We start from the raw sequence: 72,089 nt of genomic DNA on the forward strand, positions 1-72,089 counted from the left end.
AGTAACGGTTCTTAGAAAGAATCGATATATTTAAATAGTATTTTCTATTGCTTAATTACCTCCGCTATTTTAATAGTAATGCCTTTTTCATTTCGATATCGAGTTCGAAGTACCCAGTTAAAAATAATACTAGTAATCCTATAAATACTTCTATTAATTTTGCTACACTAATAAAGATAAAGGGGAGTAACGAAGTCTCTTAGAAATAGAAGAATAAATAGAAGAAGGAGGGTAAGTATACTAACTATAATAATAGGTCGTACTAATTTAAAAAGTGCCCGCGGTTATTTACAAAAATAAATACAGTCCGGCTATAACCTAATGGGGGTTTAAATAACTATAATAGCGATATTAGAGGAGAAGAAGACTAGGACTAAGTAAAACCCTGATAAGACTATGGTGGAGGGAGCGCTAATTAGAGATTTAAGAGGAGGAGTCTCTAGTAGTTAGGAGAGGCGAAGTTATAATATAGGCGTTAGTAGCGCAGTAAGTCCTTAAACTATACCTTTCTACTATAATTAACTAAGCTAGTGTTTATTATAATACGTAACCGTTGGAGGGCGGCAAACGTAATATTTCGTAGGTATAGGGACTATTAAGCTTTTTTTATAGCAATAAAGAGGAGGCTCCTACTAGTAGGAGAAGTAGAGCAATATAAAATATTGGGTAATAATTATAATTTTAACCGTTTGCCGGCGTATATAGATTTATAGCTCTGCGGAAGAGGACTCCCGGATGGGCGCAATCTAAAAATATCCCCTAATTCAATCTTAGTACCCTAGCTAGAGTGTAGTTCTATGAGGGTAACGGTAGGCATATTGTAACCGACTCGGGTAGGGAGCAGGTAGTTGTATAGCGTTTGTTTGGGGGCTTAGATAGAGAAATCTTTCTTTTCTAGTATTATTACTCGTACTTATTTAGCTAGGTATTTGGCTAGGGGCGGTTGTAGGGGATTTTAATTATTTCTTCGTATATTCAGTAGAGTACTTTCTAGTACGGTGGAGCGCGCTCCCTAAGGGGGAGGAGTAGGGGGGTAATATTATAGGGCTAGTGCCTAGGATTAGAGACTCGGCTTTGCCAAGTCTGCTAAGCCGGGTGGGCTGTATCGATAAGGATGCGAACCTTCTAATTAATCGGATCACATATTTGCCTGGCCCGTGCGCCCGACCATAAAACCTTCTTTCGACTATACCTTTCTAGTACAGTCTTCTCTCTTACTCTCTTTATTAAATATAGCATTTCAACCTTATACGACTACTCGCTGTACAATACTCTAGTAGACCCGTTACACTAATAAGGTAATTAAATACAAAGTAGGTAGTATTCTTAAATTGAAATTAATAATTAAATAGAATAAGGGCACTCGAGAAATATTTATAGAATTATATAGCCTTCGGCCGTTAATTATTCGAAGTTATAAATTAAAATTACTACCTAACGGAAGGATTAGTAAAACGGAGCCTTATTACTTAGGTAGCCCTCTTCTAATTAGGAGGAGTATTATTTTTAAATAGTAGAGGATTATTACTAATAAATATCTAAATTCTTTGAGTATATATAAGGTATATAGTAATTTTTACCCTTATTGGGTATATAAGTATTATAGTCCTCTAGTACTATAGTAATGTGCCCTATAAATATAAGTGGGGCGCGTACCCAAATTCTTTGCATTTATTAGGTCCTAGTATTTATTAATACTAGAATATAAGGCTTATTAAAAGGGTTAGAACTATTAATTTACCTATACTAATATACACTTTCTGTCCTATTATCAAGGTCCCCCATTCTTTTGAGTAAAGAAATCTATAATATTCTTTTAAATAAGGGTGTTATTGAGGTGCTTCTCGAGCTTAATTTTTATTTTACATAACCTCTACACATCTTTAAAGCTAGCAATTTTATAATTAGCTGCCTATACTAGTAGATCTTTTAAATGTATAACTACTTACTTACTAGTAATAACGGTTGGCGGTTGCTCTTGAAAAGCAAAGTCGTCCTTATTATCTTTAGGGGTTTTAGAGTTTTTAATAGTATTTTACTAGTCTAATATTATATACTAAAGTAATTCCTCAACTATTATTAGCTCATTTAGTATATTATTTTTGTTAGTTGGGTTGAGAAAGTTCGAGAGGGATATTCGGTTATTTTAGTAGATGTAATTGATTGCCCTATTGTAGAGGGTAGTTATATTAGTTAGAATATCTTTTACTACGCCTTTGAATATCGGTTTATAGCCTACTAGTATAGACTTTTTCTAGTAATTAATAATAGTCTGAGTCTTTATTTTACTATACTAGACGTATAAGACTTAGTTGAAGCAGATCTAAAGGTTTATTAAATTTACTAAATTAAATAAAGATTGATCTATTTTATTCACTATCTACCTTAAAAAGTAATATTAATAATACGCTTTGAAAGTATTGATAATTCTTTAATTTATAAGCTGCTAAAGGGAGGTATAATTAGGAGGAATAAACTATAAGTAATATTTAGTAGCGGCGGTGTTGCTTGGAGAGTAACTTTATAAGTAGGATAATTATTAAAGATAAGGAGCATTCGTTGCCCGGGCTTTTTAGTAGCAATATAGGGATGGAAGGATTGGAACTATTCTTTTATAATTATCCCTATTATTTACGCCTTCTTATTACTATATTAAATTATATAAGTAGTATTGAAATTGTATCCCCTTAATGTATAGGGCACTTTGGCGTAGCTAATAGCCCAAACTTTAAAAAAGCTATTACTAGTATTATTAATTGTAAGAATTAGTAAGATTCGACTTTTATCCTTCTTAATACCCGGCTTTTGAAATAATGAGAGTATTAAATAAGGGGCGCGCTACTAATAGAAACTCGTTTTATTTATATTATAACGGTTGCTGATAGGAAACTCTTTTAAGAGATTTTTAAAACGGTTTATTTTAATTAGAATATTACTATCGGTCTTTAGGGTAGAGGTAGCTTTATTATAAAAGTTTCACTTATAGATTTAGTATTACTTTTTAAATAAGCGGTACTATTTGACCCCGAAGGTAGGTACTATATTTGGGTTAGTAGGGATATTATTACAGGTTTTAAGGTATTGGAATTATATTTACCTTACTTTCTCCTATAAAAGTTTGACTGTAGTACTTAGATTGCGAGTTTCTAGCCCTAACTACTAACGAAAGAGTAGTATTTCAAAGATTGGCTAATTGTTATTTTTTAAGCGAGTCTTCTTAAAATACTGTAAGGAGGGATCGACATTTGCGAGATAGGCGGGGTTTTTATTCTTATTGAAATAGTAAGATATTATATAGTTTGGTAGTAATACGTTCTACTTTCTTTAAATCTATTAAATTAACTAAATAAGAGTTTGGTAGTGAAGCTAGTTGTTTGCCTATTTTTGGAATTTAAGACGCTATTCCTAGGTTAGGGCGTTGTAATATTGGGTAGTTATAGTGAATATTATTTCGTAGAGGAATTTAATTACTAATAAAATATATAGGGTTGACGGTCGTTTATAAATAGAAGGGGTAAAATGAAGGGATGTATTGGTAGTTTATAAGAGTAAAAGAGTAAAGGGGGAAAGGATGAGGGGAATCCTCTAGAAACTAAGCAGCTGCCCGGGCTAGTTGGAGGGTTTTTAGTACCCCTAATAATTCTAATAGGGGGTGTTAGGTACCCCTAATACCCCCTATTAGCTCCCTCGAGGGGTCCTTGGCAGTTACAAATTTATATAGCGGGCCGGCTAACGGTTAGCACTTAGCAGCTAGTAGGTATACTATACTAAAATAATCCGTATAGTAAAATTTCTAGCAATTATTGGGTATTTGTATTTATTAGGTCTAGCATTTACAGGGCACATTACTATATATACTAGGAGTATTAGGTAAATATAATACCTTCGATAGGCACTTTAGTAAATTTGCGGATTTTACTACTATTGTTACTATTTGGAGTTTAGGGCATTAGAGAATGTAGTATAGTAAGAATAGGAATAAGCGTAGGAGTAGGGACTAAAGTAGCCGTTAGAGTAGTAATAATAGTAAATATAGGTATAGGCGTAGGCGTAGGAGTAATTATAGGCGCGACTACGGGCACTATAGCCGGGCAATAACGAATTAGAATAGTAGGCCGGAGTCTGAAAGGATTTTATTTAGAATTAATATTAAGAATAAAAGTTAATAACGGTTATTTAAAAGTATTTTAAAGTAGAATTAAAGGTATACGTACAATATAATTGTAATTATTCGTTAAAGGAGTAAAAGGGAGAGTAAAAACTATAGAAGAGTGAAATAGGGGTAATGTAAATAGTAATTGTAGCATGTGATTGTAATTGAAAAAAAGAAGGGGGGGGCTAATATTATAGAATTGGCGCCCAATAAGGCATTTAGCTCTAACTAGCTAGACTTAAATACCAAAATAGCAACCTATATTAAGACTGCTCTAATCGATTCAGACTACGGTACTACAGCGCCCCGGGCTTCTAGAGTATTCTCTTACCACTTTAGGCTATAAGGTACTACTAAAGTGTACGGCTATTTAAACTCTAGCACTCAATCTACTCAGAGGGTAGCATTTTCTCCTTTCTTTCTTCGTAGAACCTTAATATATATATAGTGGCCAGCACCCGCGTATCGCTCTACTGTTCTCTTACAAGCAAATAGTTTATATTAATTAAATTCTTTAGTAGAGACTATAAATAACTTGGACTTATATACCTAAATACTATTTATAATACTATTAATTCTTATTTAATTGGAATACCCTTAGAGGGGGGCTAGCCTTCTTATAATTAAGCTAGCGCCTAATTGTAAGCTATTATTTCTAAACCTATTGTAACTTTTAAATACTCAAAGTAGGTATGTGGACGTAGCCGCGCTTAGTATAAGGAGTGTATAAGGGGACTACTATTTATATAACGCTCCGTTACAAACTTAGACTGGGTATAGTGGCCCGTTAAGGGCCGAGTTAAAAGGTATCCTAATTAAATAAGAATTCGCAATATATATATTAACCTTTAAAAGTTAATTAGCGCAGTTCTTATAATAGGGGTTTATATAGTCTTAATTCTCAAACTTACTTAACCTTTAAAACCCACTCTACCCCCAGCCCCACCCCTAACCCTACCCTCTATTTTTGTAATAGTAAGTCTGAGCCTATTTTACGCTTTTTAACTATTAGTTATAGAAGAATAACCAAGTATTATTGTATATTATAAATCCAGGGAAATTCATATAAATTAATAAGAGTCACTCCTATATAGAACTCTCCATTCTAATTCTTATAGTAGTCTTAGTTTTTTTATATAACTAATAATCGTCGAAATGCAAGGCTTTAAACTTTAAAGATTTTACCCCCTCAAAGCTACCTTATTTTAACAGGTAGTCTATACTTTATGAAAATAATACTATTGGAACCGCCTTGTCGAGGCCATCCTTACTATATTTTATCTTTATTTATTATATGAGTAGGGAAATTAGGAGAAAAAAACTGGAAGAAGAAAAATAAAATACTACCCCCTCAAAGTTGCATTACCTCAACGGATAGTCCGAGTGTTATAGAAATAGTACTATTGGAATCGTCTCATTAAGACTATCCTCAGCATATATTTCTCATAACTATACAATTTTAAATAAGGTTAAAATTAAGGAGTGTCCAAAACCTTAAAAGCAACTATAACTGACAAAGGTTTACCTTTGAAGTTATATTACTATAATAGGTGGTTTGAGCTTTATAAAAATTATATATTTAAAAAGAGTCTAAAAGGACTATCCTCCGAGTAGTCTGTTCTTACTTTTACTATTTTTCTTTATTTTATTATTAAGGAATATATAAAAATCAAATCCGGACTTTATATAGGAGTTTCTGCAGCCGACGGCGTTTTTGTACAAAATAGTAATAGACCTCCTCTCACAAAAGTTCGAGGAGGGGAGACCGACATAATTGTAGGGCGGGTCCGCTGAAGGTTGTCGTCGGGGGTCGTGTAATAGAGACTAGGGTTTGCGAGACTTTACAGAAAAATAACAGGACAACGACATTCAAAGCGGAAAATTGGATAAAGTGTATAAACTATTCAAAACGCAACTGGTTGATACCAACTTCTTGCATCACAAAAGGTGAAATATTCGCTGAGTTGCGAAGAGTGCGTAGTAAAGCCCTGCGCTAACGAACTTTCAAGGGGTGATGTGTACTGGACTGGCTGGAGACATCAATGAAGACACGCACACGACGGCGAGGAATGCTACAGCACACCAATTTAACGACAGATGTCTGTATTTCGCTTTACAATCGTGTTCTATATGTACTGCGTCATCACAACATGAGCCTAATGCGTATCAGAGCTCATTGTGCTCCTGGACATCATCAGTGTCGGCGACAACTGTCTTGACGGCTTCGGCAGCTCCGCTGACCACGCTAGCCACCTTCTCGACAACATTGGCAGAAGCCTCCTCAGCCTTCTCCTCGACCTTCTCAGTAGCGTCCGCAATCTTTCCTCCAGCCTTGTCGGTAGCCTCAGCAACCTTTTCTTCAACCGCCGAAGCAGCCTCCTCAGCTTTCTCGGCAGCCTGTTTGTAGACGATGGATTCGGGCTTGGGGACACCGTCAATACCAATCAGCTCGGTCTTGAAAATTAGGGTGGAACCGGCCGGGATGGGACCGATGGAGCGCTGGCCGTAGCCGTAACTGGGAGGAACCGTCAATGTCCGCTTCTCGCCAATGCACATGTCAACGAGGCCTTCGTCCCATCTATCGAATCGAATGGTTAGCACCGCAATGTTTCCGGGCCGTGCAGCGAGAAAGTGTCAACCAACCCCTTGATAACCTGACCACCGCCGAGCTTGAAGCTGAAGGGTGTCCCGCGGTCATAGCCTGGAGCAGTCACGGGTGTTAGCATTGCATGGAGCGCAGAGTAAAGTTACGACCAGGTGGCAGGGTGACTTGCTAGCATCAAACTGCTGGCCATTGGATTGGAGGGTGCCGCGATAATGGACATTGATCTTGTCGCCCTTGCGAGTCTTGCGATCGCACTCTACAGGAACGGTAACGTCGATGCCCAGCTCCTCGGCGGCCAGGACGCCAACGGTGGCGGAGGCTAGTAGCGACAGCGACAGGAAAATTGACTTCATGCTTATAGCCTGCAGTGACCTCGATATGGCGTTTGAGGGGTGCGTAGCTGTGAAAGATTAGGATGATGTTGAAATGTGGATTGCGGGCTCTTAAAGGTTGAGTAGTTGAACACCTGGCAGCTCTTCTCTCAGCCAGTGAGCTACAACAGGCTAGCATGGAAGGGAAGTTGAAGCCAAGCAGCTGTGTACGTACAAGCACTGTAGAGCGAGGTACGTACCAAGTTATACCTCGCGGCAGGCTAGTAGTGGAGTTATGACGACATGTCCAGCACCTTACACTAGATACTTAGTATGGAAGCTACCTGTGCCCCGTGCCTACTTTCTTGAGACGTGCTAACCTTATATTTTCTAAGACAAACTCTATTCGCACCGCTATTAATCTCTTTAGACACTACCGCCCTACACTTTCTACCCTCTCAACTAATTAAAATTAATGTATCCTCTAACTCCTACTTCTAGCCCCACTACATACCAAACCTTCAAGTACCTTGATATAGAAATTACTAGAGGTACGCCCAATATTAAATCTCTAATAGTGTACTCTCCCAATAGTATATTCATTCCCTAGAATTATACTTTCACTAACAGTAATTGAGATACTTTATGATTAAGATGGCGATTGACATGGCGATTGAATATAATGTAATTGAATATAATACAAATAGTTATTAGGAGAGCGAATATGTAGTTGGGAGAATGAATATATTATTAGGAGAGCAAATATACTATTAAGGGAAGTAAATACGCTAATGCGTGTAACGGGTCTGCTAGAGTATTGTACAGCGAGCAGTCGTGTGTGGTTGAAATGCTATATTTAATAAAGGGAGCAAAGGAAGACTACACTAGAAAGGTGTAGTTGAAAGAAGGTTTTATAGTCGGGCGTACGGGCTAGGCAAACATGTGGACCCGACCAATTAGGAGGCTCGCATCCTTATCGATACGACCCATCCCGTCTTAGCAGACTTGGCAAAGCCGAGTCTTTGATCCTAGGCGCTAGCCTTATAATATTGAGGGGAGCGAATACATTGTTAGAGGGAGCGAATATACTATTGGGAGAAGTGAATGCGCTGTCAGGGTTTTGAGTGCAAGTTCAGCAATAAAAGGTATATAGGTAGGTGGGACGGCGGTGTCTAAAGAGATTAATAGTGGTGCAAATAGAGTTTCTCTTCTCTAAAGTAAATATATAATATTAAATTAATAGAACAAGTAAAAGACTTATTAATATACAAGATAAAGGTATATATAAAATTCCTTAAGATGTGAAAAGTAATGGAATATTACTGACAAAAAATTGTAAAAAAAAAAACTAAACTGTATAAATAATAGGTACTAATTCGCTTAATATATGAAGTTTTATATTTACATTGTCAAGTGTATAAGATGTATTTATATCATAGATTAAACTTCTAACTGCTCAGGCTATCGAAAGACAAAGAGACAAGACTGAGGTGTTGGTCGAGGAAGCCCGGCATTCTGCCTCGTCACTGTGCTTCACCTACCTACTATCTACTAGCCGGCATTGCCTCGTCTCACCGAGAAATCGCAATATCCGCCTTTCCACTTCATACCTCGACACAATACCCTCGCTGCTTTCACAGGAGGACCAGTGTCCCCTCAGTCGGTCTGTCCTACCAAGGCAGCAAAGCCTAGTCTAAAGGCATTTGGCCTACAGCCTCAGAGGACAACCACGAGAACTCATGACTCATGTCACCAGCATCTCCAACATACAAGGCAACCCAGGCAGCAGTCTGGACATTGATCACCACTTGGCTTGTAAGGCCTAGGTGAGGCTTTTAGTTACGATCTACAAGCTGCGGTGCCTGAGGAGCGACGCATAATGGTGAGCGGTAGCTACATACCGTGATATCACTTCATGCCTCCTCTAGTAAGCTTTCCCGTCTTCCGTGTTGCTCGGTCTTTGATAACTGAAATACGGCAGGTACTTATGTCGCCCAGAGCCAAACTCCCGAATGCCTGACCATGGGCCGTATTGTTATGCAGTCCTTGATCACCTCATTGTGACTTTGCTGTCACCACCGTGCTATGCTGGAAATGAGGCTTGGTGACCACCGGCTACGCCATCTAGTTCTGCCTACTCCGTCCTCTCTCCTCGACTTCAATCTCCAAGCGGCCGGATTGAGTCATGCTGTTTCGTTCTTTGGCGCTTCCTAGCTGTCTTGTGGAGAGAGCGATGGAAGGAATGAAGGCCAGTGCCTACCATTCCGCCTAAACCCCAACGAAGTGTTTCTACATACACCTGGTCCGTTGACAAAGCAATGCGCAATCTGCTTCGTTTTATCTGATCAACTCCGGATGGCCAACTTGCACTCGAAAAACCAAGCTCTATATAACCAGATCTATCCACTGCCGTCCTTACCAGATCCGATCTCTTCCTTTGTCTCGAGAAGCAAGTTCTTTTGAGCCTCTACAAGTTGATCAGTATCTTCCCAGCAAGTCTTCTTTTCCTCTTTAAACCACCAAAGTACGCCAAAGTACCTTTCTGTCCGACGACCGAAATGGGCGGCAACCAAGAGACATATATTAGTAATAGCGGGAGCCGGCCCCCCTACTACAATCCACGCACTACATCACCATCATCGAGCAGTAACTCAAGGTCCTCAGCCAATTCTGTTTTTTACAGGTCAGGCACTGCAGGTATGTGTACTTTCACCCTTCAGTTGGTATCATAGATAACAAGTGCTAACTTCGGATCAGATAATCACAATGTTACCACTCAAAAAAAGAGCGACGTTATTGTTATCAATCACCACCAGCCGAATCCAGCCAAGGACGAGCCTCGATCGTCAGACTATTATAGAAGATAACAGCAGTGCGGATACATCCGTGTCTATTTCTTTCTATGGATTACCACTTGGTGTCCATGTCTCAGTATCCAGGAAATTGTACGATATCGTTCTGTAGCATTACCAGACGTGGGATTACTTTTGGGTTGTGATCTTTCATAATGTTGACTGAAGTTTCCTCGTTATGGCAGGAGTTAGTGTAGAGTATTGGATAAATGAACGAAGACGGTCAGTTACTTAAAGTTAGGTCGGTCTCCTGGTAGAAAATAAATTTCTTGCATCTATAAGTTGTTTCTGCGCTGCCCCAAACAATGCGTATTGCACTTGTATGAATTCTCACACTCCTGCTTTCTGGTTAATGTGCTACGTTGCATTGCGTGTTGCACATCTCCCGAGCCTCAAAGTCCTAGCATTGCGGAAGAAGTGATGGGAGCTACATGAGGAATTCGCTCAGGCTTGACATAACTTGAGGAGGTATGCTGCGGAACTGACGTTCACAATCATCCAAGCCAAGTATATAAAGCATCTGGAATAGAGACGCGTAACGCTGCACAGCGAGATGATCAAGAGTGCATATACTGAGAGTCGCTTCAAAACTGTATAGAATTGACCTGGAACGTCCTGTCTTATGTATTAGCTATGCTGAGTGGAGTTCATCCCTTTGCCATCAGTGGTGGCACTCACCGCACTCAAACTGTTACTACTGGTAGTTGATTGGTATCAGTCTGTTCTCCAGCCCAGACGGTAAGAGTGTTGGAGGTTCGACTCAGATGCAGGTAGACTTGCGCGATGGACTTGATGCTGATCAGCTGCTTGATTGATTGATAGATCTCTTAAGTTTGGATGTCCGGTCTGCTCTAGAGTCCCGAGTCCGACAAGGGTCGGACCTAGCAGGGTCCCTCCTGCCTGACATGACAGGTCAGGGTGAACACGACCTCTTAGCAAAAAATAGGTATATGTGTTTGTTCAAACTACTGCCTCTGAGGATGTGGGTAGTAGAATCAATGTTTTGATCACCTTCTAGCTATGCGTCATCCCATTCTCGAAGCGACTGTTGGATTGTGGCGTCGTTGATGTTAATCAAGCACTGCTTCCTCTTTTCATATGTTCTTCCTTAATAGCATCCTGGTACTTTTTGTCAAGGCGAGCGGGGGTCTTCATGAAGGACCCCTTCTTTGATCAATGCTTCTGGGGAGGGCCGGTGGGCGATTCTTTCGTTCAAAGAATCAGCACGCATATGCTTTTCGAGCTGGGACCGGGGCAAGTTAGGATGTCAGCACAGTCCGAAAAAGCCAACCTTGATATGACAGCATTACCTCTTTCTGTTGTGCTATGAGCCCCGGAGCTGCGTTTGAGGCAGGAAGAATGTTTTCTGAATAAGGACCATTTGTGTAGATTAGTACATCTTGTTCGAAATACGTGCAACTATGCGTTCCGTTGCAAGGACTCGAAGCAAAACATCATACTTTTGACCAGTTCCTGGCGCACCGGACGACGTTTCAGGTGCTGTTCGAGAGAGTTCTTGCGCTGAGGGTCGGGACGGCTAGGAGAGATAGGAGTCTCGTCGATAGCAGGAGCCGGGTTGACATTGTCGCTCGAGTCGGCCATGATGTCGACTATATAGTCACCTTCAAGGGTTGGAAGTCGATTGTCTGTGGCCGTTGTATCTTTCAAATATCATTTTCTGCACGTAGTAGAACGAAAGCGCCAAAGTCCGGCTTGACCCATGAATGACGATGGAAAACGGCTTTATATAGCATGGCGGCCCGCCTACATGACCTTCAAAACAGCTGATGCTTTTGGTTACAGCAAGCTAGTTCCTCGCTTCCACGGAGCCAATCTGTCTTCGTCTCCCACATGGATCGCGGCACGTAGACAACCAATACGGTGTCATTTACCGGCCTTGGCTTAGTGTTGTACACGATTGAATCTTCCAGGTCGCTCGCTGTCACCTGCACTGTGCCTAGCGAAGTAACAGCCTGAGCTACTTCACCCCGCACCTGCAATGAATCCTCGATACGTGCACACGGAGCACGGTACTGCTTGATAGGTACTCCCTACCTGCATTACGGACGTGTACAGTAGTCCAAACGCACGACCTGGAGGGGGGGCCAACGTGCTCGATTGTTTTTTGTTCCGCTACTCAAAATGCGCAGTGGCTCCAGCCCGGTAATAACTAACAATGATGCAGTGAGCTCGAATGACAGCTGGGTCCAAAATGTTCACCTCTGAACAGGGAGGCCAGGGCAATGGGATGTTGAGCCAAAGAGTAGGAGTGGGTCAGGGTCATAGTTATGGGCGGATAAGTACTAGATTTCAAAAGGAAACGAACTGCCCGGTTCGGGTCTGACCTGGCATACATACTCAATACAGTAGTACCTCTATATAGTACTTCTGTAGTTGGGTAGGTAGGCAGTCAGCATGCCACCACTGGTCTAGACTTCCACCCCGACGGTAAAGTGAACAGACATTACCTCTAGACACCTCGTTTCATGATAAGAGGCTGGGCCTTATGACCCCACTTTGCTGGGCTGCCTGAGCACAGTGTCGACCTACCTCTACTTGTACATCTCTGCCCTGAACACCACTGCATCTTCACTGTCATCAGATCGGATGCCTCTCGAAGCTCCTGCGTTTCCCTTGCTTCAACTCGCGCTGAAGGTGCGCTCTAGACTATAACTCTAGGTCACCTTCTCCCCATCTACCTACGGGTTTTCACGGCCCAAGCCTGCGATCCTTTAAATGGGTCATGCTGTGCTTAGACGAAGTTCGAGTGAGCGCGCGGCCAGATGCACCAACATACCATGTCTTGAGCTTGTTTCAATACGACAACCACTCTCCCTGACTTGCTGCTTGCTATTTTTCTTCTTCATGTTTCAAGTGCTGTGGCTTCAGCTACCATGGGCCAAGTACTGTCAGAAGAGGAGAAACCGGCTCCCTTATCCCACGAGGAGTTGGTCAAGGAACTGGTGAGTGTTGTTGTTCAGTATCGCTGAACCGCCGACCGCCCATTATGTCGCTGAACTATGCTAATATGCCCGCAGGCCAACATATTTGCGGACAAGTGCTTCACATCTCTCGAATTATATTCGCTGAAGCAGGTCTTTAAGAGCCTGGCCCACCATGAGCAGCGTGTGGGCTATCTCAAAGAGGGCACCATTGCGACATATCTCAACGTCCCCGACATCCTCGGCGTCTCTCCCGTGCTCTTCCGGATGGTAACCTACATTGCTGCCTTCCCTTTCTTGGAAGATGCCCCGGCCTTCTTGGGCTTGCAGCAGATGGTCATAGTGATCACTCTCATGACAGATAGATACCGGCGCGTGTTGAGCAAGGATGCTGCTGATAAAACTAAGTTGTTGTTCAAGAGCCTGGCAGTTTACGACCGCAAACTTTCGAGACCGGCTGCCGATATGCTCAGTGGCTTGACAAACGCGAGAGAGCAAGCGGGAAACGATAGGCAAGCGCTTGACAATGACGAACTGGTACTCGCTGCGTTCGATGCTTTGGGCCATGTCATTCCTGATAAACAGCAGAATATGCTTGCCACTCATGAGGCTATGATACCGGGGGATAATTTTCGGAAGTTCATCATGCTCCTCCTTCTTGTCGCACCACTGGATCCTCAGGGACGTCTGGACTCCGATCCCAATCGAGTGACCGGGGCTGGGCTACAATGCTTGAGGACAGCAGCTGAGTCAATTCTGGCGGCCTTTCTAGACGTGGAACAGAAACCAGGCGTCGAATATCTCCGCTTCAGCAAGGTCATAGCCAGTTGCCTACCCTTTCTTTTCAGAGGCCTCACTCCCCTTTTTGAATATTTTCTCTTTTCCGAGGAACTCGACTTCCACAAAGGCAAGAAGGGTACATCCAGGTCCCCAACTATGTTTCCCAAGCCAGAGCAACCGATATTGCAAGACACTGGATCCATTATGAACGCAAGTATCCTATCACAAATGTCCTTCTTTCTCCCTGGTAATCTGCTCTTCCGACGCCTACGCCTCTTATACGCAGGTGACGAGGATGGATTCAGCATGGGCAGTTTCGAGGCCAAAGTATTCAAGTGGAAGGCGCCGACAATTCTGCTTGTTTGCGGAACGCGCTTGCGGGACGATTCTGACCATCACAGCAACGGATCAGCGCCGGCTTTCTGGGCTTCTTTGCCCCCGAGACGTTTTCCCCGTGGCAGCTCGGGCGAAGCCGAGCGACTCACCTTTGGGGTCTATGTCCCCGAGCCCTGGAAACTCACTCATCGGGAGTGCTTTGGTGGAGAGGACACGATCTTATTCCAGCTCGAACCGATACATGACCTCTTTCGGGCATCGTCCCTAAACAAGGATTACATCTCGTTCGCCAGGCCCTCGGCATCGCTCAGCCATGCCGGGGTGTCTTTTGGTTGTCCACCGCCCAGGCCCAGCCAAGCATATCGCCGCTCAAGCATAATCGCACTTGGGCCCGTGTCTTTGATGTTGGATAGCAGCTTCGAGTTTGGCTGCTTCACCCACGATTATGCTTCAAAGGGAGGGGCATTCCATACGAGCATGATCAGAGAATATGATTTCCAAGAGCGTTTTGAAATTGGAAGTGTGGAGGTTTGGGGCTGCGGCGGGGATGAGGAAGCGAAGGACCAAGCAGAGAGATGGGCGTGGGAAGCAAGAGAAGCTGAAGCCAGAAGGAGGATCAACCTGGGCACAGGCGACATCGAAGCTGACAGAGCATTGCTCGAGATGGCCGGGCTTGTAGGGAGCAACAGGAATGGCGGTAGCATGGCATAACAGTAACAGTTTGCCATAGGGAGCTTCATTCGCCAAAGAGCGGATGTGAGGTTCTTCTACCGGATAACAAAATTAATATCAACGAGACATTGAGAGACTGGCTGACCGGAACGTTTATGGCCTCATGATCTGACTGCCTTTACGGGTGCAAGCCATGTCCCCGACTTCTCCATATTATATCGTACATCATTCACGTATACTTACATACCTGAGTGGGCTACCTTCAATCACGTTATGTATTCGGCCTAGTTCTTATCCCGCGACGACCCATCGGCTCCTTTGGAGCCCCCAAGCCAAGTGGGTAGTCGCTCGCGAACACCTGTGATGTTGGACTTGTTGGGATCCTCGGGCGCTACGTCTCCGGCCGGACTGCTGGCCTTCTCCTTGGCATCAGCATAGGCGGCCTGGGCTTGGGCGGCAACGCCATCCGGAGCGCCAGCAGCCGAGTCGCGCTCTGCCTTCTTCTTCTTCCTCTTCTCGAGTCTCTCCTGCAGAGCCTTGTCCTCGGCATCGCGAACCTCGAGCTCCCGAATCCACTTCTGGCGCTTCTCTTCGGCGTCCTGCTGCTCCTTCAGCTTCCACAGCTCCTTCTGCTTCTGGCGATCAGCAGCGTAATACCAGCTGCCGGCAACCATGGCGATAACGGTAAAAGCCTGGGCAGCAACACGGGCGCGGAACATGCGCTGAACTTGTTCGTGATCACCGCGGCGCATGGCGCGGTAGGCGCCCGTGAAGGCGGCGACGGTGGCGATACAACCGATGGGGATCAAAGGCTCCTCGCGGAGACGGCGGGACACCTTTTGGAAGCCATTCTCGTTGTAAAAGTCCCTGTTTGGGGGCAAAGACAGTGAGGCCTCGTCAGTATAGGGCGCATGCGGCCTGCAGTCGCGAGGGAATCCAGCGCCCGGAAGGGCAACGAAGGGTGGCTTGACTTACGCGTTGTCGTCAAAGGAGGAGGGAAGAGGCCTAGAGGAGAGGCCCGGTGGGGCCGAGCCTTGGTTGTCTGTAGAATTGGGCATGTCTATACTATGCCTGGCAATAGGGCTCTGGGAAGCTGAGATAAGGCAGATTGGCGGGCGATTTGGAGCCTCGTGTTGACTGTCGAGACAGGTGGAACTGGGTTCTCGGTGATGAAACAACGGCGACGGAGACGGAGACGGGCGATAGCGATGGCGATGCGCCTGCTACATGAAGGGCGGAAAAGGTCGAGCTACCCCACAACTCTCGCCGGGGCTCGGCCCCGCAACGTCAGGACGGTCCAGGTACCGTGGATACCTCTGGTGTACATGTGCACTATCACTTACATACACCGTGGGTCCCCTCGCGCAACATGCACAGCGGTTCATCGCCACAGAGCGGCAGCATTTTAGAAACATGGATGCATTGTTCGTTGCCCGCCAAGCAAATTCTACCTCTACTCCCGCTCGCGCGGGCCCCCTCGTGGTTGACCCCGTCATGCCTGTCAAGCCAGGTACACATTGGGTGGCGCAGATAGACCAGTCCTGGCAGCGGCCCTGACTTGGGATTTCAAATAACATGACCTCCCTCAAAGGCCATCTTTTCCCAATGGTGAGGCAATAACGCGACCCTGGCCCCGTTCTCAGTTCAAGTATCTTCGGGTAGCTGTTGTCCGCTCCGGTTAAATCTACTGTATGGCTTGGTTAAATCTACGGTCCCCACCCACCTCACGTGCCCAAAACCCCTGCCGTCAGGCTCAGCTATATCGGCCACACTGTAATTTGGCGGGCAGTAACATCGATTGACTTTGTTACTAACAATCTGCACCATCACACTGTAATTAAATATCGCATATCGCCAACGTAAGTTATAGTAGTGAGGGTCGTGCATACTAACCAATTGTTTATCCTATACTAATTCTGGTGTAGATGTCTATTATTATTGACCTTACCAGCTCCCAGCTAAAGGAGGCCCGCGCGCGTATGCGTACCCCTAGCCCTGCTCCCTCAATTAAAATAATTGCGGTAGTTAAGATTGAGAAGCCATCCCCTCCTCGTTGCGCAGTCAAGAAGGAGGTTAAGGCTAAGGTTGAAGATGAGGTTTTCCCTCTCCCAGCTGCCGTCCCCGTCGCTACGTCCCCTATTAATAACTTTGATAGTCGTACTTAGGCAACATTTGACGCGCTCTTCCTTAACATTAGAAAGGTAGTTTGTAATACTGGATTTGCCTTAATTAAGAAGAGGTTTAATAATTACTTTAAAGGGGAGCCCTAGTGCTATAATTTTAAGTGCTTAAAAAGTATAGTAACTAATAGCGGAGGTAAGAATTTTAATACTATAAAGTTAAAAAGTTTAAGATCTTAAAAGAAGGATTGCCTATAAAAAGCAAAGGCTACCCGCGCTATTAAAATTAGGCGCTAGTCTTTTACTATACGGTATCCCTATTACTATTATCCTCTTAACTTAGAGGTTACTATCTACTTTACTACGAACTGTCGCTTCGATCGTACTAACGATATTAGCGCTAATATTATTCGTTATACCTATTAATTAAAGACTTCTTTATTAGATATTACTTCTACCTTACGCAATAAGTTCCTTGGAATTAAAGTTAGTAAGCGGAATATTTTAAATACCCTACGAATAGACTACGAAAATAGATCCGGGGCCCTTACCCTTACCTAGTAATTTATTAATGTAATTTTTACAATAGTGGGGGTTATTATTTTCAAAGTCCATTAGGCGGGGGGGAAGTTAGATAGTATTATTAATATAGTATTCTAAATTTATAATTAGTGTGTAGAGTAGTTAGTAAAGAATCTAGAGGTCTAGAGTCTTAACTATACGTATAAAATTAATAGATTTAATATACCTCTCTTATAAATTTATAATATAACCTCCCTTTATACTATATTTAATATTGGGTATTGCTTATTTAGTAGGGAGAGCGAAGAATACTTTATTTAGGTATTAACTCAATTTAAGAACCTCTTCGCTACTAAACAAATCCCTTAACCCAATATTATTATTATAGACTTTAATAAAGTATATAAGAAGGTTATAAGGGCGGTTTTTAGCAGCGTTTAGTATTAGATCTACCTATAGTACGTTATAAAGAATATTGCTTTTAATATTAAAAAGAAGTAGGTAGGTTCTCTTGAAGGGATAGCGCTTGAGGAGTAAGGTAGTAATAGTAACTATTTACAATAAGAGACCAATAATTCCGTTAATAATTATAAAGTATTTACTTAAATTGCAGTATAGCTTCTATATAATAGTAATTGCACCTTATATTTAGGCGATTTAGTAAGAAATTCTTAATTTAAGAAGCTTATTAGTTACGCTCCTAAAGATAATTTATAGAAGAGGATATAGTTCGCTAATACCGATAGTATTTTAATAGTATAGCGGGCGGTTATATATATAGATAAAGAGGATAAGTTCTAGTAAGAGTACGAGATTCTTAAACGCAAGTTTAATAATTAATTAGGTAAGTAATTGAGGCGCCCATGCATTCAGAGCTTCGTTGTCGTGGGTCCAAAGGTGACATGGAAGATCCGCACCAAAGGTCGTGGTCCATGGGCCCACCCAACGCAAGCGAGGAAGGCGCGGCGTCTCTGTCTATAATGGGTCAGAATGCAAGAAAATACCCGTCTTGGCACGGCTTGGCGGTCCTAAATAGGAAAACTTAGCGCCAAGCAGGACACAGTTTGAATAGCAGCTCAAAAAAGCCACTTTTTTCTTTGCAATTGAAATTTCTTCTCGACCGTCGCGTGCACTAAAGTGTATATGGTATCAAAATGACGAGGAGAAAAAGGCGGTCATTTTGGTACCGGTCGCATTGTGGTGCACGCACTAATTGTTAAGAAAAAAGCGAAAGAAGTTAAAAATAAGAATTTTGGTAGCAAATGCTTAAATTCCAGAAATAACCAAATCCTAAAAATGACCAAGTCCCAGACCTTAACCTTTAACCCTGAAGATCTGGGAGGGGGTTAGGGTTAGGGTTGAAAATCGAAAATTCTAGGAAAGAGAAAAAATGAAAAAAAAAAATTTCAAAATTTTGCCTTTGATTTTTTTTGGGTTGTTTTTTTTTTTTTTTTTTTTTTTTCTACAGGTTGGTTAATATAGGAAGGAAAACTCGAGTATTAATTTAAGCAGTCACTTAAGCCTTGTAGCTTAATGGTTAATCTTACTGTTACCTTTTTGAAGGTTACCTGTTCAGTTCAGCTTTAAGTTTTTTTTTTTTTTTTTTTTTTTTTTTTTTTTTTTTAAAAAAAGAAAAAAAATCCTAAATAATGTCCAAGGGCGCCTCTCTGTCTCCCCTGGACTTTAGCTCTGTCCAGGGGAATTGTATTTTTTATTATTATATAAATATATAGAATAACCGCTAATCTTCTTTTCTTTATTAAATATTATTAATTATTTATTGAATACTTACCTTCCTATCTTCCTATACAATACAAGTTTATATATTTCGCTATTAAAGTATACTTTAATTTTAGTATTAGAGTAACTTCCTATATAGAAAGTACCTATAGTATATTGAAAATACTATTCAAGAACCGTTATATCTATTTTAACTAATTACTTAATACTATTAAGGAAACGCTCTCTCATCTTAAAGAGAGCTATAGGGCAAAATACACAATATAAGTATTAAGAAAGGTTATTGAATATTCTTATAATATACTTAATAAACTGCAGTATTTTACTAACTTCGCAGCGCTCGATTTAATAGCCCGCTAATTACAATTTATAGAAGAAGCTATTACTAATAAGAAGGTAATTACTAATTATAGCGGTAATTTTCGAATCTAGTATAATTTACTTTATTGGTACGAGATATTGTAGTTTATATATATTAGTAAGGAGTTCGAATTTGAATATATTAACTACTATTAGTACTTAAAACCTAAGGAGGTAAAAGTTATTCCTTATACTATTTCCCTATAGTAATTACCCTCGCTAACTTTTATTTACCCTTAACCGTTATTAGAAGAATTTCTATATATTTATAGAGAATAAGACCCTACAACAATCCTCAATACGCATTAATAACATATTTTGTAAATAAAGAATAATAACTAGCTAATCCTTAATACTACCCCTTCCTCTAATATACACTATAATATCACTTATAATACCCCCTAATGCTTAATAAAGAGACTAAGGGCGACGAGGATAATAGTTACCTAAGCAATAATCTAGATATAAGTAGATTTATAGAGTATTAAAAATGTAGCTTTATTACTACTATAGAATATATAGTCTCTTATATAAAGGTAAATATAGTTGGAGAGGGATTTAATAGCGGTGAGGGTACTACTACCGCCGCCGCTACTACTGTAATTATAGCTAATATTAGAATAATAGTTTTAAAGTATAGGATAGGGATAGTTATTCCCCTTGTTATAATATTTAAGAATACCCTTATAGTATTATAGTCACTTATAGTATCGTTATAGGTATATATTACTCCCTTCCCTTATATTAGTATTACCGCTATAGTAAATAGTATACGAAAGAATTTACTAGAGCCCACTAATATAATTGTCCATATAGAGTTAAATACAGCATAGGTAACCGTATTCCCCCTAGAACCGCCCTTACAATAAGTACTAGTAAATTATACTTATATTATTATATATATAATTGATTTACTCATCTTTATTACTTAAATTGCCTTATTTTACTTGTTCATATTCCTTTGATTTTGGTCATTTTTATGCTCATTTTTGTAGTAATAATACTTCTATGTCGATTTGCAGTGGATTTATATGGGACTGACATGGTGCAACATGGGGGTGTGGGCACGTGAGGTGGGTGGGGACCGTAGATTTAACCAGATTACACAGTAGATTTAACCGGACCGCTGTTGTCAAGCTGGCTGCAGCAGGCGACACTACTAGTGTACTGTGTACAGAGGTAACTGCAACGTACGTATCGGGCGCTGGGCAGGGGGACCCACTCAGGGCGACGCTTGACAAAAATAGTGCAGATCATCCGGGGGTTCTGACTTCTGACACCGAGTTTGACACTGGCACCGACACCGGCACCGGCGCTGCGTTTTCTTGACTTTTTTCCCCGACAAAACTCACACCTCATTGTCCAGTGTTGAAGGCACACCATAAAATGGCTTCGACACAAAGTGCACAGCCGTTGCTCGTCAACGGTGCTTCCCTGCACGTAGTCAACGGTCTCAACAGCGAGAGGCCGGCGAGCCCGTCTTCGGTTGGCAACCTCGCACTGACCGAGTACAGCGCGATGCCATCGCCGCCATCGGAGGATGCCACGGCCAACAAGATGAAGCGCATTGTTCCTGATGAGTTCCTGCTTCCTAACGGTCATCCAGATGTAAGTTGGAGCACCCGAGCTTCTTACTGCTTGGTTTCGTTTTCCAACGGCGAGCTTTGTTCATGGCCCTTTGTGCTGGGTGACTCACCAGACTTCTATGCTGTGCGACCTCTGCTAACTCGCAGTCAGTACTTGCGCCTCATCATTACCTCTTACCCACGTGTCCGCGAAGTTTGCAGTGAGGTGCCCCTAACCCGGGCTGTCAACTTGAGCAACCGCCTCGAGTGCAACGTCCTACTCAAGCGTGAAGACGAACAGCCCGTCTTCAGCTTTAAACTTCGTGGCGCCTACAACAAGATGGCCCATCTCGACCCCAAGGAGTCCTGGAAGGGGGTGGTCTGCTGCAGTGCCGGCAACCACGCCCAAGGAGTTGCATACTCCGCCCGTAAGCTGAAGATCCCCGCCACTGTCATCATGCCCAAGGGCACTCCCAGCATCAAGCACCTCAACGTTTCCCGTATGGGTAGCCACGTCGTTCTTCATGGTGCCGACTTCGACGAAGCAAAGGAGGAGTGTGCTCGAAGGGCCAAGCTGGACGGCCTCATCAACATCCCGCCTTTCGATGATCCGTACGTAATTGCCGGCCAAGGAACCATCGGCATGGAAATTTTGTCACAGACCAATCTGCAGAAGCTACAGGCCATCTTCTGTGCTGTCGGCGGTGGTGGCTTGATTGCTGGTGTTGGGGTCTACGTGAAGCGTATTGCCCCCCATGTCAAGATCATCGGCGTCGAGACGTACGATGCAGACGCCATGACCCAGTCGCTCGCTAAGGGTGAACGTGTCCTTCTTCAAGATGTGGGTTTGTTTGCCGATGGTGCCGCCGTCAAGACAGTTGGTGAGGAGACCTTCCGTATCTGTCAAGAAGTCGTCGACGAGATGGTCCAAGTCACCACGGACGAGGCTTGTGCCGCCATCAGAGACATGTTCGAGGACACGCGCTCTATCATCGAGCCTGCTGGCGCGCTGGCCGTTGCCGGACTCAAGAAGTGGGTTGCTGCCAACCCATCCGCTGACCCCACCCGGTCCGTCGTTGCCATCACCTCAGGCGCAAATATGGACTTTGATCGCCTGGGCTTTGTCTCGGCGCGTGCCAAATATGGCGAAGGCAAAGAGGCCCTCCTCTCTGTTAACATCCCCGAGCGCCCCGGCGCTTTTGCCGAATTAGTCAACGCCATCATGCCACACGCCATCACCGAGTTCAGCTACCGATACGCTACCGAATCCAAGGCAAACGTCATGGTTGGCATTTCTCTGGCCGATTCCGGCAGCCGCCGGGCAGAGCAACTTCAGACCATCATCGGCCGTATCAAACAATCAGGTGACATGGACGTAACAGATCTGTCCGCCGACGAGCTTGCCAAGAGCCATCTTCGATACATGGTTGGCGGCCGCTCAAATGTCCCCAATGAAAGGCTTTACACATTCCGCTTTCCCGAGCGGCCAGGCGCCCTCGAGCGTTTTTTGCGACTACTAAGACCAAAGTACAACATTAGCCTCTTCCAATATCGAAACTACGGGGGAGATATTGGCCAGGTATTGACGGGTATTCAGTGCCCTGACGAGGAAGTTGGCGAACTACAAAGCTTTTTTAAGGAGATCGGATACCCATGGGAAGACTGTACAGATTCACCTGTTTTCAAAACATTCCTACGAACTTAACTAAAATATATAAAAAATAAGAGTTTAAAAGGGAAAATTTATTATGGTCCAGGATTTTTACCAAGTTTTAAGTGTGAAGGCACGTATGTTTATAAGAAATAGCTAGAAAGTATATATTAGTTTTAAGAAGTTTATTAGCAAGTTCTTACTATTATAAAGCTTACTACCCGTAGCTAGTATTACCTAGCAGTCTCGTTAGGCCGAGCTCTAAGAGGTACGTAGTAGAGTGCGACTAATTAAATACCTTACTACGCCGGCAACTTAGTACTTGGAGGTTGTCAGGCGGCTTGGTTAGAGCTTTTTATTAGCCCCCTCTTATATGAGAGGGGGAAAAATTATTATAGAATAAACTTTCAATTTAGGACAATCTAATTTGTTAGGCTGTACTATAGAAATGTTATGGGGCTAGCGCCTAGGATTAAAGACTCGGCTTTGCTAAGTCTACTAAGACGGAATGGGTTGTATCGATAAGAATGCGAGCCTCCTAATTGGTCGGATCCACATGTTTGTCTGGCCCGTGCGCCCGACTATAAAACCTTCTTTTAATTGTCCCCTTCTAATATAGTCTTCCTTTACTCTCTTTGTCAAATATAGCATTTCAACCATTATACGACTGCTTGCTGTGCAATACTCTAGCAAACCTATTATATTATATTTAACCCTCTTTTTAATCCCTATCATTGTTTTCTCGTAGGCACGCCCAAAGAGTCTCCCCATCCTGTAATAAGTATTCTCACTAAATAATCCGTTTTACTACCTACACCCCCGTCCCTCTCGATAATAATACTAACAATTCCCTAATCTCAAGACCCCTAAGAATGCTTACAATAGTTCGGTACCACTTTTAAAACCGTATCAAGCGAACTCGCCGCTCTCAAGGCCTCGCCTACCTGGAAGCCGGTCCTCCCTACCTTCAAGAAGTTCTTAGGAAATAAAGAGGATTTTAAAATTTAGATTTTAAATGTACAAGTTAAATTTCATATAGATGGCCTCGCTATTAGCGATTTAGAATTGTAATTCTACTATTTATTCGCTTATTTATTGCCAGCTATAAAGAAGCTGCTTATTACTTTCGCTGTTATACTATAATCTCATTAAGAATCTATTAAGAAGTTTAAATTTATATATAGGGACCCTAACGTAGTTAAAGGAACCGGTTAAGAGTTCTACCGACTTCGTTAAAAGTTAGGCGAATTAATAATAATTTTCTTTACCTACTTTAAGAAAGTATTTTACCAGGCTTGTATTAATTCTTGATTAGAAGTAGCTAAAGTTAGCTAGCTTACTACGGTTTTAAGTAACGATTAGAAGTAATAGCTCTTAGAAAGAATCGATGTACTTAAATAGTATTCGTTATTATTAGAATACCTCTGCTGTCTTAATCGTAATACTTTTTTTACTTCATCCTCGAGGTAATTGGTTAATAATGACGCTGGTGATTCTATAGATACCTCTATTAATGCTTCGGCGATAGTGTTTAAGACGTTGTTGTCCTAAAAGTGAAAGAATAAGTAGAAGAAGGAGGGTAAGTATGATAATTGCGGTAGTAGATTGTACTAATTTAAAAAATACCTTCGGATTTCAAAAATGAATATACTCTGGTTATAATTTAGTAGGGGTTTAAATAGCTACAATAGTAATATTGAATGGGGAGAAGATTCGAATTAAATAAAAATTAAGAATCGACCCTAATAATATTAAGGGTAGAATGTAAGGGATCTACGAGGTATACACGCAGGTAGGCCTTAAAAAGAATTTAAAATAACCGACAAAGAGGAAGAGAGAAGTCTATACTAATAAGGCACAGAACTTCCAGCTAAATACACGAAAGAGATGTATAGGTATCGAAGGTGCTAGAAATACCAAGACTAGAAATATAGCCCGTGCGCCGTACCCCGAGGGATGTACCCAATAACACGCAGTATATCCGGCGCTAAGACGGCTGCTAATAGCCGACTAGCCTATATACCCAACCAGAGGGTACGCCTGGCTTATACGCTAGGCAAATAATACCCCTGGGCGCCAGCCCTATAATATAGAAGAATATTACTATACTTAAAAGGAGGAGTCTCCGGCTAGTTTATTAGGTATAGTATCTATTAGTTAGACTAGTAGTAAAATTAATATATAGAACTTTCTATTGTTCAATTATTTTAGAAGTATTAATTATAATAATATAATTATAAGAGGGTAGTAGGTATTATATTTTGTAAGTATAAGGACTATTAAGCTTTCGTTATAGTAATAAGGAGGAGGCTCCTATTAGTAGAAGAAGTAGAGTAATTTAAAATACTAGGTAATAACTACAATTCTATTTATGTATTAGCGTATATAGATTTATAATTCTACGGAAGAGGGCTCCCGAATAGGTACAATTTAGAAATATCCCTTAATTCAATTTTTATACCCTAACCGGAATATATTCCTATAAGGGTAACGGTGGGTATATTATTATCGACTTAGGTAGGGAGTAGGTAGTTGTATAGCGTTTGTTTAGGGGTTCAAATAGAGAAATCTTTCTTTTCAAATATTGTATTCGTGTTTGTTTAGTTAGGCGTTTAGCTAGGAGCGGTTGTAGGGAATGTTAGTTATTCTTCGTATATTTAGTAAAGTACTTTCTAGTACGGTAGAGCGAATTCCCTAAGGGAGAGTAGGGGGGTAATATTATAGGGCTAGCGCTTAGGATTAAAGATTCGGCTTTACTAAGTCTGTTAAGACGGGATGGGTTGTATCGATAAGGATGCGAGCCTCCTGATTAGTCGGATCCACATGTTTGCCTGGCCCGTGCGCCCGACCATAAAACCTTCTTTCAACTGTACCCTTCTAGTGTAGTCTTCCTTTGCTCTCTTTATCAAATATAGCATTTCAACCATTGCACGACTGCTCGCTATACAATACTCTGGCAGACCCGTTACAAGAAAACTATTAGTGGGAAAATGTAGTTACAAAAATAATACTAACTATTTTTCTAAAATTTTAAGAAGATATATAGAGTAAAATAAAATTTCAAAAATCTTATTCCTAAAGCATTTACTCCGCGGGCACCCGGGTCGTGTTATACGGGCACCCAATCTTATATAGGCACCCGAATTTACCATTGATTTTATGTAAAATAGTATATACAGAATAAATTCCAGAGTGTTACAATTATATAAAATAATAATAATAATATCCAATAATATAGTTTTATATAGAGATTTCTATAGTATATAATATTTTAAATATAGTAAAGTTTATAATATTCATTTATATACTTCGGATTATTATATTACCCTACTGCCTTCTAACTACTTCTACCTACTTTGTTTTTTTTAATACTAGCAAACCCAATTAAACTCTCTCTCTCTTATCTTTAACTACTTATATAACTAGGGAGCTTAGTACTAGTACGGCTACCTTAATAGAGTCTAGTACTAGCTCTAGCTCTGGCTCTAGTACTGGCTCTGGTACTAGCTCTAGTACTAACTCTCGAGAGGGTATTTCTAGAAACGACCACTATCGATCTGGAGATAACCACAGTTCTAGCTCTAGAACGGGTTCTAACGTACGCTTTAGGGAAAGGGTTAGCTCTAGAGAGGGTAAGAATTCTAATTATAATTCTAATCTTAAAAAAGGACTAAAATCGACTACTAAAGCAAGCTCAAAGGGTAGGAGTCTAGGAGGTAGGAGCTTTAAAAGAAGGAGCTATATCGATTCTAATTTTAATTCTAACTCTAATTGTAACTTTATATCTAATATAGCCACTTGAATATAATCTAATACTAGCTCTAGCTCCAAGCTACTTTCAAATACTATATCCGACTCGCTACCATAGTCAGAAGTATTAGAGTTAACCGGCTTTTGCTATAGGGCTAGCGCCCAGGATTAGAGACTCGGCTTTGCCAAGTCTGCTAAGCTGGGTAGGCTGTATTGATAAGAATGCGAGCTTTCTAATTGGTCGGATCACATGTTTGCCTGGCCCGTGCGCCCGACTATAAAACCTTCTTTCGACTATACCCTTCTAGTACAATCTTCTCTCTTACTCTCTTTATCAAATATAGCATTTCAACCACACACAACTACTCGCTGTACAATACTCTAGTAGACCCGTTATATAATATTTGACCCTTTCCTTCAATACCCTGTTACTATTCTCCTATAGGTACGCCCGAAGGATCTTTCTCCCTACTATTTTTATTCTTCAATAATAACTCCTATTTATAATAATAACCGCCTTCCCTACGATTCTTTAATTTTAAGACCCCTAAGAACACTTATAGTATTTTATAGCCGCTTTCTAAACGTTACTAACCGAGGTTATTTCGAGGCCCGCCGCCGCGCCGAAGTAAGTATTTCCCTAATTCGAGAAGTTTTTAAAGAGTAAAGAAGAGTTTAAAACCTGGATTTTAAGTATACAAATTAAACTCTATATAGATAGATCCGCTATTAGCGATTTAGAAATATATTTCTATTATTTACTAGAAGGGGACAGTAGAGCGATACGCGGGTGCTGGCTATTGTGTATATATTAAGGTTCTACGAAGAAAGAAAGGAGAAAACGCTGCCCTCTGGGTAGGTTGAATGCTAGAGTTTAAATAGCCGTACACTCTAATAGTACCTTATAGCCTAAGGCCGCTAAAGAATGCTCTAGAAGCTTGGGGCGTTGCTGTATCGCGGTCCGGGTCGATTAGGGCAATCTCAATGCAGGTTACCGTCTTGGTACTCAAGTTTGGCTAGTTAGAGCTAGATGCTTTATTAGGCGCTAGTCCTATAATATTAGCCTCCCCCTTCTCCCTCTCATTATAATTGCGCGCTATAATTATTATTTATATTACCCCCGTCTTACCCCTCTATAGTTCTTACTCTCCCTCTTATTCTTTTAATAAATAATTATAACTATATTTTATATTTACCCTCAATTCCGCCTTAGAATGCCCTTAAACGACTGTTATTAACTTTCATTCTTAGTATTAGTTCTAAATAAAATCCTTTCGGGCTCCGGGCTACTATTTTAATTTTTTCTCGTTCGGCTATAGCGCCCGCACTTATGTTTATAATTATTCCTACATTTGTACCTATTATTATTACTACTCTAGCGGCTATTCCAGTCCTTACTCCTACGCCCACTCCTACTCCTACTATATTAGTCTCTCCAACGCCCCAAACCCCTAACGGTAGTAGCGGCGGTAAAAATTTCAAATTTATCAAAATACCTATCGAAGGTACTATATCCGTCTAATATTCCCGGTGTATGGGACTAAGGGATTATAGGACTTACGTACCTAATAAGGGTAAAGATTATTATATACCTTATATATATTTAAAAAATTTGGGTACTTATTAGTAGTAGCTGTTATGGGGCTAGCGCCCAGGATGAAAGACTCGGCTTTGGTAAGTCTACCAAGCCAGGACCAGCCGTATCGATAAAGATGCGGGCCTTCTGGTTGGTTGGATCCACATATTTGCCTAGCCCGTGCGGTCTTAGCGCCCTATACAAAACCTTCTCTAGATTGTACCCTTTTAATATAGTCTTCCCTTTTGCTCTCTTTATTAAATATAGCATTTCAACTATATACGACTACTCGCTATATAATACTCTAATAGACCTATTATATTATATTTGACCCTCTTTTCAAACTACCGTTACTATCCTCTTACAAGTACGCCCAAAGTATTTCCCCCATCTATAATAATAACACTAATAATCCCCTAGTCTTAAAACCCCTAGGAATACTTACAATAGTTCAATACTACTTTCGAAACCGTACTAAACGAGTTCGCCGCTTTCAAGGCCTCGCTTACCCGAAAGGTAGTCCTTCCTACCCTTAAGAAATTTACTAGTAATAAAGAAGATTTTAAAATTTAGGTTCTAAATATTCAAACTAAGCTCTATATAAATAGCCTCGCTATTAGCAATTTAGAAGTATAATTTTATCATCTACTCGCTTACTTATCGCCTATTATCAAGAAGCTACTCGTTACTTTTACTAGCTCCCCATCGTTAAGGTCGCCCGCCGCCCTCCTCGACAAGCTCCAACTTACTTACAGCGATCCGAACGTAGCGAAACGCACTAGCCAAGAGCTCTACCGACTTTGTTAAAAATTAAACAAATCAATAATAATATTCCTTACCCAGTTTAAAGAAATACTCTACTACACCCGTACTAATTCCTAATTAAAAGCAGCCAAAGTTAATTAATTAATAGCCTCCCTAAATAATAACTAAAAGCAACAGTTCTTAAAAAGAATCGACGTACTTAAGTAGTATTTACCACTACTTAAATACCTTCGCCGTCTTAATAGTAATACTTTTTTCATCTTGATATCGATATTGAAGTACCTAATTAAGGATAATAGTAACCTAATAAACACCTCTATTGATACTTCCGCGATAGCGTTTAGGACGTTGCCGCCCCAAAAGCAAAAGAATAAATAGAAGAAGGAGGATAGATATACGAATTATAGCAGCGGGTTACATTAATTGAAGCGTACTTCAACTATTTAGAGGTAGATAACATTCATTATCTCAGAAGGGCTCATGGTTCCATGACCCGCATCCACCAAACGGACTATTGAAGGACGGTTCGTCTACAGTCAGGTCCTCGTACAATAATTTCTTGGCCTCTCATTAGTCGAATACGTAGTACGGCCCTACAACTAATCAGCGTTTTACTAAACCATAGTCTAATTAGCTACTTCGCGGATAGTATTTTTAATAGTCTTCGATAGAACGCACTAAGTCTTTCTATTTTTAAACAACAGTTAGTCAATAAGTCTAGCAAACAGCTAGCAAATACCTAGCAGTAATACTATTAATTAATTTAGCACCCGTACTAACTAACCATTTACATTACAACCCTCCCACTATTCAACTTCGACTTTTAACCTTCTACTAATAATAATACCAACATCATTACTATAATTTGATCTCAGTACCTAGCTTACCGCTAAATAAATTATTATAACAATTATAAACGCATATTATCAAAAGACAATAATCTTAAGGCAATAGTCTCCCCCTCCGGTAAACGACCAGTAAACTAGCCCGCGCAGGGTATAAGAATTTTACCTCCCCCCATTTCGAATCTCAAATTCTCCCCTCTACTCATCACCAACCCAAAACTCTACCCCCGAAAGAAAGTACTAGGCAAACTATCCTATTAATTACTAACCCAAAACTCTACCACCGAAAGAAAATTAATAAAAACCTACAATTAAATATTGCCCTAAACTTAATAATAGACGTAGATCCCGATTTTCTAAGTCGGTATTACCTTAAACTCAATAGTGAATATAAATCCCAACTTTCTAAATCCCGTTTATCAAACGAAATTAATTCTCCCTTTTTATCTATTTACTTATTATTACTAACCTATTAATAATATGTATAAAACTATTAAACAAACTATCCTACTAATTACCAACCCGAAACTCTACCCTCGAAAAAGAATTAATAAAAACCTACGACTAAGTATTACCCTAAATTCGATAGTAAATATAAATCCTACTTTCCAAATCCTATTTATCAAATCGATTCTCCCCTTCTCATCCATCTTCTTACTATATTACTAATACTTGATATTATTACAATTACAGAGGATTTCCTTTCCTTTCTGAGGGTTTCTTTCTTTCTAGGGGTCTTCCCTTATATATCTTTCCTTTCATCGTCATTGTTATAAATATACCTATAGAGAATTGCCGGAAATACCATTAAAATAAACCCATTTCCCACTTTACTAACCAACGAAATACTACTAAATTAGTACAAATATATTAGGAATATCGTAATAAACAAAGCGAAGTATATTCTATCCAATTATTGATCATCCCTATCCAATATTCCCCCTACCAATCAATTAGTATTATCTATTTAATAGTAAATCCTTTAAAATATATAAATCCTACAAATAAAATCCTAATATACCGTATCGTTTTACCACCTACGGGTAAGTAAGATACCTAATAATAAGTAATACTACAATCCGAACCGCGGGGGGTTATAAGTACGACTTAGGCAGCATCGATTAGCTTACCCCGAACAACTAACATTATTAATAGGCTATACAGCGCAAGAAAATACCACTGAACAATGTCCTCCCAGGATACTACGGCCCGCTCAAAAACCTCAACTTCAAATTCAACCTTAACCTCAACTTTAGCCTCGAGGCCCTTCTTTACTAAAACTTTTATTACCTCAACCACTCCAATTACACCCTTAACCCTATTAAACTATCACTCTAATTCCAAACTAGTAATACTTACCTAATCAAATAAATACCCGTAGAAAAGAATTCAATAAATTACTAGAACAAACACCACAACTATTTCTACCCATAGTACCACCTATAGCACCACCTATAACTCCCCCTATAACTCCCCCCAAAATACTACCGCGCTGAAGACCAATAATTCCGGCTCCCGCACCGGCTCCCACACCGGCCCAACTATCTTAAAGAATTATTAATATTAATAAATAGTTTAAAAATCAAAATTATATTATACATTCAATTACTCCTTTCTTCCCTACCGGAAAGGATTCGTCAATATATCCATTCAAAATCATAAATATAAATATAATCAACTATACTTTTTTTATAGGATTCTCCTAATACTACTATAACCCGCTGCTAAATTAACCAAATTCAGTGTAATTATTATTATTATCGTTATAATAATCAATAAATTTCAATTACCCCCTCCCTCAACAATTAAAAAAAACACAATACTAGCATATACTATAACGGGAATAGTACGGTTAATACGGGTGCTAGTCGTATAGCTTAATTAAAGTTCTATAAAGGAGGAAAAGTCTATTTAAAATGCAAATTTACCGGCGCTAAGAGGTTTTTATTAGGGCTGCGCGCTTTGTACTACTATAGCTAATAATAATTCTAATTTTAAAGATTAGAATTTATAACCCGGGCATTAATTCTATAATATTACCGCCCTCCTTCCCCCCCCTCTCTACCCCTCTCTTGCCTACCCTTATAGTCGGTCCCTAACGTATTCGCAATTTCCATTTCAATTATAAGCTTATTTCCTATGCTACTAACCGATATACTCGTACCTTCTATTTAATATAGTAATTACTATACTAAATAGTAATTAGCGGTAGATAGTAATAGGTAGTAAGTAATAGTCCTAATATTTATACTCTCTAAATTTGTATATATAATCCCCCTTCTCTTCACTTTTTGAATTTCTCCTTTTTTTCTTTTTTTCTTTAATAGCGGTTCAACTTCCTAAAGTAAATAGTATTATTCCCTTATCTACCCAATACTAATTTATTTCCTCCGATTTTCCTAATATTTTTAAATACTCTACTATACGCCATCCCCCCCCGCTAACTTAGTTTTACCCCCGGACTCCAGCCCCTAAACCCCTTTACTATTAGAAGTAGCCTACTACCCCCCGCTTCTACCCGCCCTAATACCTCACTCCCCGGCCCTCCTCCTTAAAGTTCCTCCCTACCGGCGCTAGCCCTCCTAATTCCTCCCCTGTAGATTCCAGTACGCCCCCCTCTTCCAGCTATTACTCCTAATCTTCGCTACCCGGCGGTTGCTACTATTACAATTTCTTTAAATTTACGCCCGGTAAAGAAGTACTAACTCGAAGTTTAAATTTTTTTTTATTATATTCTATTCTCTTAAAGTCTCCCCTCTAATATTATGTTATTATTAACCTCTTTACTATATATCACGGGGCGCGAGCAAGCACTAAGGTAAGACTTTGATTGTTGTGCGAGGAATAGGAAGAGAATCCTGTGCGCGCACAAGAACTATATAGGGCACGCTGTATGGGTCCAGTACACGGACCTAGCACGTGTGTACGTAACTGCTGTACTGCACTTAGGCAGCTACATAGTTAACTATACTAATGTAGTGTAGTACCTTCTATTTATATATAGGAATATAGTAGTAATGCTTGTGATACTACCCCCCTTTTAAAATAATGCTCCCGCTCGAAAAATCTATTATTATACTTATTATCAATAAAGTAGGGGCTGTTCGGTCTTCCTATAATTACGCCCAATTAGGTATTAGTAAAAGTTTTACTAAGGCGGGAAGCTACTTAGCGCCCGTTAGTACTTTAATTCCTGCTTAGGGGTAGAATATTAGTTAAAATATCGCTAAATTTGACCCTTCTATTATATAAGCTATTATTACTTTCAATAATCTATTTGAACATTGTAAATTAGCTTAATTAACGTATATAGAGAATTTTAACAACCTTTACTATTGCTAGCCCCCCCCCCCCCCCCGGGGGTACTATAGGGACGCCTATAGTATAGCGGTTTATATAAAACGTTTATAGCCGCTATTAGTATAAGTTTGAAGAGTTTACATATTTAATTCCCTACTAGAAATTTATTTTTCGTATAAATATTAAAATATATACTATTAATATTTTTTAAATCCTTCTCATCTTCCAATCTTATTTATTGTAGGTTTCTAGTATAGGTGTAGGCCGTTTAGGGGAATAGGAGACGTAAAACTGCTGTAAAACGTATTATTTCTTAGTACTATTAATAGTTGCCTTATAAAAGGGTATACTATAAGGTATTCGATTAGGGTGCGCGGAATAAATCGAACTAAATTCTTTTTTTATTAATAGAGGTTTAGTTTTATACTCTTTTCTTACTCCCTAATCGGTTACTACTAAATTAGAATCTTATTTATTATTTAATTTCATACTCCTTTTTACTTACCGGTTATTTACTACTAGTATTACTATAGCCGGGATTAGGGGCTAGTCCTAGGCTTTAGCCTTTGGAATTATTTTCATTTCTTGCTATGTTTTCTACCTTTTTCTAAAATTTAGGTACGGGGGATTGAATTTTAGATAGTTATTGTAAAGTTGCTAGATTAATTTCCAATAATCGTCGAAGTTCTTAGCCGGTTGCTAATTTAGGAGGTGGTAAAACTATTTTACTAGGTATTTCCAAGAGCTATCAATCTTCTAGTAATTTAATAGTTCTTCGAATTCCTACCGTTTGTTTTCCTTGAAATTATTTATTCTAATAATAAATATACCCTTATTTACCCTAACGTTTATAATTAATTCCCTTTAGCCGGAGAGTCCCTCGATATAAGGCTTAACGCGGGATATATTAATAATGTAGGTAACTTTTGTATTCTAAGGTAGAACTAATTCTACTATATACGAACTAGCCTTTATAATACGAAAAGGCCCCTTAAACTAGGGTGTTAGTTTGTTGTACGGTCGCCCAGTAGTATAATTACTTATATTGAATATTATTTTATTATTAACTTTATATTTGGGTATATCCGTACGTTTTTTATTTACTACCGCCTCGTAATACTCCTATATTTATAGAGAAAATATTTTAATAAAGTTCTAAATTTCTTTAAAGCGTAGGACTAGTTAATTTAGTGCTGAAAATTTGCTTCCGCTAAATATTTATAACGTTTAGGGGTAATAGCGTAGTCGGTTCGGTGCCTATCCGAGGGTAAAAGCTGTAATTAGCGAAGAATAGAGTAATTCCCGTTAATATTAATTTAAAATTATTTCCCTAGAATTTGGTCAAGGGTAGTTAATTTACTTACTTATTCTACGTTTAATTAATAAATACCTATAGGTATTATTCTATTTCGGTATTAATCTTCTTAGTCTAGCCGTTCGTTTCCTTATAGTAAAGGGTAGATAGTTTTAGTTTGATGCCTAACCGTTGCAATAGCTACTTCTAGAAAACTAATATAAATCAAATACTTTTATTAGATATAATAGTATTTAGGAGACTATAGAGCGTATAGATATAGTCAATGAATTTTTCTACTAATTCTTTTATTAATAGTCCCTCTATTGGAATAAAATACCGTATTTTTATAAACCTATTTACTACGACTAATATGTACTCGTATTCTACGCCCTTGCACGTTTATTGTAATTTAGGGAATAGGGTAATATAGTTTATCAAAATATTTCTCTAGGGGGTATGCGGGATTAATAAAGGTTTAAGGAAGCCCGCCGGTAATATCCTAGTAGCCTTAGTTTTACTATATAGAATATAAGCCCTATAATATATATTAACAACTACAACTATTCCTAAGGAATAGTAATAGTATATTAATATTACTATTTTATCCCTATCCGGGTAGCCTCCCTATACCGAAGAGTAAATATAGTAAATTAATTCTAATTAAACCTTCTTATCGTCCGGCGGGATTACCAACTTATTTCGGAATATCACCCTATTATTAATTATATAACATTTAGCGAAAGGGATTTTCAATTTTTTCTTCAAGTACTTTAGCTACCGGCCTCCAAATCTAATAGTTTTACGGATATCGGCTATTATTAGGGAATTAGCGTATATACGGTCTACTAGATTATTAATATAAATACCCAATCCGTTATCCTCTTCGAAACTATCTTCTAACGTATAAATTACTAATAGTACTCCTTCCTCCGATATTGCATTTATTGTAAAGCCTTCGCCGTTAATATTTATTAGTCAGTTATTTCCGAAAGATTCTTAATCGAAATTATTGGTGTTAATTAATAGCTTTTATTTAGCTTTCAATTTATTATTTATTTTGTTTCTAGGGACGTATTCTAATTTTCTACTCAAAGCATCGGGTCTAACGTTAATTGAACCCAGTCGGTATTTAATTATAAAATTGAATTTTAAGAGGAATTTAAATTACTATATATACTTTAGGGTAAACTTCTTTATAGTTCTAAACGTCTTTAGATTTTTATAATCTGTAATGATTTTAAAAGGTTAAGTAGCGCTTTCTAATTCAGGCCTCTATTCCTCTAGTACTTTAATTATTACTGATAGTTCCTTATTATAGATATTATAATTATACTCGGCCGCTAAATATTTAATAGAGAAGTAAATTATAGGGTAGAGTTCGCTGTTATATATTTGGAATAGTGTACCTCCCGACGATTAATTTAAGGCGTTAACTTCCACGATTATCGGTTTCTCCCAATCGTAGATTTTTAGTACTAGGGCGGACGTAAATACTATCTTTAAAGCCTCAAAGCCGTCGTTGTATTCCTTATCCTACCTCTAATTGATGGTTCTCTTTGTAAGTTCGTATAATAATTTTCCCATCCGCGAGAAGCCGGTAATAAACCTTTAATAGAAATTTACGAAATTTAGGAAATATTATAGCTAACGTTAACTCTTTAGGGCTTCCTACTTAGTAACAGCTTTTACCTTTTCAGGATCTATTTTAATACTACCCGGGGTAATAATAAGCCCTAGGTATTTAATTCTCTTCGTATAGAATTTATATTTATTGATATCAATTTGTAGGCCTATATTAATTAATTATCGGAGGCTTTCCCGGATATATTTAACGTAGTCTTCGTAGGTTTTTAAAAAAAATAAATATATTATCGAGGTAGGTTATTACACAAATATTAAAGATATCGTATAATATATCGTTAATAAAATTCTAAAAAGAGGTTAACGCTTTAAATAGCCCGAACGGGTATATTAATAATTCGTAGAAGCTAAACTATATAATAAATATTATTAGTTATTCGTACCCTTCGGTTATTTAAAATCGGTTAAAGGCTATAATAATATTAACCTTTATAAACTACTTAGCCTTGTACATAGTATTTAGCATTTCTTTAATTAGTAGTAATAAGTATTCATTCTTTAAAAAAATATTATTAATACCCCTATAATTAATACAAATTCTTATACTTCCTCCTAGTTTTTTTACTAATAAAATTAGAGAGGCTATATTTAAGGTTGACGGCCGGATAAAACCCTTTACTAAATTATTATCTAATTATTATTTAAAAATTTTTAATTCCTAGGGTAATATCGGTCTTACCTTCGAATATAATAGGGATTCTATTCCTAACTTCAATTTAATTTTGTAATTGTACGAACAGTACTCGGGGATTACTTTAGTATTTATAGGGTTAATAATATAGAAAAGATCCTTATATTCGTTAGGAAACCGGGCTTTTATTTACTCTAGGGTATACTTTGGCTTTATAGACTTTTTTATAAACTTTTGCACGTTATCCTCTATAATACTATAAATTTTATCGATTTCTATTAATAGTGTAGGCTTTATTTTATTTCCCTCTATCCCTAACTTATAAATACGGTTAATAAAATTGTAGAGTATTTCGCCTAGTTGGAAAGCCTATTCGCCAATATTCTTACCCGTAGCTTCTTTCTTATATAAATCAATAAATTTATAAATTTTAGTATCCTTAAAGTAGTACTTATAAGGTTCCCCCCTACCTTATATAATATCCTTCTAAATATTTTTTAATAGAATTAATATTAAAATAGTTTCCTTCTTTTCTTTCTATACTTCTTCGAGCTCTACCTATATAGTAGAGTTTACACGGACTCCCTCAGCCTCGTATCAAATATAAAAGTCCTTATATTAACGATTTTAAAGTTTATTAAATTTAATACCGCTATATTAACTATAGGTTCGAAAGGTTAGAATATAGTACGCCTAACTCTCTCTAATTATAGTATTATCTAGATTCTTCTTCTACTAACAATTTTTATCCGTACTTTAATCTTCTTTAATATAAGTTTCCTCTCTAGATTAAATAATTCTTTAAATTCGCTTACGTAAGTTAGGAGGGACGGTAATTCCATTATTATAGTTCGGTTCCCTTTAGGGGTATTTATAATATTAGATATTCAATTAGGGAGGTCCTCCTCTTCCAACTCGTCCTCGGATTTATTTTTAGAATTGTAGTATTCGGCTTCGCTCCTTTCAAATTCTTTTATCTCTCGAATTTCTTTTAGGAGTATTGCTACTTCTAAAGGTTGGTATATATATATCCCTATATATTCTACGTTTTAAATAATTTTATTAGCTACCCAATTGATATTTAAATTATGAAACTACAATTATAGCTATCCTAAAATAATTAGGTAGTCTACTATTAGATTGGCTATAAAGAAGCGAATAATTTCTTTGTAGTTATCAATACGTATGGTGGCTTTAATATATTGGTCTACCTATTCTTTGAATGCGCTATTTACTAAGTATAATAGTTTCGGTTTTTCTAGTATTTTGAATTCTAGGTATATTCTTTCTATAAATAACCGGTTAATAAAGGCTTTATCTAAATATCCTAAATTAATTAACGATATACATTCAACTTTATTACTATACTAGGAATATTAAAAATATATAGAAAGGAGGGTTATATTTTATTTATAGAACTCTAAACTATTTAATCTAAATAATTCTATCCTCTAATAATTAATAGTATAAATATTAAATTTAATCCCTATCCCTATCTCTCTTCTTTATATCCTTGAATACTCCGGGGCGCAATTTAGCCCTAGGGTTCGCTATTTCCCTATTGAATAGGGGTTGTAACGGCTATGGGGCCGGGGCCGGGGGTACTAGAATTGCTAGAACCGGGTTAGCTATATCCGCTATTGCACAATTAGTAATAGGTACACTAGTACTAGATTTCTAGTGCGTAGTAATGCCCATGCCTAAACGGTTGGGTTATTTATTCCAAGTATTATAATTAGTATCACTTTTATAGTCTTTAATTAGATGTTTTCCTCTATTACAATTTATATAATTACCCTTATTATAACGCTCCTAAAGGATATCCCTATAGATTTCTATAAACTTTGCATAATCAATATCTATCAAATTAGGGCCCTTTTACTTATAGTTATTACCATAACTACTACTATTTCTACTATTATTACTATTATTACTATTATTACCGCCGCCTATAGTAGCCTAAATATTATTATTATAGAGCGACGCTTTAGTATAGGCTTTAGTAATACTATAGAATAGGGTCGACTATTCCTTCCAATTGTTACGTTCGGGTTGGATAGAGTAATATAAGATTAAATTTACTAGGGATTTAAATATTTTCTAGTATAGAAGGCGAATTTTGGTAATTACGTTGTAATTGCAATAATCCGCTAACGAAACGAACCGGACTTCGAAGTCCTTATAGTTCGAATATTTTCTAATTTATTCAAAATTCAATAGTTCTTTCTCTATAATAGCTACCAAATCTCCCTACTTATAATATTTATTTAAATAGGCCAAGAACTCCTCGACCGTCTTCTACTTCTAATAGATTGAATAGTATGGGTTATCTAAGATAAACTAATAATAGTCGCTAATACTAACTTTAACTTCGCCGTTAAAGTAGATTATAGTATAAAGAAGTTTAGATAGTTCGTTAGGGAATTTATATTTATCTATTAGTTAGCGATTATAGATAATTGAATTCTAGGCGCTATAAGTATTATAGTACTTAATTGTATTTATTTCCTCGCTATTAAAATACTCGGAATCCTTATAAAGCGCTTTATAGTAGTAATTGCCCAAGGGGTTAGGTTGGAAAGGGGCGTCGCTAAGACTTCCGGGTTTACCGGGGCCTCCACCACCGGGACCTCTAAGTCCACTAGGGAATCCTCCGCCACTACTAGAACTTCTAAATTTACTAGAGAATTCTCTACTACTACTGGGGCTTTTAAAATTACCGGGGAATCTTCTATTTCTAAGACCGCCGCCTATATTAGGGAAACCTATACTCGATCCTCTAGGGCCGCCATTACTAGGACTACTACTTATACTATTAGAATTAAAGCCAGTTCCCTTACCTAATTTTCTAAGGCTACTATCGCTAAAACTACCGTTTATATTAAAGAAACCTATACCCAATCCTCTAAGGCTACTATTACTAAGAACGCTGCTTACCTTACGAAGAATCTCCTCTCTATATCGTCTTCGACCGTAGCCTAAAATTTATTTTTAGTTCCCTTCTGGGCCTCTACTAAATTATTTTTAATAATAAAAATAGTTTCTTTGATGAGGCGAAGATCTTTACAGAAGGTTTCGTTCTTCTTTTGTATTTTAGTTAATTCCTTTTGTATGATTTTAATTATAATAAGGACGTTGGTATACTCCTTCCTAGCTTTATTGGATATAGTATTAACCATTTCTAATAAGTTAAGGATATTTTAATAGTCGGTTTCCTTACCTGCGATAATTTTAACTATATTACTCTCATAGGCCGCCTTCTCCTTCTCAACGGTTACTAGCTTATACTCTAGGGTAATATTATTCTTAAGGACCTAATTATACTAATTCTAAAGAACCTTCAACTAATCGACGAATTAATTCTTAGTCTTCTCTAATTTATCGACCCGGCTAATTATCTATCCTATCTCTTAGCCAGTTTTTTTAATGTAGGCCTCGGCGTCGCGCTTAAAGTCTCTAAACTCTTCCCATTTAATAGTATTATTCTCATTAAGCAATTTAATTTTCTTATTGAAATAGTATAGAAGCTTTATAACTTCCTTGTAATTCCTAGCCTATATTGCGAAGTTGGGTGAAACCTGAAGGCCAATATTAGAATTATTGCTACAAACAGCGAACAACGCATTATAACCTTCGAATAAGGAAGGAAAAACCGTAGTAAGGTCGATTTAACCATCGCTATTATAATCTTAGTTATTAAACATCTCGCCTGAACAAACGATTAGATTAATAACTTATTAATAATTAAATAAAAAAAGAGATATTCTTTTACTATATTATACAATATAATAATTACGCCCTTATTGTTCTAAATATTTACTTACTATTTTAGGGTCAATACTATAGTCGCTAAAATCGACGTTAATATTATTGGAAGCTCCGACTCACTATTAGCGATTATACAATTCGCTAAAGAGTAAATTTCACGAGAACCGATTTGCTATATTAGCCTCTACTAAACTTAATTTAACTAAAATTATTTACTGTATTTTAATACGAAGGTTAGGCATAATAAAGTATTACGGGGCGCGAGTAAATACTAAGGTAAGACTTTAATTGTTGTGCGAGGAACAGGAAGAGAATTTTGTACGCGCACGAGAACTATATAGGGCACGCTGTATAGGTCCAGTACACAGACCCAGCACGTGTGTACGTAACTGCTATACTGCACTCAAGCAGCTGTACAGCTGACTGCACCAATACAGTGCAGCACCTTCTATCTATATACAAAAACATAGCAGTAATGCCTGTGACACTATAGTCGGAGTATAAAGAATCAACTATACTTTATATTATTTATTTAAATATAGAGCGACTTATTTTATACTACCTAATTATATTATATATACTAGTTATTACAATAATAGTAAATAGTACGACCGGGTATTGCTGTTACGGGGCTGGCGCCCAGGGGTGTTTGCCTGGCTGGCACCCGTGTAAGCTAGGCATGCCTTCTAATTGGGTGCACTAGCCAGTCGGCTGTCGGCAGCCGTCTTGGCGCCGGATGCACTGCGTGCCATTGGGTGCAGCCCTCGGGAGCCGCACGGGCCACATTTCTAGCCTTGGCATTTCTAGCACCTTCGATGCCCACGCTTTTCGTGTATTTAGCTGTCGGCTCTGTGCCAGCCATACTGGCACAGAACCTCCTCCTCTTTGTCGGTTATTTCAAGCTCTTTTCAAGGCCTACCTGCGTGTATACCTCGTAGATCCCTTACAATTGCCTATAACTTTACGTACGACTATTATTTAGGGGGCAGCAATTAGCGCTATAATTAAAATAATAATAAAGGAGAATTTCAATTCAAATATAATTATTTAAAGAAATATTATTAAATTATATAAGAAGGGATTTATCGACCAGTATATCACTCCTACCCCTTTCTCTCTATTTTTCTACTTACTTTAGAACCTTAATATTAATTTTTCTTTTTTTTTTATTAATTACGAATATTTATATTATATTAAGGCGGCTTCCCCCCTCCCCCCCTCCCTTCTATTAACGGCGCCCCTTCCTTACAAACTATATACAATTTAAAATTGGGTAGCGGTTTTAGAAGTAAGGATAGATATAATAAAAGTAGGAGATGATTGTAAGAGAAAGATTTAAAAAAAAAGTAGAAAAGTTTAGAATTAATATCGCTCCCTTCTTTCCTTTTTATAGTCAATACTATTATTTTTTATATTTAATAATAAAATATTCAGCTAGACTATCGTTGGTAATAGCTAGGCTATATTTAACTTTAAAAGAATTTAATATTATAGCGTTAATTATTATTTATAAAAGTTCCTACGTTTATTCTACCTATCCTACCTACTTTATTAATACTTTTCTATACCCTTTCTTCGTTTAGTAATATAAAATTTTCTCTATAAAATATTCTTTTTTATTATCGATTATAATAATTAGGGGTTGGGGGTTAGTAATAACTTACGCTAGTAGGGGATTATTTTAAGTATATTATAGAAAATCTATATAGAATTTATTAAAGACTTTAATAGTAAAATTAGTAAATTCTATAATGTATAGGTTAAAAACTCTTGAAATTATATATTTAGCGTAGACCTAATCTAATTCCTTTTTAGAGCGTTCAATTCTAAAATTTTCAATGTTCAATTATACTTTATTCTCCTCTTTAAAGACTTCGGCCGGTTAGTTTTTATAGTTTGTAAAGTATTCCTAACCCTATATTAGAATAGTTATTATTATTTAGTAAAAATCTATAATTTACTATAATTATATAACAAAACTTTTAACTCTCTTCTATAGGTCGGTAAATTCGGCTTCTATAGGTTAGGCTATAATACTTATAGGAGATTACAGATAGTAATTATAAGTAGCGAAGAACGGAAATATTCTAATTACGGTACTAATTCTATTATTAATTATTAATTGTATAGCGGGGTATTAGCGCTCCTAATTATTCTATACGTAATTTACAAAAATTCTTGAAAATACTTACACCTCTTAATTTATATACTCTAACTTACTATCGGTTTACAGATAGAAGGCCGTACTTAATTACCACTTTATTCTAAGGAAGTTATGAAAGTATTTTTAAAAATTACTAATTTAATTAAAACCTCTATTACTAACAATAGACCGGGGCTAATTATAATAATATATAAAATATTATAGGAAAGTTTTAACGATCGCTCCTACTTCTATAGTAAATATAAACTCTAAAATTATTACTTTATTAAACCGGTCCTTAATAACCAAGAGGTTTACGTAGCTTCCTAAAGGTAGGAGGTTGGTAATAAAATCTATCTAAATATTTTTAAAGAACTAATTTAGGATCGGTAGTAATTTAAATAATCCTTTCTTCTATTTTTTTTAATACTTTACCCTCCCGCAAGTATAGTAGTTCCTTATAAACCAACGAATATAAATACCTATTAACGGCCAGTAAAAATCTCTATTAATAGCATATATTATTCCTTCTCTCCTAGGGTAGCCGAGAACAATCGAATCGTATATCCCTTAAATAGCGTATATATATATAATATTCTTCTTTAAATCCTTTAAAGATATATAGAGGGTAATTACTTTAATAATAATTAGAGTTCCAAGGATTTAAACGTAACTTTAATAATATAACCTCCCTAAACTATCGACTAAATATTCTCTTAATTATACTTTTAAACCTTAAACTACAGTACGAAGGCTTCGGTCGCTATTAGCAATTATTTGGAAAATACTTTAATAGATTGTATTTTACTAGGCTATCTTTTCGTAGAATTATTACAAATCCAAATTCTTAAATACTTTTACACCCTCCCTTACAATCATTAAAAAAACTACTATATAAATATAATTCTTAAGAGCCTTGTAATGAATTAACTATATCTCCTTCACTTTTACATCTTTTCCGTTAGGCTTATCCTAATCCTACCAGAATAGAGTATTCGGTACTACGGTAAATTTGCCCGGGCGGTATTGGATTTTAAAATTGAACTTCGAAAGAAATTTAACCTAATATACTTAACATTTAAAGAATTTTTACTTCTCTATAAAATATTTCAAGTTCCAGTAGTTAGTAACAATAACGAATTTCTTATGATTTTCAAATTTTACTAACTACTCCTCTAAATACCGTACAATTACTAATATCTCTTTATTATAAATAAAATAATTGTGTTTTACAAGGGTAAACTTTTAAAAGTAATATACAACCGTAGTTTTCTTACTATTATTCTCCTATATAAAGATAATACCGAACTTATAACTATTATAATTAGCTTTTAAGAACGTAAGTAAATTAGGATCCTATTGTATAAGGATAGGGACTTCTATAAAAAACATCTTTAACTATTAGATAAATAAAATTATATTTAATAGTCTATTTAAAGGGGACCCCCTTTCTTATAAACATAGTTAATAGTCTTATTACAAAGGAGAAATCTTTAATAAATATATAGTAGTAGTTAACAAAATTAAGGAAGTTCCTTACTCCCTTTTGTAACATTAAAACTTCCTAGTCTACAATCACTTTAATCTTTTCAGGGTCCACCTAAATACCTACACTTATAATAATACTAAAACAATAGTATTCTACATTCTTAATAACGAATTCGCACTTTTTAGAATCCAAATAGAGCTTAACTACAGCTAAACATTCTATTACTTTACAAACCTTCACTAAGTAATTTTTCTTCGACCCTAATAAGAAAATTAGTACATTATTTAAATAAATTAAAGCGAAATGACTAAGGTAATCACCGAAAATACTATTAATATACTATTAGAAAGTTACTAAAACTCTTAATAGCCCGAATAGTATTACAAACTATCTAAATAGGTTGTACTACGTTCAAAAGGCTATCTTCCCTTCCTCTCCTTCAATTATACGAATTTTATAGAATACCTATACTATATTCAATTTAGTAAACTACTTTTACTTTGGCTATAATGTAGAAGGTCTGTTACAGGCATTACTGCCATGTTCCTATATATAGATAGAGGGTGCTGCACTGCATTAGTACAATCAGCTGTACAGCTGCCTAAGTATAGTACAGCAGTCACGTGCACACGTGCTGGGTCCGTGTACTGGACCCACACGGCGTGCCCTATATAGTTCTCGTGCGCATATAGGATTCTCTTCCTATTCTTCGTACAATAATTAAAGTTTTACCTTAGTGCTTGCTCGCGCCCCGTAATACTTTGTTATACCAACCTTCGCGTTAAAGCGCAATAAGTGATTTCGGTCGAACTAAGCTTAGTAAAGGTTAATACGGTAATTTAGTTTACGTAAAATGTACTCTTTAGCGAATTATATCATTACTAACATCGAGCCGAGGGCTTTAAATATTAATATCAATAATTAATATCGATCCTAGAATAGTAAGTAAGTACTTAGAATAACGAGGGCGTAATTATTATATTATATAATATATTAAGGAATATCTCTTTCTTTATTCCAATTATTGATAAATTCTTAATTTAGTTGTGTACCTAGATAAAATGTCTGGCATTTAAAATTAAAATAGTTAAATCAATTTTACTATAATTTTCCTTTTATTACTCGAAGGCTTTAATATACTGTTTTTAATCTATAGCAACAACTCTAATATTAGCCTTCGAGTTTTACTTAATTTCGTAGAATAAGTTAGAGGATATAAGGAAATTATAAAACTTTTATACTATTTCGATAAGAAGATTAAGCTGCTCGATGAAAATGTTATAGTCGAATAAGACAAATTTAGAGACTACGAGCGTAATACCGAGGCTTATATTAAGAAGACCGGTTAGGAGATAGGGCTAATCAATAATTGTATCAATTAGCTCGAGAATAGTAAAAAGTAGTTAGTAAATTAGTTGAAGGTTTTATAAAACTAATATAACTAAGTCCTTAAGGATAATACTTTCTTAGAATATAAATTAGCAATCGCCGAGAAAGAGAAGGCTACTTATAAAAGTAATATAATTAAAATTATTATAAATGAAGAGATTAATTATTAGAATATCCTCTATTTATTGGATATAGTTAATACTATATTTAACAAAGTTAGAAAGGAATATAATAACGTCCGTATTGTAGTTAAAATTATATAAGAGGAGCTAATTAAAGTATAAAAGGAGAATAAAACCCTCTATGAAGATCTTTACTTAATAGGAAAGATTATTTATATTATTAAAAGTAATTTGAAGGAAGCCGAGGTAAAGAATAAATTTTAGGTTACGGTCGAGGATAATATAAAGAAGTTCCCTATGAACTAGGTAATAGCGTTCCTAGTAACAGTAGCCCTGGAGGATTAGGTAAGGGGATTGGCTTCGGCTCCGGTAGTATAGGCGGCAGTCTTAGCGATAGCGGCTTTAGAGGATTGGGTATAGGTTTCCCGGGTGTAGGCGGCAGTTTTAGCGATAGTAGCCCTAGAGGATTGAGTACAGGTTTCCCGGGTAAAGGCGGCGGTTTTGGAAGAGGAGGATTCCTTGGCGGACTTGGAGGTCCCGGTGGTGGTAGAGGATTCTCTAGCGGATTTAGAAGTCCCGGCGGCGGTAGAGGAGTCTTTAATAGATTTAGAGGTCCTAGCGGCGGTAGTTTCCCTGGCGGCGGTAACTTTCCCGGCGGATTTGGAGGCCCCGGTGGATTTAGAGGCTTTAGCGGTGGCGCTTCTTTCCCTCCCCCTAATCCCTCGGGTAATTATTATTAAAGAGCACTTCCTAAGGATCCTAAATATTTTAACAGCGAGGAGATAGATATAATTAAACGCAATAACACTTATAAAGCTTAGGAATTAATTATTTGTAACTATTAGTTAATAGATAAATACAAATTCCTTAACGAGCTATTTAAATTCTTCTATACTATATTTTATTTGAGCGGCGAGGCTAAGGTTAGTATTAGCGAATATTATTAGTTTATTTTGGATAACCCTTACTATTTAGTCTATTGGAAATAGAAGATAGGCGAGGAGTTTTTTAATTACTTAAATAAGCGTTATAAGTAGGGAGACTTTGTGGCTATTATAGAGAAAGAGTTGTTGAACTTTAAATAGATTAGTAAATACGCTAATTATAAGGACTTTGAGGCTAGATTTTTGTTATTAATAGATTGTTGCAATTACAATGCGGTTACTAAGGTCCGCCTCCTATATTAGAAGGTATTTAAATCCCTAATTAATTTAGTCTTTTACTATTATATTTAATTAGAGTACAAAGATTGGAAAGGATAGTCGACCCTATTCTGCGGCATTTCCAAAATGTACATTAGAGCCTTGCTCTATAATAATAATTTTTAGATAATAGAGAATAATAATACTAGCAGTAGGAATAGTAGTAGTAATAATAATAAGTAGAAGGACCTTAATTCTATAGATATTAATTATATGAAATTTATAGAGATTTATAAAGATGTTCTATAGGAGCGCTACAATAAGGGTAATTATATAAATTACGGAAAGGGAAGGTATTTAGCTAAGGATTGTAGGAGTAATATTAATTATAGTATTAGAGGTAAATAATTTAATTGTTTAGGCTTAGGTATTACTATACGTTAGATGTCTAGTACGGGAGTATTTATTATTAATTGCGCTATAGCGGATACAGCCAACCCGGCTTAGACGGTTCTAGCGGCCCTAGTTTCAATTCCGGTTCAAACTCCCGTTGTACTTGCTTAGTAAGGAAATAGTAAACCTTAGGGTTATATCGCGCCCTGGGGTATTTAGGAGTATAAAGAGGAAAGATAGGGATAAATAGATTGAATATTCACGCTCTTAATTATTGGAGGATAGAGTTATTTAAATTGAATAGTTTAGAATTCTATAAATAGAATACAACCCTTCTTTCTACATAATTTTTAGTATTTTTAGTATAATAATGAAGTAGAATGCGTATCGCTAGTAGATTTGGGATATTCGGGAAAAATATTTATTAATCAATTATTTGCCGAAAAAGTATATTTAAAATTTAAACTATTAGAAAAACTAAGACTACTATATTTAGTAGACAGTATTTTTAAAGAATAGGTAAATTAGTACGTAGAAGCTACAATGCGTATTAATAATTATAAAGAAATAATTAGATTTTTTATAGTGAATTTGGTAGAAGATTACCCTATTATTTTAGGATGGTTGTAGTTATAGTTCTACAATCTAGATATTGATTGGGTGTTTAATAGAGTAATATAAAATATTAAATATATAGGGATATATATAAACTAACCGCTAGAAATAGTAGTGCTCCTAATAAATCCTGGAAATATTAAAGATTTTAATTAGGGACTTAAGGAGGAATATAGTTGTGGAGATAAATCCGAAGTTGAAGATGAACCCGACGAGGAATTTAGGAATGGAAATCTCCTTAGTTGGATAGCTAATATTACGAAAGCCCTTAGGGGAAGTTAGGCTATAATAATGGAAACCCCGTCCCTATTAGCCTATGTAAATAAATTCGAAGAATTATTTAGACTAGAAAGGAAGCCCGTACTAAAAAAATAAGGATATGAGTTAAGACTATTGGAGGACGAAGGGTTTGGACGATACTATAATTAGAGTGAATTAGACGTACTATATTCTAACCTTTCGAACTTATTATAATGGGTCTGCCAGAGTATTGCACAGCGAGCAGTCGTGTGTGGTTGAAATGCTATATTTAATAAGGAGAGTAAGAGAAGAAAGACTATATTAGAAGGGTGCAATTGAAAGAAGGTTTTATAGTTGAGCGTACGGGCTAAGCAAACATATAGACCCGACCAATTAAGAGGTTCGTATCCTTATCGATACAGTTAACCCGCTTTAGCAAATTTAGTAAAGCCGAGTCTTTAATCTTAGGCGCTAACCCTATAATATTACCCCCCTACTCCCCCTTAGGGAGCGCGCTCCACTATACTAGAAAATACTTTACTAAATATACGAAGAAATAATTAAAATCCCTTATAACCGCTCCCTATTAAATTACCTAACTAAATAGGTACGAATAATAATACTAGAAAAGAAAAATCTCTCTATTTAAATTCCTAAATAAATATTGTATAATTCCCTACCCTCTACCCGAATCGGTAATTAATATACCCGCCGTTACCCTTATAGAATTACGCCCTATAGCCGTAGGTACTAAAATTTAATTAGGGGATATTTTTAGACCTTATTTATTTAGGAACTTCTTCTACTGTATTGTAAATTTATACCCGGTTAATAATTAGAATTCAAATTATTACCCAATACTTTATATCGCTCTACTTCTCTTATTAATAGGAACTATTATACTATTATAATTTTTATAATCCCCTTATTAAGGAGTAACTTTAATAAGTCCTTATATTTATAAAATATAACGTTTACTACCCTCTAACGGTTATATATTTATAATAAATATTATTAATACAATTAAGCGGTAAGGGGTATTATATAGTAGATTTATTACCTATTTAATTAGTAGAAAGTATATTTAGTAAATTATTAGAGGTTCCTCCTTTTAAACGTAGTAGTACTTCCTTACCCCTAATATTTTTAAATAATTCTTAGTCCGAATTTTCTCCCCCTTCGGTATCGCTATTATAACCGTTTAAACCCTCACCGAATTATAGTCGGACTATATTTATCTTCAAAGTCCAAGGGCACTTCTTAAATTAATACGACTTACTGCCGTAATTAATATATTTACTTTCTTTCTTCTATTTATTCTTTTACTTCTAGGATATATTATTATTCCCCTTTATTTTTATTAAAATAGTAAAATTAATAGAAGTATCTATAGGATTATTAGTATTATCTTTAACCGGGTACTTCGATAATAAAGCGAAGAGAAAAGAATTACTATTAAAACGGCGAAGGTAATTTAGTAGTAAGGAATATTATTTAGGTATATTAGTTTAATTAAATAAATATTACTTCTAATTGTTATTTAAAGTAATAATAAATTAATTAACTTTGGTAGTATTAAATTAGGAATTTATATAGGCGTAGTATAATACCTCTTTAAAGCGGGCAATAAAGGCCGCTATAAATTCCTTAGAGCCGGATCTCTAATATAGTTAATATAATTCCTAATTAGCCCTCTTTACTATATTAGGGTTTCCGTATATAAGTTTAAACTTCTTAATAAATTTTTAGAGAGATTGTAGTATAGCGGCGAAAACGATAAATAGTTTCTTAATAGCGGGCAATAAGTAAGCAAGCAAATATTAAAATTATACTTCTAAATCGCTAATAGCGAAACTATCTACGTAAAATTTAGCTTATACGTTTAAAATCTATATTTCAAAGTCCTTTTTACTCCCTAAAAATTTATTGAAGGTAGGGAAGACCGGCTTCCAGGTAGCTAGCGAAGTTTTAAAGGCGGTGAATTCGCTAAATATAGCCTCAAAGGCAATACTAAACTATTATAAGCGTTCTTAAAGATCCTAGGACTAAGGGATTATTAGCACTATTATTATAGATAGAGGAAATTCTTCGGGCGTACCTACGAAAAGTTAATAATAGTATTAATTTAAAAAGAGGGTCAAATATAATATAACGGGTCTACTAGAGTATTGCATAGCGAATAACCGTATGTAGTTGAAATACTATATTTAATAAAGAGAGTAAGAGAAGAAAGTGTTGGTGGGTCCCGGGCATTCACTGGGCTGGGCACAGCCCAGTCCCCACTCTGTGCCCTGCCCAGACCGCACCACATCTAGCCTTCCAGACTCCGCCAGTCTCCCTCTCTCTTCTTCTCTATAGTACTTAATTAATTGTATCTAACCGTTTGATTTCGTTAGTGATCTCACAGGTTATGAGCCCTCTCTAACCTTCCCTATAATCGCATCTTCAAGCGCATCGTCAACTTCATCAAGGCGCTGCAGCACCGGGTCTACAAGCCATCGCAACCTTCGTTTGTTTGACGATTCGCCAAATCGCCCGTAAGCTTCCCTGCTATATGAAGATTCTCGCTAATATTGTTGTACAACGAGTCCATCGAATTAGTTATCGATTCTATCAATTTTATTATCGAACTAAGCGATTCTACTATTAGATTAATCAAATTAATCAGTAGTTAGTCTAGTAACTCCTACTCCCCTTCTCTTTCAAACACGCGACACCTTCAACAATAATTCAACTACCACCAATATATCGAACCCTCCTATGCCAACTACGACTACTAGTTTATCGCTAATTCCCCTATTTAGTGACTAGAATATCGCCGACTAGCATCAGGGACTTATAGCCGAATTTAATTGCTTTTAATTCGCCGAATACATTTTTAAAATAATCGAGGAACCCGACAAAGCAATAAAACCCGAAAAGTATAATACCTAATAGACTAAATGTACTAATACTAACAAAATCCTACTCTCTACTCTTAAAAACCCCGCCGTTATCACTATTTTAAACATCAACGGATGGGATAGAACCGGTAGAAATCCTAAGGTTACGTATAATTTTATTTAATTTTATATCGCCTGTATTATTAACGAAGTTTGTAGTAAAATTCTTATTAAATATTTAACTATTAAATACACTAACTTCAATACTATAGCTTCTTTCCTTACCTATTATACCTTATTCTATAAATATATTAAAGATACTAAATTCAAAGTTAATAAAGACTTTGAAGTTACCTTCCTTTATAATACTATAAAGGATACTTACCCCATTAATACTAAATATTAGGCAACTGCTTTAAAAGACGGCGACCTTAATACCGGTTCCTTCTTAGTTAAATTTAGTAATATTAGCAATGTAGAGTCCCGTACTAGTATTAATATTAATATCTAGAAATCAACCAACAACAGCAACAATACTAAGAAGAACAATAATAATAGTAGCTCGGCCGACAAAAAAAAGGATAACAAGAGAATCGACTATACTAATTACACTAAGAAGATCTATACCAATTAAAAGTACGTATCCTATAGCCACTATATTAATAAAGCGGCAGACGCCTATTAAGTCTGCTACCCCGAGAAGGCGCCCGATATTTAGAGGCCTAAAAAAGAAATATTAATTAAGAAAGCCGCTGCCGCCGCCGCTAATACTTGTACTAATACCTGTCACGGGGCTGGCGCCCAGGGGTGTTTGCCTGGCTGGCACTCATGTAAGCCAGGCATACCTTCTGGTTGGGTGCACTGGCCAATCGGCTGTCGGCAGCCGTCTTGGCGCCGGATGCACTGCGTGCCATTGGGTGCATCCCTCGGGAGCCGCACGGGCTATATTTCTGGCCTTGGCATTTCTAGCACCTTCGATGACTACGCTTTTCGTGTATTTAGCTGGAAGCTCTGTGCCTTACTGGCACAGACTTCCCTCTTCCTCTATATCGGTTATTTCAAACTCTTTTCAAGGCCTACCTGCGTGCATACCTCGCAGATCCCTTACAATACCCTCGCTAATAATACTTCTACTAACCTAACCACTCCCGCTACTACTACTAACTCTACTTTATTGTATAGAAGTAGAATATTTATAGGTATAACTAGTATAGGTAGTAGTATAGATTTTTGCTAGAGCCCTTAACCGACGCTATTAAGCGTCTTAATGATATTTGGAGTAGTTAATTAATCGATTATCAACTTCAACTTCAATATACCTACAGTAATTTCGCCCAAGTCTAATAAACTCCAAAGTAGTATTAATAACCAAACAACATTCGAAATTTAATTATTTATAATTTTAATTATATAAATAATATCTTTAACTACTTTAAATAGTTTATAGATATACAACCACTTCCTTATTTAACCGTTTATACGGTAGGCAACAGAACTTCGACTTATACCTACTATATTGGTACCGTCGAATTAACTATAACTATTTTGAATAATATAATTGTTAAGGTTAGAATTAAAGATTGTATTCATAGTCCTTCTACCCTAGCGAATCTATTAATAATAAGAAGTCTTCTTAATAACAATATAATTTAGGATACAAAGTCCAACCAGATATTAATATATAGTAAAATTACAGTATAGTATAAATAGATTAACGGCCTTCTAGTCCTTTTAATATATACCCAACAAGACTTTCCCTAAAATACTCGCTACGCTATAATAGCTTCAATTAACTACTCGATAATACACCGTCGCTTTATATACGTAGGTAAAGACTAAATTCTCAAAACTTATAAAACGGCCAGTATTAAACTGAGTAATACCCAAGACTATTTTTGTAAAGTATACGTTAAAGTAAAAGCCTATAATATAATCCCTAAAATAACTAATAAAGTAATAACTCCAACCATTAGCTTATATCTGCATTAATGTCGTTTCCTATACTTTAATTAGCTACAAAGGATATAAGTATATAATCTACTTTATCGATCGAGTTACCAGCTTTCACTGGGCGAGGTTTATAGTTAATAAGGGTGATGCCTTTGTACAAAACAAAGAGTTCAAGAAGTGGGTTAAGCTTCAAAGCGGTAGGCTCAGAATAAGGGCATTTAATTTTAACGGTAGTCTAGAGTTTGGCTTTAGTACTAAAGAATTTCAATATAGTAAAATCGTTGAATAAGTACATATAGAAGGCGTAGAGCTCTTAAAGTTAATACCCTATACCCTATAGATACAAAGAAAGATCGAGTGATTTAGTACTATTATTATACAATGTACTAGGGCTTTAATAATAGATCTGAATATCCTAGAGCATTTATAGCCTTTTATAGCTAATTATATCGTTAGAGTACTCAACCTTCTCCCTTCTAAAATTAACGTTGGAGGTAAGAGCCTATAGGAATTACTCGCTAAGGCGGCCAATTTCCCAAACAAAATCAAACAGCCGTATCTTAAGTACTTAAAGTCTTATTTCTATAGGGTTTATTATTTTATTAAGCCAAAAAAGAGACTACAAGGCGATAAATTTCGTACTAGAGTACAGAAGGGTTATTTTATTAGCTCTAACGATATTTACAACCGTACTATATTCATTTGCAATCCCTATACTAGTGAGATCGTTAGAGCCAATATAGTAACCTTTCTTAAAGAAGACCTAGTTAATTATAAGGATCTAGTCTATAATAATTACAACAACGTTATTAAAAACTAGATTATCTTTTTAGACTAGATAATAAATAAAATTAACAAAGTTGTAAATAGCGGTTACTAGATTTAGGTTAAAGTAGATAGTACAATTCCACAGCCATATTTACAAAAACATAAATTACCCTAATATAAAATTAAAAAGATATAAGAGACAATAATTATACTACTACTCTCGCTAGAAGTTACTCTAGCGCCAGGAAATCCAATTACCGCGACTGCTCAAATCACCTCAACTACTCCAACAACTACAATAATTCCCCCGAATACTCCAGTCAATACAGTACTAGTATCTTTAATACCGACCCTGACTCTAGTACTAGAATCCTCAACGACGACAAAGACAACTCTATCTCTAACGCCCTTATTACTAAATCTATTCTAATATTAACTTTTCAATTTACTAATTAGAGAGACAATTGAATATAATAATAATCTTCTTAATTTTGAAAATCTTAACAAAGAAGACCCTATACCCCGCGATTAATACAACCGTAATTACTACGATTCTAATAAATTAATTATATATACTACTCTAAGTACCCTGCTGCCTAATACTCTTCAATAACCCGCTTCAACCGTTCGACTACTACCGATAGGCACACCGAACCCTTCTCGTACGCAATGATATACCCTATCGCTAGTATTGCGAATTAGTAAATTGCAATTTCAACCAAAGACGAATTCGGAGTAACAAACCTCGAATTCGGACCCTCCAATCTCGAATTCGGGCCCTACAATAAACCAGTCAGACCCTACAAATTAACAATCTACTCAAGTACAGCCAAGACAGGGAAGTTAATCCTCTAGGTCTAATATACAAGTATTACACTCAGAAGTAAGTGAAGGCAAACCTTATTGCTCTATAGCCAAGCTACTAAACTTTAAATATAATATTCAACGGGCAAAAGATAATAATAGCAATATTATTTAAAACTTAGTCAAATTACCGAATAATTTCCACGGCACAGTAGAGGGACGTTTAATAAAACGTACAATACCCGTATACTACCTTACTACCGTTAAAGTTAATTATAATATAGCAGCTATCGCCGCTAGCAAAACTCAATAATTTATCCCTAAGAATTACCGAATTTGTGACGGCGCCGGTCCAGCCATGCCGCCATACCCGCCATACCCCCATGGAAGGACCGGTGTCGCGAAGTGCCGGAAGGTGCTACGAAGGTTGGAGGAATGAGTGACATGGACGGATCGCGCTAAGGCTGGCCCAGACAGGCACTAGGCCCATTAAAGGTGTTAGCTCTTGTTTGTTATATAGGTGAAGGGGGATACGAGTAAAGGGATTAATTATTAATAACCCGTATATAGGTCCTGCTATTGCTTATATATTAGGGTATTTATTTGGGTTTACAATGCTTATACTTAGTTTTCTTCTTCTTCTTCTCCTTATTTAAAATCTTCTATTATAAATAGTATTTTAGCCCTACCTTCGATTTCCCTATTTTATACCCTTGTATTATTTTAGGTTACTCTAATTTATACCTAGGAAAGTCAAATCCTAAACGATCCGAAATAGGAACCGAAATTGATAATTGAACTAATTATTATAATTTAAGGAATTGTAATCTACAATAATTACGATAGATATTATAGTACCCCCACATACATATAGTAGTACTAGCGTTAGAATGGAAGGCCTAGTTAGGAACTACCCTAAAGACGATTATATTGCTAATGATCTCTTTGAAGAAGGAAATTCCGAAGTCGACGAGAGCTTCTAAGAAGGAAATATTAACAGCGAGGTGGAGGCCGAATCGTCGGAAGAGATGGAATAGGTTATTATTAAGCCTAACGTCGATAAAAAGAAGAAAATTATTGCCGACAAAAAGACTACTCCCAAACCCTAGTACATTGATTCTATTATTAAGGAAAATGCGAAATCCTTTATACGTTTCAACGAGGAGCTTCTCAATAGTTTCTACCCCTTTAAGGGGAAATTTCGTAGTAAATCTACCCTTTTTCGAAGGAAGACCTTACTATATTTCTATAACTAACTTAAATCCTTTTTAAAAGTATTGGCCGATGCCCTAGCTAAGATTAAAGACGACGAGGAAGAACTCTAGCTATTATTCGATTTATTTAATTAGTATATTAGTAGCGAGATTAATAAATATAGTACTACTTTTAATTTAAAGAACTTTATTAAAGACTGAAGGAATAAGATAGAGGAGTTTATTAAATTCTTTATTTACAATACTATCTTCTACGTCCCTTATTGCGCTTTACTACCTACTTCGAAACTCCTATTCTAAAATTACCTAGACGAAGCTAATTTTTTTGAGCTGTTCGCTAATAACTCTGCCGATATGTTCTAGGAATTTAAACTTTAGGTTACTATAGTTATAGTTTTAAAGGAATAAGTATTGCAATTATAATAAGTTACTTCATTTTTGAATATTAAATTCTATACTGTTTATAATTAGGTCTCTAAATTAGAAGAAATTTTTACTAATTCCTTCAATACCGATCCCTAAATGGTGTAATCCTTAAAAGACTATTTAGTGAATAAAGAGGAAGAAATTCAAGCCCTGAAAGGAAAATTACCGAACTAAGTATCTTTAAAGGTATCTACTAACTTATAAACAAAATAGTTATTGTAATAAAGGAAATAGTCTTCCCTAATATTAAAAAGAACCCGGGCGCGGCTCCCCTCCGCCGATCGATTACCTATTTTACGACGACCCCGCCCGTTAATAATAATAATAATAAGATTGTAACGGTTCCCCTCCGTTGTATTCGCTTTTTTATTAAATAGACCGACCCGTTTAAGTTCTATAATTAAAATAAGGAAGATAATATACCTTTTAAGGCCTAATATAATTTGATTTAAAATAAGTTCGAAATCAATGCTAATTACTACCCTACCGACTATAATAAATTTCTCTATATCAAGAGTCGTTTAGCCGTATGCGCTTTTAAAGATTTAATGTCCTACCTTTGTGAGATTTACTTAAATTAATTTACTATTTACTCTAATTTAATAACCTATTTGTAGTGTAAATATAGTAACCCTAATTAAGACGAAAAATTTCTCATTAATTTTACGAAATTGAAAATAAAGGATAATTATAATTTCAATTTTTTTAAAAATAAATTTATTTATATGGTTGGCGAGTGTTAGCGCTTTAAAACCGAATGGAAGTGCGAATTATTTCAATGCCTTCCTACGGAGTATAAGAAGTAAATAGGTGTTAAATACTGAAATTCTTCTATTTCTTTCGAATTTTATTGCATTAATTATTCCGGTTTTGGTTAAGTATTTGAAACTATCGCCGAAGAAGTTAAGGCTACTTCTTCCTCCTCTTCTCGTAATAAAGGGAACTATAGTAGTAAGGGAGTTGGAGGTTCTAGCGGATTTAATTCTTCTATATTTAAACCCGTTAGTAATAGTATTGGAAATAATTATTCTAGATTAGATTGTACTAAGGAGACTACCTATTTATTTAATGAGGGTTATTATTTTCTTTATAAGGAACATAGCTATATTAAATGCGAAATTAAAATTAAAAAAAATGACGCCGAAACCGGAAATGCCGATTTCTGGTCGAGGAGTGCTTCAAAACGAAAACTAACAACGGCAATCGACTCAGAAGGGTCGTTTACATCCCTCACAATATCCTACGACGAACGCAACGACGGCGTTATATCGTCGTTACCGATGGCTATAAATAGCGGTACTCGTAGGCTCGAAAATAGTATCTATAACCCGCTCGCAGAAATTTCTATATATAACGACCCTAAAGCTATACTTACTGCGAAAACTTCGGATAAAACGGAAGAAGACGATAAAATATTAAAGAAATTCATCGCTAGAACGAATAAATTTATAGACTATAATATCATTTCGATCGAGGACTAATATTAAACTCGAAAATTACTTTTCGAATTCGCATAAGCTTACGTTAGAAAAAGTAAATCTATACGACCCAAGGCTAATAAAATTAGAACCAACCAATTTATTACTAAAAAGGATTTCGATAATCTAAAGAAGGATATTTTAAAGGAGATTAAGAAAGGTATTTAAAAAATATTGAAATAATAGGCCAATATTATAGTAAAAGCCATCCTAAATAAGATTAATACTACCCTCTAATAATTATTTACTAATATTATTAAGAAGTTTATTCCTTTTAATTTCGAATAGTAATTTACTATTAAAGGAGTAATTATCGCCGCCGAATTTGTAAACTATTCGAACGAAGATATAAAGACGGTTATAATAGCGACCCTAGGCCGGAAAAAACTAAATCTAATAGTTAGAACGGCTATTAGAATACTAACGTCTAGAAATTATATAATTATTTTCAATAAATCTATACACAATTAATACTAGTAAAACTAGGTATAGGTTATAGAAGTTTTTAGTAAGGAGGCCTTCGTTACTATAAGTATTGTAGATGTACTAATTCGGAGCGTAGTTTGGAATAATATAGATAATTATACTACGTTGGAAGTATTAATAAATACGGCGAGGGATAAAAATAAGGAGGCGGCTATTATAAAAGTTCGGCCTTAAAAAAAAAGGAATAGAGAAAATAGGAATTTATTCCTAATAGAAGTTGCTACTTCAAAGGTAGCAAACTTCCTTTAGGATAACCTCTTCCTTTAGGACGGCGGCGTATACCTTTACGAACCGTTTTAAACTTCGAGTAACGTTTAATAATACTTTAAATATTAGGGAATCGGATATATAGCGAGATTGTATTACTAGGAAGATATTTACGCTTACTATAATAAAGTTAAATACGGAGATCGCTTTAGTAAAATAAATTATCCCTCGAATAAAGATAGGTTATTAATCTACTATAAATTGTATAGGAAGAAAGGATATTTTACTTATAATTATAAAGAGTACCCCCTTCTCTAAAAGGCTATTACGAAGGCGTCTATCGTATATATTAAGAAGCTACGGGTATTTGCCCCCCTTCGTAAAAACCTAGCCAGAAAGGTATTAGAATTAATAATAAAAATTATAGACGAAGGTATTTTACCGGACGCCCTTCCTAATTCCTATATTATTATTATTCTAGAGAAATAAATTAGAGGAGGCGTAAAGAAAGGACGGTTAAAAAAAATTATTGGCCCAATCTCCCGCCCGAAACCCTTAGCCTTATAAAGCCCGATAAATATATATTATTTGCATTCCTAAAGTATAAAAAGTCGAATATATAGTAGTAATAGTACTTATATAATTACAATTCCCCTAAGGAAAATAATACCCTTATCCTCTACTAAAGAACTAATAGGAACTGTATTTTAGGGTAATTAATAATCTAATTAAAAATATTCTAGTAGAATATAAGGAAATTATATAAGAGAAGGAAGCTTCTATTCGAATAAAAGGAGACCTATAATATTATAGCGATCTAAAAGCCGGATAGAAATCTAAATAAGGATATTTACTATCCTAGGGACGGAAAGTATTTCGGAGTCGATTATTTAAAATAGGGAAGGGTAATAATATATATAAATAAAAAGTAGAATTTAAGGGACTTTAACTTCTAAATTGGAAGGGATTAGACTATAATAATTTTCAAAAACCTAAGGGATCCGACGATTATTTATTCTATTTACTCCCCTATCCTAATATAGAGAATATTAGAATACTAATAAGAATCCCTACTCCTCGAATTCTTCAAAGTTAAGCCCCTAACGGGAAATTAAAGTATTACTATTAGGGACTTTAACCTCTACTATCCCAATTAGAATTTAAAAAATAGAATTAGCTTAAAAGCTATACGCCTCCTTATATAAATACAATATTAGAGGCTTAATCTATTTACCCTCCGTAGTAAACCGATAAGGTTTAGTAATATAATATAAAGAGAGAGAAATAGAACGATTAATTAAATATAATTATTACCTAAGGTTAAGGCCGAATATTAGGGAGGGTAGTAGTACAAGTAAATCGGTTCGGACTATTACCTTTAAAAAATTTAAGTCCAAATAAAAAAAAGAGAATAGGAGGGTAGAAGAAAAAGGAAGTTATAGTTAAAATCTTATAAATATAATAAAAGTAAAGGAGGCGGTAGAAAAATAAATTTTAATCCTAAAAAGGATTAAAACAATAAAAGATTTCGAATAAGGTTTTTGCAAGTTCGACGGAGAATTTATTAGTATTACGTAAGAGTTTGTCCTATATTGGAAGAAAGGTCGAAGGAGGAGAGCGAATTAATAAATATTAGAATATAAAACGGTTATAAAAGAAGCGCGGCGGAAGTATTAAATGTAGTTTAAATACTAGATACTATTAAATTAAAAAGAGTTGGTCGAAATAATAATAAAAAAGAAAAGGATTATTTCGAAAGTATAGCGGGCTATATAGTGCAAAGGCGTCACTAAGGCTTTAAAGAATCCAAATTAATTCTAACCTCTAAAGAAATAAATCCGGACCCGAAGTTATTGTTTAATAGATCCGTCTAAATTATTAACCCTCCGAATTAGCGAAGGGGCAATAAAAATTGAAGATCATAGTAGTAAGGCTAAAATTTTTATTAATTGTCTCTTCCTAAGAATGAATATTTTAATGAAGTATTTACTAGACTAAATTAAATTAATAAACGGTATTAACCCAATAATTATTAGTGAATTAGTTATTAAAGAGGACGTTTAGAATTTCCTCTTCCGGATAGTGCCTAATAAGGCCCCGGGCGTCGATTAATTGAAGCGTGCTTCAACTGTTCAGAGGTGGATGACATTCACTGTCTTAGAGGGGCTTATGGTTTATTCATGACCCGCATCCACCGAACGGACCATTGAGGGACGGTTCGTCTAAGTCAGGTCTCGGTGCAAAAAGCTTCCTGGGCTCTTATTGGTCAGATCCGTGGCACGGCCCTACTTCTGGTCAGAGCGCCTTGCCAAGCCAGTCTTTGATTGGTCAACTCGGGGATAGTGTTTCTGATAGTTTGCGCCCGTATGTACTGGGTCTTTCCTTTTCTGAATAATAGTTGGCTGACCGGTCTAGTAGACGGCTAGTAAATGCTTAGCACTAGCGCTACCGCTACTAATCGGTTAATCGGTCTGCTACCCATACTGGCTAGCCGTTTACGTTATAAACCTCCCGCTATTTAACTTCAACCTTCAACCTTCTACAATACTAATACCGTCACTGCGATTTAATTTTAACACCTACTTTACTGCTAGATGAATTATTGCGACGGTTATAAACGCGCATTATTAGAAGGTAGTAGTCTCCCCGTCCGGTAAGCGATAAACGATTGTAAGCGACCGGCCGGCAAGCGATTAGTAAGCTAGCCTACGCGGGGTATAAGAATTCCGCCTTCCCTCCTTCGAATTTTAAATTCTCCCCTCTATTTATTAGTAACCTAAAATTCTACCCCCGAAACGGGTACTAGATAGACTAGTCTACTTATTACCAACCCAAAATTCTATCCTTGAAAGAGGCTGCTGGATAGACGATTTATTTATTACTAACCTATAATTCTACCCTCGGAACGGGTATTAGGCAGACTATCCTACTAATTACTAACCTAAACTCTACCCTCGAAAGAAAATTAGCGAAACTATTTTTTAATACGCGTAAGGACTATTGGATAGATTATCCTACTAATTACCAACCTAAAATTCTACTTATGAAAGAAAGTTAACGAAAACCCACGATTGGGTATTGCCCTAAATTCGATAGTAGACGTGGATCCCGACTTTCCAGATCCCGTCTGTCAAGCGAAGTTAGTTCCCCCCTTCTTCTTATCCACTTGCTTGCTGTTGCTAACCTATTATTGCAGGTGCGGAGGATTTCCTTTTCTTTCTGGGGGTTTCTTTCCTTTCGTTATTATGGATGTACCTACCAGATATTGTAAAACGTGCCATTAATATAAATCCGATGCCGAATTTGCCAATAAGCGAGATCCCACTAAATTTGTACAAAATTATAGAGAATACCGCGATAAGTAAATAGAGGTAAGATATTATGAAGTCCCCGTCTATTATCCCTAGCGTTCCCTTTGCTAATCAACTAGTGCTGTCTATTTAATAGTAAATCCTTTAAAATGCATAAATCCTACTATGAACCCAGTATACTGCATTAATTTACTACCTGCGGGTAAATGGTACCTTCGAGGGTAAAGATCCGAGCTGCGGGGGGTTGCAGGTGCGATTTAGATAGTATCGGTTAGCTTACCTTAAATAATCAATATTCTATTATTAATAGGTTGTTTATTGTAAGAAGAGAGATACTACCGAACTATCCCCTCTTTCCAACCAATTATAACCAGTATAGTAACCGGGTCCCTAATTGAGGCTTTTATTACTTCGACTTCGATATGAATATTACGAGGAAGAATTCGATAAACTACTAGAGCGGGAACCTTAGCTATTTCTACCTATAGCGTTACCGATAGTACTACTACCAATAGTACCTCCTATACCAATACCGCGTTAAAGACCCTTAGTACCGGCCCCGGCCCTGGCCCCGGTACCGGTACTAGCCCCAGTACTAGCCTAGCCAACTTAATTATCTCGAAGAATTATTAATATCAAAAGATAGCTTTAAAATCAAAACCGTATTATACGTTTAATTACCCCTTTCTTTCCTATAGGAAAGAATTCGCAGGTATGCCTATTTGAAACAATAGATTTAAACTTAGCTAATTATATTTTCTATCTATATAGGACTCTCCTAATACTACCGTGGCCCGCCGCTAAGTTGATTAGATGTAGTGTAATTATTATCGTTATTATTGTAATAATTAACTAATTTCGGTTACCCTCTCCTTCGAAAGTTAGAAAAGATATAATATTAGTATATATAATAGGGATAATAATTAGAATAATAATTAATAAGATAATATAAATACTAATATGGAAGATGACGAATTCAACCTTGGTTAGAACCCTAACCCAGATTTAAATCTAGACTTAAGCCTAGAATTAGACAACTATTTCTTTTACCTAATATATAATATTGCTCGGGCTATAGTAAATAGGCATATTGAGTTTAGATTTTATAGGTATTGCCGACTGGGTCTACTATATAGGAATACCGACCTTGAAAATAAGTTCTATTTACGTTGCCGGAGAGTATTTCTATGTGGATTGTTTTTTAATTCCGATAATAGGGAAGAATTTAAAATTTACAATCTATATTGCAATTACAATCTTACTCCTAGATTATTAGTACCCCAACTTCTATCACTTTACTAATATCGAGGTCTATAATACCGGCCTAATATCCCGTTTATTCTTGAACTTACTTTCGAATAACCGGTACTACTATTTCCTCCTTAGCTTCGCTAATTCCCCAGACTTCCCGGTATTAAGTTTGAAAGGGATCCCCTATATTACGGACTTAAAGATCTACTAGTAATAGCCATCCTTGAAGTCGATTTCGATATGATTAAGGCATTTTAAGTAATTGAAAAAGAGGATAATATAGAATAGTATCAACGATATAAAGAGAGATAGTTTAATATATATATTACTACCGGATATTGCTATTAGTGTTATAATTGCGACGACCGAAGAGTTCCCAAAGACTTTTATTACTTTAGTGCCGAGAATAACCTAAACTTTAGTAATATTTCCGATTTACTAGTATTTAATTAGGTTGAGGAATAATTTATCGCCCGGGTATATAGCTTTATCGATATCTAAGTTATTAAGGGTTCCTAGTATAAGTATCCCGGCTATATTATTAACTTCCTTTACAATATCAGTTACGTTTATTATTAATTACCCTTATTACCCCGTAATTTCGATATTATTATCCTTCGACCTCGTAGGGCTAGAGATAAACCCTATATTATCAAAAGAGTTAACTAGGCTATGATAATCAACCCTAATAAACTTTATATTTAATTCGACTATTTAAAAGCTAACTACCTTGGATATAGGGATATTAAGATTATCGAAGCCCGGTTTGAAGAGTTAGAACGACTTCCCAATAGTAATGTATATAACGATTTAGTAGTCTATGAAATCGACCCTGATAATTTCCCAAATAATGAGGATCTTAATTTTAATAATGATTAATAATAAGAACAGGATAATGAGGATAATAATGGTTTTGAATTAGAAGTTGCCGCCCTCCCTAATTTTATGGTTAATTAGGTGGATATAGAACAATTTTGTTAATAATTGGGTGTAGGACAGCCTGTTCAAGCTAATAATATACTTATTTAACCTACTCCCGGCCAATACCCTTTAGTTCAACTATTCCTTAAATCCGGTCCGTTACATAATACCCCTATAAGGGAATAGGATAGATCTTGGCCTATTTTGTTTTAGGTATTCCCAACCCTCTACCCCTAAGGTAAAACTGACTTTATTAAACCCCGAATATAGTCTATTAACTTTGAGGACTATATTAAGTATGCCTTCAAATAGTATAATAGTCGCTTTATACAATACTACCAGTTCCCTTTCATTATTTTTAATATATTATTAGGTAAATAAATTAGAGAGTCCCTCGGCGGGCAGTGTCACTTTCCTCCGTGGGCAGTATCACTGCCCATATAGTTGAATCTTTACCGATATTCCTACGCGGGCAGTATCACGTTAAACCCTAACCCTATAATATTTCTCGTAATATTCAACATTCTAGTCAAAACAGTAAGCGTTATTAAACCTTATACTCTAGTATAATAAATAGATATTTTATAAATCGTAGTATTAAGAACGGAAAGTATTTAACTCAATTTCTTCTACTCAACTACAATATCTCTACCTATATATACTATAAACTACTTCTACTCTTCCCGCTTCCTCTTTAATAGTTTAATAGTCCGTCCGCTTCTAGTTACTATTTGAGGTATTAATAACCGTATTATAGTACGCTTTTTGCGGGCAGGCTGTTCGTTAGAGTTTGAAAGAGTAAGGGAATTATTTAATGGTATAGTAATTTGAAGGTCGTTGTTTAAAGTAAAAGGATCTAGCGAGCTTAGTACTTGTACTTTAATAGTAAAGCCTACAGCCGAATCGCTTTCACCCGTACTAACTTTATCAATTGTTTTAAAGTAGGATTATTACCGTTAGAGTAATAGCTTTAATATTTAACTACTCTTTACCCTCTTCTTTACCGCTTTTTTTCTTACCTCACCCTTCCCCTTCCCCTTTATATTATTAAGGACTTGCTAATTATCTAATAATTCTACTAAACTATTCTTAAATTATCCTCTAATTCTATTAGTAGTTTTAAGGTCCTTAATACGGGAACAAGGGTCCTATTTATTCTAATATAGAATATTAACTAAAGAAAAGAGTAAAATAATAATAATATTACGTACTAAGGGGGCCTAGATATAATAGTAGTAATAAATATCCCAATAGCCAAACTAACTACCATTTTTAAACTTTATTAATATTTTATAACAATAAGGTATACTATATTATTTTTAAATTGTATAGTGATACTCCCCTAGATTTCGTACCGGCCTTTTTCTAGTATTTAAAGGTATTATAAATTAAATAATATATAATTAACAATAAATAATATTAAAATCACAATATATAACCCACTAAAGTAAATTTTCTAATACCTCTATTCCTACTCTAATAAATTTACCCCGTATTTTTATATTTTAATCCGTAACGTCTTTATACTATTAATTATACTCTCGCTCAACTATAGTATAAATAAATATAATTAGAGTAAAGAAATCTATCTTCCCGCTAACTAAGAATCCCTTTATCCGGTAATTAATCGATTCGTTAGGGGATATAACTATTAATCCAAAATTATAGTACTAGTAAATATAGCAACGAGCCTATTAGTAGCGGTATAGTATATACGTATCCTTTAATTATAGTAATATATTTCATTAATTATTAAAGTCTATAATTAATTGCTTCTACTATTATATAAATATAGTCTCGTTAAGTATAAAGATTACTATTTTCCAAAATTCAAAAAGACTACGATAAATATAGTCAAACACTTTTTATACCCTTGAATTCGTAGCCGTTTGGAGGATTGCCTCATTACCCTAGCTTAGAATAATAGATTCTCTTTTATTAAACTCTAAATCGCTACCCCTATTACCAATCCGCTTCTACTTCTTCTTTGCTTATAAAAGGATATTACAGTTAATATAGAATATATAAATCTATTATTGAGTATCTAGAAATATTATCGTAAAAGCTATTTTTAACTAATTATTAAAGTCTATAATAATAACCTTTAATTTAATTGCCCTTACTTTAATGCGTAGCTTTTCGAATACGCTAGCCAATTAAGTAAAATTATTAACCCTTTTATTGTTAATTAAATTAAACGCAATAGAATAAATAGAATTAGTATTTATTATACTAATAATAATAGTAAGCGGGTAGCTATAGCAATTAGTTTTATAAATATTATCTATACCCAAATACTCTAAGTAATTCCGCTATTACTTTAAATAGAATTCCTAAGACTAAGTAATACCCATTAGGCAGTTGGAATTATTTATAATTTACTCAATAATATAAAGGATATTAGAATCGTTGAATAATTTAATAATAGTAGTAATAGTTTTATAATTATAACGTTATAACTTTTTAATACGCTAGCACCAATTATCGATATCCTTATAGGTATAAATAATAGTCTTAAATTCGTATTTAATAATAACTAAAATATTTCGTAATCTAATACCGAACTAATAAAATAAAGTAATTACTCTCCTATACACTTTCTCAATCCTTCTACAGTATTATAAAGAAATAAAGGCGTATAAAGATCCCTTATAGTTATAAGTATAATAATTTAAATTAATAGATAGCCGATAAATCTATTACTAATCGTTCTCTTAGAGGGTAATCGCTACTCCAGACTATTAGCAACTATATTTATAGTTTTTTATTTTTCTAAATTTAATAGTCGAGGGACAATATTAATTATAACGGTTATACTTCAAACGGTAGTATATTAATTATTTATTTCGATAGTTTAAAGTTTGTATATAGTTAAAAGCTATACTATAACGCCTTCCCTATATATTAAGCGTATCCTATATAACCTTTACAAATAGTAATAGCTTAAATATAATATTTTTAGTTATTAGGTTGGGTATATTATCCCTTTCGGTAAGGGAACTAGTATTTAATAATCCCTCGTCCTCAAAAGAATTAAATAAATCGGATCGAATAAAAGTAAGGGTAGGCGCCGCTATAGGGATAGGGGCGGGAATAAGAGAGGTAGGTACAAATTCATCTCCATTACTTGCGTAGTAGGAGTTGGAAACGCTACTAATCTCGATAATTACAGATATTCTATAGAAAAAGACTATTAGAATTTAAAAGAGTATATTGCAATAAGTATACTAACATTAAAATCGTATTAATACGATTAAATTTAGTAAAACTATATTAGTAAGTATAGTTAGCTTCTCTTAATTTTGTATAGCAAAAAAATTATATAACTTCAAAATCCAAATCTTACGATAATTATAAATAGTTAAGTTCAATGTATTTAAATCCAGATTTATTAGGGTTAGGGATAGCGGTAACATTGCCTACGTAGGAATATCGATAAAGATTCAACTATATGGGCAGTAACACTGCCTACGGAGGAAAGTGACACTGCCCGCCGAGGAAGTCTTATAAATCAATTTGAAAAGCTAATTCTTTATCCGCTTGGGTTGTAGTAGTGTAAATGATAAGGGTTTGGCTAGTATTGAGTAATTAAGGGAAGTAATTGAAACCGATATTCCCGAGGTATATCGGCTATTCGATTCGGTTATACGGTTTTCTAATACTATACGGGGTATACGATTATATTAGATTCGAAAGAGTTGTAAATTCTGTGCCTATATCTAAGCATTAGGTATACCGGCTATATTTATAATATTTAGTACAGCCGATACATATTAGGACAGCCTTATTCGGTATATACCCACCTACAAGGAGTAGAAGGTTGCTTTAGCCTAAGATCGGAATAGAATTACAAGAGAGAACCTTAAAGAGAACCCTTATATCGCTATATACTATTTAGAATAATACTTTAAATTATTCAAAGAATATATTTTAATACCAAAACTCAAAAATGAAGATTAGTAGTATCGTATTGCATTCCAGGCAAGAGGCAATAGTTATAATCATAGTGTTTATTAGGTACTATATATCGAGGCACCTGAACTAACCAATGAGAATATACGGCGGGAGTTTGTAGAACTATAGAGTTATTATATAATTACTTTTAACCCGAAGCTAAAAAGAGTTAGCTAATAGGGTGAAGGAGATCTACTATTTATTATTATTAATAATAGTCCGGAAGAGGAAGGTATATATCCCCCTACCTTTGACCTTCTATTCTCTATAATTAATAGAATACAACATTATAACCGGTATACCAACAATTATTACCTTTGTATTAAGCGGTTTGTCCAAGGTACTCTCTATCTTAAGGATCCAATATTCAAAGTATGCCGGTTTCACTTTCCTAGGAATTACTACCCAGAAGTATATTTTATATACAGTCTCAACCTAAAGTATTAACTATATAATAGGGTAAGGAACGATAACCGCATAAATAACTACAACCGGACTATTATATTGGTATAGTACGCGTGTACAGATATCCAACTATATACTAGTTATAACGCTATTATTAATTATATTGCTAAATATTGTTCGAAAGTAGAAAAGTAATTAAGACCTTTCAAAGAGATTGCTCAATAGATTACTCCTTAAATTGCTTCTAATAATTACATCATTTCTTTTATTGTAAAAATGATGAATTAGTTGGTAGTTAAGAGAGATTGGTCCGCTAAAGAAATTAATTATCTTCTTCTTTGCTTACAGTTTAGTTAAAGTACCCGTAAGGTTATTGATGTAGATTATCGTTATTCTGATAGATTATTTGGACCCGGAGTGTTTATTAGATAAGGTTAGCCAGTTTAAACCCGCAGTTAGTACTCTAAATACTTATTTCGTTCAAATAACTTCGAAAACATGAGCTATTTCGAGTGGTTTATCTGATTTAATAATAATCGCCGTCTAAGTAGTTATACTAAGAAGAGGGTACTCAACTACAATCTTATATATAAATCTAATAAAGAGGATTAAACCTAGTATAAAGATTGGTGTAGAATCAAATTTATATTATATTATCCCTATCGTATTTAGTTGGATTCACTTAGTATTTAGGGTATAAATAGAGTCTAAGAATTATAGATTTATTCTAATATATATTTAATTTATATAGAAGTTTATATAGGCAATATAGATTACCCTTACGACTACTACGGCGACCTCCTTAATAGAGAATCCGATAATGAGTTTAAACCTTCTACTAAAGAAGAGAGATAATAAGAACTATAGTAGGTGTTAGCTAGAGAATTTCCCGCTTATTAATGAGTTGAAGATGATGGGGATTTTGGGATATTCGGCTTCCGGGATTAAGATGTCTTATATAATTGGTATAACCACTTGGATTATTAAGATCTACTACTATTAGTATAGGATTATTGGTGTAATATGAAAGCTGATAATGCCTATTTGATGGTAGATGTTCCTACTATTACTGCTTCTACTATTAATAATTTTAACTTAGCCTAGAAGGTTGTTTTTAATGAGTTTATTGCTTATTACCAGTCTATTCTAAATTGTAATAATAATATTCAACAGCGTCTTCGCATCCTACCTCTACTCTTGAAGGTTAATGGCCGTAGAAGTATTAGAAAATTATATTTTATTAAACTTCTATCTTTCAAACTAGAGTAAATAGTTGTAGGTCGGGGGAAGGGTAATTCTGTTATCTGTGGTGCCCCCACTGGAGTGGTAGTTAATAATATTAATAGGCAGACTCTACACTCCTTATTCAAACTTCCTATTATACTTAAGAATATTAATTCTAATAATTTTGAAGTAGTTTTTATAGCTTTGGAAGGCGTTAATCTTATTTAATTATAGATTAAACTACAGCTATACTAATACTTTATTATTAATAAGAAATCGATACTAGAACTTCGCACTCTCAACTTTATTAATTAAAAGCTTCGACAAGCTTTCCCAGAATGCCAAAATATACTTTTTAATAATAGAAGCGTCCTCCTACTTAGTAATTTCTATTAACTAGCGCTAGTAATATAGAAATCCCTTTTTTATAATCAGGTAATCTTGCTAACAATCAAAGCCGGTGGCTATAATTACTAATATACTTTTAATAAAACCATTGAATTATAGTGGATTGTACGACAATAGGGTAATAATTAAGCCCTATTTAAGGATATATTTGAAGGACTACAAAATAATTAATTTACTCGTCAATATTGGGATTTCTTATACATTCGAATAAAGATACGATTATTTGATAAGGAGGCTACTTAAATTAAATATACTATTCGTATTTACCTAAAATATAGTAATATAGCCGTTTATAATATTGAGTATATAGAAGCCTTACATTAACTATACCTTATACTTCCTACTAACTACGAGGGAACTAGTACTAAAAACATAGACCTTACCGAAGTTAATAATCTACAATTTAATTTTCCCTTAATAATAGGAAGCCGGGTAATACTTACCGAGAATTTCTAGTCTAAGGTTGGCCTAATTAATAGTACATTAGGTACTATTTTCAATATTACTTAGAATAGTACTTTCCCTAATTAAAATATAGATAATAAAGAATATCCTTATAGACCCCCCTTTATTATACTAGTCAAATTTAATCGGTATACTAGTCCTTACTACTTCCCTAATTTAGACTAAGAACGATTTGAGAATGTGGTCCCTATTTTCTATATTATATAAGACTTTATTTCGTATAGGAATACCTAGTATAAGAGGATACAATTTCCCTTGATGATAGTATATACTATTACAGTACACAAATCACAGGGCTCTACACTCGACATAGCTGTATTGGATATTTCTAAGAAGGATTTTTAAATTGGGCTTATATATATAGTTTACTTTCGGGTTAAGACCTTATAAGGCCTTATATTTGATAAGCCTTTTAATTTGAGCGCTTTACGGATAATTTTAAATCGTATTTTTATTATACGGGCTACTAATAAGGCGAGGAGGTTACTAGAGAAGCTACTAGTCCCGGATATTTAAATACTAAGACTCCGGGCACCCGGTATTACTACTTCCGGTCCGGTACTACCTTTAAGTAGGTATATATATAGATATAATAATAATAAATATTTCTAACCGTACCTTCTATTATAGATTAACAGTATTTATAGCTACTCCCTATATTTCATTTTATATCCAGCCTCTCTAACGCTATTAATATCTCTTTATCTCCCTCCCCCTCTTTCTCTTATATTCAATTCTTTATTACTTTCATTAACTATTAACTAACAACTAACAACCCCTAGCGCTACTATGTTAGTTATCTTCGAAGACGATAATTTGGAGTTCGAGTAGCGTATTAATAATATGTTGAAAGAAGAAGAAGAGCGCTGCAATTTACTCGCTATTAAGCGCCAACGTACTATTGCTAGAGGTTGGGTTGGTACTAAGATAGTATTACTAACTAAAGATGAACTTCTTTACAAGAAAACTACTACCGTTAAATAGCTTTCTATCCCTATCTATTTAAAGCAGTATGTCACCCTTATTATCAATTATAATTTAGATTATTCTAGTTCGGGATTTAGGTAGTTGAATCTTACTACCGGCTTCGGAAAAAAAAAGAAAAAAAAAAGGTAAGGAGTTCAGCTCGACTTATTCCGCGCACCCTAGTCGAATGCCTCATAGTATACCCTTTTTCAGAACAACCGTCAACGGCACCGAGAGATAGTACGTTTTACGGCGGTCTTATATCTCCTGTTCCCCCGGACAACGGATACCCCCGGATAATGGACACCCACAACGGACAGATTGGAAGATGAGAAGGATTTGAGAGACGTTAGTAGTATAATAACTGAGCGTTTAAATAGAAAAACGAGTTATCAGTAAGGAGTTGAACGCGAGAGCTCTCTATATACTTATACTAGTAGCGGTAGGAGCGTCCTTCATACCGCTATACCACGGGCGTCCCTATAGCACCCCCGGGGGGGCTAGTAATAGTAGGGTAGTTGGAAGTAGACTATATGGGCTGATTAGAGCGTTTTGCGAAGTGCAGTTGGGTTTATGGACGTGATAATAGAAATCCCACGAGAAGGGTCAGATCTGGTGATGCTTTGGCTGGTGTTGTGCCCTTGAGTTAGGATTGGCTGCTAAGGACCTTCCCGTGCTCCCGTCTTGGCATTTCTTGGTATCTGACTTGCTTACGTAATGTGGATCCAAAGCACGCTTTAATATACACCGGGCATTGCTTGAGCAGGATCCAGCATCGCACCGGTGTCTGAAAACTATTTTATTCAAATAAATTTTCAAAGTTGTACGGGTAATTATTCCGGTAAATAATAATATATTTAGTAACCGCTAGTTTCCGGTTCGGGTATTTCTTGTAGTACTTTAAAGATATAATAGTAATCGTCCTTAAAAAACCCGGAAAAAAAGCCGCTTAATAAAAGTTAACGGGCGTATAGAAACCTATATTGCTATTTAATAACGTTAGAAAAATCCTCGAAGCCCTTATAATTAAAAGATTTATATAAATAGCCAAAGAGTTCAACCTCTTACTGGAGGGCTAAATAGGTAATTAAATAGGTTGTTCGACGGAGTTTATAATCTAGGTAGTTACTAATATAGTTTATATAGTATAGAAATTTAGGGCCGTAATATCCCTTATACTCTTCGATTTAAAGGGCGTATTCAATAGAATTAATTATAAGTAACTTCTACATACTTTATAAGAAATATAATTCT

At 36.0% G+C, this 72,089-nt stretch overlaps 10 protein-coding genes across 10 annotated transcripts; 4 read left to right on the forward strand and 6 right to left on the reverse strand.

Moving 5' to 3' along the window:
* Positions 1–6,237: 6,237 nt before the first annotated feature.
* On the reverse strand, positions 6,238–7,196 carry NEUTE1DRAFT_117797 (uncharacterized protein; the record flags this gene model as incomplete). The annotated part of the gene is made up of 3 exons (XM_009855019.1): positions 6,238–6,731; positions 6,797–6,854; positions 6,928–7,196. 3 exons carry the CDS (start codon positions 7,109–7,111, stop codon positions 6,320–6,322), a joined length of 654 nt encoding a protein of 217 aa, XP_009853321.1.
* Positions 7,197–8,606: 1,410 nt separating this feature from the next.
* On the reverse strand, positions 8,607–9,256 carry NEUTE1DRAFT_47735 (uncharacterized protein; the record flags this gene model as incomplete). Its single annotated transcript, XM_009854500.1, has 3 exons — positions 8,607–8,739; positions 8,840–8,891; positions 9,208–9,256. 3 exons carry the CDS (start codon positions 9,254–9,256, stop codon positions 8,607–8,609), a joined length of 234 nt encoding a protein of 77 aa, XP_009852802.1.
* Positions 9,257–9,609: 353 nt separating this feature from the next.
* NEUTE1DRAFT_117798 (uncharacterized protein) lies at positions 9,610–10,051 on the forward strand (the record flags this gene model as incomplete). The annotated part of the gene is made up of 2 exons (XM_009855020.1): positions 9,610–9,766; positions 9,827–10,051. 2 exons carry the CDS (start codon positions 9,628–9,630, stop codon positions 9,934–9,936), a joined length of 249 nt encoding a protein of 82 aa, XP_009853322.1.
* Positions 10,052–10,709: 658 nt separating this feature from the next.
* On the reverse strand, positions 10,710–11,627 carry NEUTE1DRAFT_117800 (uncharacterized protein; the record flags this gene model as incomplete). Its single annotated transcript, XM_009855021.1, has 3 exons — positions 10,710–11,164; positions 11,232–11,287; positions 11,382–11,627. The coding sequence occupies 3 exons, from the start codon at positions 11,521–11,523 to the stop codon at positions 11,054–11,056; spliced, it is 309 nt and encodes a 102-aa protein (XP_009853323.1).
* Positions 11,628–12,758: 1,131 nt separating this feature from the next.
* On the forward strand, positions 12,759–14,791 carry NEUTE1DRAFT_85858 (uncharacterized protein; the record flags this gene model as incomplete). The annotated part of the gene is made up of 2 exons (XM_009855022.1): positions 12,759–12,884; positions 12,960–14,791. 2 exons carry the CDS (start codon positions 12,816–12,818, stop codon positions 14,688–14,690), a joined length of 1,800 nt encoding a protein of 599 aa, XP_009853324.1.
* Positions 14,792–14,904: 113 nt separating this feature from the next.
* Positions 14,905–15,859, reverse strand: NEUTE1DRAFT_117801 (uncharacterized protein; the record flags this gene model as incomplete). Its single annotated transcript, XM_009855023.1, has 2 exons — positions 14,905–15,518; positions 15,627–15,859. 2 exons carry the CDS (start codon positions 15,707–15,709, stop codon positions 14,936–14,938), a joined length of 666 nt encoding a protein of 221 aa, XP_009853325.1.
* A 4,920-nt stretch (positions 15,860–20,779) lies between these two features.
* Positions 20,780–30,823, forward strand: NEUTE1DRAFT_139764 (threonine dehydratase mitochondrial precursor; the record flags this gene model as incomplete). Its single annotated transcript, XM_009855024.1, has 3 exons — positions 20,780–21,001; positions 21,131–22,537; positions 30,701–30,823. 3 exons carry the CDS (start codon positions 20,780–20,782, stop codon positions 30,821–30,823), a joined length of 1,752 nt encoding a protein of 583 aa, XP_009853326.1.
* A 9,983-nt stretch (positions 30,824–40,806) lies between these two features.
* NEUTE1DRAFT_139765 (uncharacterized protein) lies at positions 40,807–41,044 on the reverse strand (the record flags this gene model as incomplete). Its single annotated transcript, XM_009855025.1, has 2 exons — positions 40,807–40,839; positions 40,925–41,044. 2 exons carry the CDS (start codon positions 41,042–41,044, stop codon positions 40,807–40,809), a joined length of 153 nt encoding a protein of 50 aa, XP_009853327.1.
* A 4,622-nt stretch (positions 41,045–45,666) lies between these two features.
* On the reverse strand, positions 45,667–54,565 carry NEUTE1DRAFT_139766 (uncharacterized protein; the record flags this gene model as incomplete). The annotated part of the gene is made up of 2 exons (XM_009855026.1): positions 45,667–45,920; positions 54,451–54,565. 2 exons carry the CDS (start codon positions 54,563–54,565, stop codon positions 45,667–45,669), a joined length of 369 nt encoding a protein of 122 aa, XP_009853328.1.
* A 13,045-nt stretch (positions 54,566–67,610) lies between these two features.
* On the forward strand, positions 67,611–67,814 carry NEUTE1DRAFT_46886 (uncharacterized protein; the record flags this gene model as incomplete). The annotated part of the gene is made up of 1 exon (XM_009854450.1): positions 67,611–67,814. A coding segment is annotated over one exon (204 nt), but the record flags the coding sequence as incomplete, so codon positions are not given.
* Positions 67,815–72,089: the final 4,275 nt, after the last annotated feature.

This window comes from Neurospora tetrasperma, assembly GCF_000213175.1.
Source record: "Neurospora tetrasperma FGSC 2508 unplaced genomic scaffold NEUTE1scaffold_5, whole genome shotgun sequence".
Taxonomy (NCBI): Eukaryota; Fungi; Ascomycota; class Sordariomycetes; order Sordariales; family Sordariaceae; genus Neurospora; species Neurospora tetrasperma.